Source organism: Nymphalis io, chromosome Z (assembly GCF_905147045.1).
Source record: "Nymphalis io chromosome Z, ilAglIoxx1.1, whole genome shotgun sequence".
Taxonomy (NCBI): Eukaryota; Metazoa; Arthropoda; class Insecta; order Lepidoptera; family Nymphalidae; genus Nymphalis; species Nymphalis io.
In genome coordinates this window covers 11,496,902-11,568,990 of record NC_065918.1, presented here as the reverse complement: position 1 = coordinate 11,568,990, position 72,089 = coordinate 11,496,902, and the positions used below count along the sequence as shown (strand labels likewise).

At 30.6% G+C, this 72,089-nt stretch overlaps 1 protein-coding gene across 1 annotated transcript; it reads left to right on the top strand.

The window, feature by feature from the left end:
• The first annotated feature begins 12,653 nt into the window (after positions 1–12,653).
• LOC126780667 (uncharacterized) lies at positions 12,654–68,263 on the top strand. Its single transcript, XM_050505297.1, has 8 exons — positions 12,654–12,837; positions 23,312–23,490; positions 48,033–48,381; positions 53,664–53,799; positions 63,305–63,466; positions 64,377–64,532; positions 64,621–64,723; positions 65,147–68,263. Exons 1-8 carry the CDS (start codon positions 12,654–12,656, stop codon positions 65,243–65,245), a joined length of 1,368 nt encoding a protein of 455 aa, XP_050361254.1. The 3' UTR covers positions 65,246–68,263.
• Positions 68,264–72,089: the final 3,826 nt, after the last annotated feature.

The following is a 72,089-nucleotide window of genomic DNA, read 5'->3' as shown; positions in this document are numbered from 1 at the left end:
TTTAGAGCTATAATCTTACGTCCCACAAACTGCAAACGTGCTTGCTACCTACTAACATAGGACATATGAATTATAACATTATGACACATTTCAAAAAACAAATTTTTACAAAAAAAAATTACGAGCTTTTACTATCGTACGGCCAGGAAAACGCGACCAAAGCGCCATAGGTACACAGTGGAAATTCCCATTTACCTAGTCTACGTACGAAGCGCTTTGAATCTACATTCATCATTCGCACTGCGAAACTATGGAATGCTTTGCCTGAGTCCGTATTTCCTGATAGGTACAATGTTGGTGTCTTCAAATCCAGAGTAAACAGGTTTCTTATAGGCAAGCGTGCTACATCTTAGACCGTGTCGATGCTTAACATCAGGCAAGTCAACGGTCAAACGTTGGCCTATTAATTGTAAAAAAAAACAAAATTCTGGTCATGAAAATCTGTGTCACAGTTTAAGTGGCTTTGTGCAAAGTCGTCTGGGTAGGTACCACCCACTTATCAGATATTCTACTGCAAAACAGCAGTACTTGTTGTTTGTTGTTGTTGTTGTGTTCCGATCTGAAGGGTGAGTGAACCAGTGTAATTACAGGAACAAGGGACATAACATCTTGGATCCCAAGGTTGGTGACGCGTTGACGATGTATGGGATGGTTGACATTTCTTACATTGCCAATGCTTATGAGCGTTAGTGACCACTTACTATCAGGTGGCCCAATTGCTCGTCCACCTACCTATAATATAAAAATAATAGCGGAAAATAGTATAATTAACTGATTTGCTCGAGTAAAATAATATATGTAACAATCATACAATAATGTTTTTATAAATTTATTGTACATTACATATTACGAAACTTACTTTTAATAATAAAACAGCAATAGCTACTTAAAGTAATAAAACCAAAACCAAAATAAATTAGTAAATTATTTTATATGAAATACAATCATAACTTTATTACCTACTTATTTGGAAGTAAAATGTAGAGCGAATTTGAATTTTTCAGGTAGGAAACATGAGGCAATCTTAGAGTATAGAAAATTGCTACACAATACTATTCAAGCGTACCTACAGCGTAGAGGTAACGAGAACGACAATGCACTCTGAATATAGGCCATCGGATTACTTAACCCTGATTGTATCTGAGATAAAGTATACTTTTTTTTAAAGAATGAGCTTGGAAGGTTAAGAGCAAAATTATTATAAATAAAGCTGTTTTTGAATTATAAGCCTTTCGTTTTATAACTTATGAATTTAGAACTTAACGAAATATCTCTAAACACAAATGACACAGGATATATTATCATAAATTTTCAATAATGATTATGACCGAATTGCACTGGGCGAACGAATTTAACATTTTATTTCTTCTACGTGAACCCGTATTAGCTCATTCATTATCTTTTAGAGGATAAAAAAGAGAAGACAACATACTTCATCCGAACTCTTATTAATAAAAACACGCAAATCAGATTTGTGTATTAATTGCATATTTACTAATCTATATAAACGTATAAACGAGTCACTAATTCTGTTGTCTGTTTGACCTCAGAACTACTTTATACTAATTATACATACAAGCTGTACAAGACCAGATATTAGAGCAAAACTCAATTTTTATCATTCACACAAAAGAAACGGTTCACTGTTTATAATATAGTTTTCAGCATCATATGCGTCACCGGAAATATCGAGTAAAGGTCAATTCACGATAGATCAAACGCATCAGATGGTTAGTTAAAAAATGTGAACGCACGTAATCACTTATAAAGCGTAACACTGAGCCATTTGAAACAAGCAGCACAAAGTACACTCACATGAAACGAGCTTATCACTACAATGGAATAATACCCTACACCTTCATGATATAATGAAATTCAAGCTACTTATCACATTCAGGAATATCAAATAAGTCCGATGTATTATTATTACTCTCTCACTAGGCGTCAACGGCTTGAGGCTCAGAGGCTCAAAGCTTTTTTTTATTTGAATGCAGAAAGGCTAACTCGTAATTCACCGGAGATAATAGTAGTGGAACGTCAGAAAGGAAATGCGACATTGACCATTATAATTATAACATTTCAAGAATACACGTGTCAAAATAGTATATCACCATAAGCCGATTCTCAACATTTCACGGAAATATTCAGAAAGTATATTCCATCGTAAGCTACATCAGTATTTACCATCTGTTAAGATTGTGGTCAAACTCACTTGTCTATATCATACACAAAAATATCGTTCAATAAAATCTTACCAGCATTTTGATAATGGTTCTCTTGATCCAGCCCATCCGCTCCGATTCATGATTAAGTCATGTTATGTCGATAATTAACAAATGTTTTAGGTAATTTCGGCGAACAAAAATACTAGAAAATTGTTGTTCACTGAAATTACTCAACGCATATGTTAAAAGTGCTAATAATTTTATTTCTTGTAGCTGTAAGTTAAAAATAATAATTTCACTATCATCCATTATGCCCCACATTTCGCTTATGCCCCAACACCAAACAATTAAAAATAGACATACCGCTATTAGACCTCAAGGACCCATAAAGTAAATAAACCTAAAATAAATCATTGATTATTATCACCGTTAAGCGATGTTGCGAAAATTTTCCTTATTACGAGTTGAACAAACGATGAATTTAATATTAATTCTGTAATATGTTCGGCAGATGTAAATTTACATAAATATTTTTGTTGTGAGTTTTTAAGATATTAATTTTTTATCTGTCCCATCACCAACTATATACCGTGGAGAGCACCACGAGCACGAAAGAACTTTGCACAGGAATAAAACAACAATAATTTTACCGTGCTCATTGATTCATTCGGGAACGTCATAGGACTACAGCTACATGATACTTCCCCGGCGAACATGAGATAAATCATATTAAACAGAAATTAAGTATATGAAAATTCAATGCCGCGTACTCGGGGTTGAGCCCGCAATATTTGGTTAAGATTTATGTGTTCGGCTTTTTTTATAGTAAGTAAATATTTGAAACATATACAATATATATAAACAATAGTAACAATATTTTTTAGAATATCTGATGAGTCACTCTATAAATACAATTATTAAACATTATGCCCTAATTACAATAACTAATCAAATCTTAATACTCACCGACAAAAATTAACGACGGAGTTTAAGTAATGTGACACTTTCACTCGGGCGCTACAGTTTTTATAGTAAAAGTTTTCACTATCGTTCTGCTAAATAATGGGTTTTCATAAAATAATATTGTACTTTACACGAATGAATTTCGACATGTTCGGATTCAAAAATATAGTTCGACTGCTTAATAATCAATGTTTTAATTTTTGAAATAATATTTTATTTAATAACCTTCGCCAAATAACTTTTATTTGAATTTTATATTTAATATTTTTGTCGTTTTTTTAATGGCAAATTTAATATATAACACGTGATTACACGTGATTACTACTGTGGATTTTTTCCGTTTAAATTAAAGTCAAAACAATATAAAAATATTCACAAAAATACACAAAAACTTAAGTTGTCCTATGTACACAACTCAGTAATGTTATTACAACAAATATTATATATCTGGCAGGATTTAATAATAAATTTGGAATAAGAAATCTCCCTGAGCGCGCGCCCAGTGCGTTCTGAAGAATATATACATATGCGTTTTTGTAGGAAGCAAGTTATAGTAAGCGACCGAAGCGCGGCGAGCGCGCGCCCACCGCACGACTATTGCTCTACGACGTTGTTTCGACGTGCCACGCTATTTATATGGTGACAATAAAAAATGCATCACCTATGGAAGTGGCCAAAAATCCATCATTTTTAGGATATAAAAAGCCACATCAAATATAATTATATGGACACCTGACAGTATTGTATTTATTCGTTTATTTTTAGTTCGGCTTCATTCTTTTACATTCTTTTACAATATAGTAAGTTTAGATTTTCGCTGGTTCGGTAATACGAAAATGAAGTGTTAAAAATGTATCTCCAAAAAATAGGCGCTTGTTTCTGACCCGCCTCCCGGATGATTGTTATTTCTTACCATAACACAACAGGCCTGAAACATGTGGTTGGGTACCGTCCGACAATATTTAAAAATATGGTGGTACTCGAAAAACTATTTTAATGCAAATAGTACCAATGAATACTGATAGGCGACTTCAGAAACCACTATCTTGATCTTGTTATTCTATATTGAAATTAAGTGTTACAGTTTGTATGAATTTTCACAACAAAACATTGAATGTAGACTTCAAATGGTTTTGGTTAAGCTCCTCTCTAAGTACTAGAGAAACCATATATTTGATTTTTGTATATATTTTAAACTACACAGCTTAAACTAGAAAATAAAAAACTATTTACGTCAAATTTGTGTGATTAGGCATCTAAACGATTTTTAAAACAAAACTCGAACGAATTCAGATAAACTATGCTAAGACTGACGAACAACAACACTAGAGTCCTATACATATTATAAGAGGAAATGTCACGTTGCAACCGGGACCCCTATCACTCACGATAATACTATTCCTCGTGGAAGCGATCTTTTGGTCTTCACACATGTTAGAATTCTGACATAGTAGAATAAAAGCTTATAACATTTACGTGAAGAAATAAGTCAAAATAAAGAATAGAAGAAAAAAAACAACGTTTAAATTCAAGCCTTAACACTAAATACTCAAGAATTAGGCGGAGATAGGGACTTGTACAAGCCCGTCTGGGAAGGTACCACCCACTCGTCACATATTCTACTAATACTTAGATTTATTGTGTTTAGTTTAAAGTATAAATGTGTAATGTATAAATATGCATTAGGAACATAACATCTTAGTTTCAAAAATTGCTGGCGAATTAATAATGTAAGGGATAGCTAATATTTCTTTCAGTGCTAATTTCTTGGCAAATGGTCCTGATGGTATAAAATAGCTATAAAAACTAGTTCTTTATGTTTACTTGCATTTCAGCAAATAATAAAATGAAAATATTATTTATGTAAATAGAGTTTAATCTGCCTCGATGGTCTAGTAGCTTGATGTAAGGCCGCAGACCCGGAGGTTCTGGGTTCAATTCTGGGTTCCGGAGTCTGGAAGTTGGAAGTGTGTACACTCCCGTGCCTTGGAAAGCCGTTGGTCCTGAACTCTTTCCGGTCGTATCGAATTGCCGTCCCATCGGATTTATATATATATTATATATATATATTATGAGAGGGAATGGAGAGTGCACCTATGTTTGCGCACTCACTTGTGCACTAAAATATCTCCTGCGCAGTGGGCTAATCTCTCTTGAAATTGGCCGCCGTGGCCGAAATCGGTCTGGAGAACATTATTATTAGAGTTTAATCTCTATATTCATCTAAAGAGAAGTATTACATTGCTTGCTCAATAAATTTAGTAGATTATGATTAGTATTTTGATCAAAACTATATTAATATACTTTAGAATATTTGTAAAAAAATACTTTAGATATTTTTCATTAGAATACAAATATCAAGTCATGAATCATGAAAATGCTATAGCCAACAATAAAATTGAGCCTAATTGTCAAAGCCTGTATACTTGTATAAAATTCTTATAAGTAGATTATTTGATACGTATTTTCTGTTTATAGGGACTGTTATATTCATTGTTGCTATTTTATAATAAAAATTAACGTTGTCAGATTGTCAAATTATTATAAAATTATAAAATGTTGGATATATCGCTATTCAATAATAAGTGACATTACTTATCATTTAAATGGTGCTTATATTACACCAAATGTATATATACATATACTCGTAAGTTTGCAATTGAATAAAGTTCCAAAAGTTGAAGGTACAGTGATTTTAATTGAATTTTGTGTGCATCCAGTAGTCCAGGGTATAACGCGGATGGTTTTGTACCGATCGCCTTGCATATATTTAAAGCTAAATGAGTGATAACAATATGAATTATATTAATTACTCAATGTGTCGTAATGCCATCCCATCGAAAAGACGTAGGTCAATAAAGAATTCAGAAACTGTGAGCTATGTATATACGTGTGTGAAGATTAGCATTTCCTAAATTAAGTGAATTTGTTAAAACTTAACACGAACTATGGAACTATGTTGGATGCCGTAAGAACTGAAGTTTATTTGGGAGATGCTATCATTCGAGATGCTGACTTCACACACATTATGTATATTTGTAATTTTTATTGGGACAAGTTGCAAGTAAATATTTACTAAAATGTATTTATCTGATCTGATTACAGTAGTTAGAGACATTATGTATTCAAAATCTAATGATAAATATCTCAAAAAAGTAAAAGCAATACAACGATTCAATTGTGGTGATTGATATGCTATTATATTGGACTGCACCCGATTTCATTGAACTCAACGTGAACAACATACAGACTAAAATAATTTGAAATTGAAGTTATTATTATGTTCTCTGAGGATCTCCGTTCCTACTTTTTAGAACGTTCCCTTGCTTATTTACTCAGAAAGAGGTAGTACAAAACAACAAAAAAGCTTTAGTAGTTTGTGCAAATGATTCTAATTTATGATACATTGACTGTTTTTACTTCATTTGATAAAATATATTTCAAAAGATTCCACCTATAGTACAGTGAGTGATGATTTGCTACAAACAGCTTGTAGCAGGTGAGTCAAATTGATTAATCAAATCAAATAACAATATTTTTATTCAAATAGACTTCTACAAGAACTTGTAAGACAACAAGCGCTACGAGCGGTTCGGTTATATATGTATATTTAAGACAATAAGCACTATAACTTCGAATTCTCCAAGACCGTCATTAACGCTTAAGATACCTCCAAGTTCTTAGTCACCTTTTGACGTAGAGCTAATTCAAAAGTACTTTCAAAAAGTTGTTTAAAAATTAAAATAGTGTGGTTAAGAAAACTCCTTAAGGAAGTTTTTTACATTTTTTAAAATGTAAATTTTTACTGATCATATTACTTTATTTTTAAAAGATACTTTGTTTAACTTGTTATGTATGTTTGTTCGGGTCTATAATATTTCTATTTGGAATGTTGCAACTCAATTTTGAAGCAGATATTTTCCGATTGAGCTGAAATTTTGTATACACGTTTAGTTAATTGCAGACTAGTTATTTTTAATGCACTCCTTCAATATAAGATTTACCTGTGTAGATAAAAACCAGTAAATTACATACCACGATCTCATTGATTTTAATTTTAAACATTTTTAAACTAAGTAAATACGATTACAGAAAAATCTCGCAACAAGCTTTTATATAATATAAATTACCTATAATAATACTAGCCTGCCAGGCCGACATTTTGTACTTAATATATTTCGTTTATGGCGTTTTGAGTTTTTATTTACATTCTCAGTTTACCCACGGAGCTCAATGGGGCAAATCGTTGTCATGAGCGACAAAGATTTACATATATATATATCGATGCACAGCCACTATGTATTGTAGTACTGGGGCTAGCACCATAAAAATTTGCATACGGGTTCCTTTTAACAGAGTTTTTTTTTAACAGAGAAATTTTGAAAATGTAATTTAATTTTTTGAAGAAATAACTATTGAAAATGGTATTTAGCAATTCTGAAAAATATATAGGCCACAGTGAAAACTTGCGTCGAATATGAATACGTCACGTTGAACATGAATGCTACAAAGATAGCTGAGGAAAAATTTAATGGTATAACTGTAGAGGAATTGAGAAATGATTGTCTTCATGGGATTGAACAGTAAAGAATTTTCAGAGTAGAGACGGGGCTTTAGAAAAAATATCAGAACGAATGGTTATTAACATAAATGATTTATCTAATGAAAGCGAGGAATGAGGTCTTCTTCATTCGTACGAAATGCCTGGAGTTGATTTTTAAATAATTAATTAACTAGTTTAAGTCAATATATTATTAAAAATAAAAAAAAAACAGCATAAGAAAACTAAATAACATGCTTATAAAGCTAGCTAAACTAAAAAGCAGAATTTTATTGTTCTGTTTTTTTAGTCTTTAAACCAACTTAAATTACATAATAACTTAAAAGCTCGACTTTTTGATACATCATATTTTTGATAACTGTCTTTGGATATAAAAAATCGCTAATCCTGAATATTCTGGTCAATGGGGCAAACTTATTAAAATATACTATTGTCACAGGCCTTAATAAATATGCAAAGTTTCAATTTACTCAGGCGTTTTGAAATGGGTAAAAATTGCGTTCAAAGATTATTATTATTAAAAATTACGTTACATACATATAGACCTAGCTAATAAAAGCGTGTTAATTACGTTTAATATGTATTATATAATGTTTCTATAAAAATAAAAATATATTGGTATATTTAATTATATACTGACGGTGCACGACTACAAACGCAAAAACGTCTTCAAGGTGATTTGATTGTATCGTACACCTTTAGGATTATGTAATAATTTTGTTAACATATATTGACATAGCTCTAAATATATTGAACCTACAAATCGGGAAATAAATTGTACACCTGGAATTGGTTCAACTTACCTATGTCTCTTTTGACTTACTAAATTTTCTTTCTTCACCCCGGAACTGCCGGTAATTAACAGTATATAATATTTCTATTTGGAATGTTGAATGAATTGTATATATGAAAGTAAACATTATTTAAAATCCATTTGAAAAGATTTTAGACATTATTTTGTAGTGATATTTATTTCAAGAGATCTTTTAATCAAGTGACTTACTGACGCTATATTACATTACGATCTGATTTCGCCCGCAGCCTAGTAATATAAAGAAAACGAATAAATACCTAGAAATAACCAAATACCTTAAATTGCATTGGTTAGTTTCTACACTTTCTTGGGATTCAGCATTCAGTGGGATATTTGCGGTCATTAGTAAAGACTAATGACGATGCGCGAGCGCCTCTTAGTAAAAGTACTAAGAGGCGCTCGCGCAGCTTGTCCTTGTGACTCGATTTTCGATACTTAGCGCAGACGTAATATTTTAATTGTATTTTTACATAATGTTTATATTTAAAAAGAAAAATATATTTGATTCGATAAAATGTAAATTAAACTAAAATTGTCGTTATTTTATGTTTAAACCTAGACGTATTTACTGCAATAAACTGGATAAGAAACACATAACTTATCTCTTTTTCAATGTTTATTAAAACTTGAAGTAGGTATCAATATCAAGAATAACCATCTTGCCCCATAAATCACCATAAGAAATACTTAATAATAATACAAGGCTAAGGTCAAATAGAGTTACATAAATATTTTATGACTGAATAATTTTTCATAATAATAAGTGTTTCCTATAACTGAAAAGTGGTTATATTTATAAATATACGTGAAAAACATTTATAATTTTTTTGTTTGTTTTCGTTGTTTGTCTTCATCATAATAAACTTTAACGATTGCATTGCAGAAAAGTTGATTCGTAATAAGTAAAGTTCTTTAACTACTTCTGCAGACTCCTAGGCTACAGATGTCGAGACTCTGTGATTAACACTCAGGTTTGGTTAAAAATAACTTATACGTCTTTCTAGAACTTGGCAGTGTTTAAAAATCCGTGCAATGGAAAGTACGTAAAATGCTTAGTAGCATGCTAGTTAATAAATGTTACTTAAAAAAGTAAATAAGAAAGAAGTACATAATATCTTCTGATCACTAAAGACATGCTTAAAAATGAAACTTGTATCTAAAAATAATATACCTAAACATTTAGTTTTCCTTTAAATAATACACAAAATACGTTTACATTTTTATTTTATTAACATTATATCACATTTTTCTTTTTGTACAAACAAGATTTCAGACATTTGGCGAACGGGAAATATTTCATAAGCCTAGAACGTATCAGCAGCCGTGAATAAAGGAATTACAGATGGATGGAAGTAGGTGCAATATGCAAATGTTTCTATTCGAACCGAGATGTAAGCCCTTTTAATCCTTTAGTTGCAAGATAGGATCACAGAACTACAAAGGAAAACTACACATGACAGAATATTACATCATTTCAAAGTATATAACTATGTTTAACTATTGTATGTAACTATTTACATTCCTCATATAGCGCACTTTGAATAATTGTAGAAGGGTAAAAGTATACTCATGTTCATTTAAATTAAGGTCTGAAATATATAAAAATAAATATTAAATTAATTAAATATAGGTACTGTGATAATCATGAATGGTCGTGGAATGGTCGCAAGAATGATAGCAACATTTTCCCGTTGGATTGCAATTTCAACTGCAAACTGAACAAAGCATCATTAATTTGGAATAATAGACGAATATTTACATTGTTTATTTGTTCTCGCTTTAAGGGGACCAGTGTAAGTCCACCAGGTCTGACAGCATCATGACTGATTTAATGTGGGCTAATAAGAGCAGGAACGTCGATGGTGTCAAGAGAACTTTCTATGCTATCAATAAAAAAACGTGGCGGAAAAACCTATCAAAATTCCTGGGAAAAGACTGTGTAAGCCAAAAGCTTCTACATCCTTTCTACACAGGTATGTCTGCTCAAAGCACAGCGGTGTCCCATTAAGAAATCCATTGTTATGCAAAAACATTAATTTTCTTAAAAATGTCTCAATATTTTTACAAGGTATCGCATGTAACCAGTGACCTGACAGATTACAGAGTAATATTGTTAGAAGCCTGACATGTTTTTTTGTTAAATTTTTGTTTCAAACTATGTTGTGTAAACCTGAACCGATGACGAATGAAAGTTTTGATCACTTTAACTTCAAGTTTTCTATCGCCGGTGTAACATTTGTGGTTTTGACAAATGCCACCATACCGAAGCCGAATCGGAAGTGTAGTCTAGGTCCAGGCGAGGAATCATCAAGCGTGTAATTTCGATTTTTTTTCACCAATTGATCTTTTAAGATGGCATTGATTTTATCGGTATTGATTTCCAGGAAATACCTAGATTGAGCTCGAGTAGAATGTATATAAAATTCTGAACCAAAAAAAGTGAAACACTTTATATTTAGATAAATGAAAGTTTACGATGCTTAATTGACGAAAATATTGGCTAAAATATTTTTAATTTTTTAATTAAAACAAGCTCTAAATTTAACCTCTAAGCAAAAAGTGGTACACTAAAGCTGGCAAAACGATGGAAAATTTTAATGCTAGGATCAATTTTACTAAATAATTCTGTTTCCAATTTTTATCTTTTGTAGATAAACCATATTTTTAAAAATTCAGTTTGCTGACACAATTATCAAGCCGTTGTTTAATTTTAATCAAATCTTCAATAACATCATCTACTATTTCTTCTACGGGTCCAAATGGTACATACCTTTTAATAATAATGATACATGAAAGGTATGTATGTACCTTTGATTTAGATTTTAAATTTAGTTTCAATTATGGATACCTACGATTAATGAAACAGACCTTAAAAGATGTCCTTGCTGAAATATTTAAAAATATTTTTTTTTCCACCAAATAATTTTTCTTTATGGTAAACATTACAAAACACAAGGGATTACAGGCAGAAAAGATGAGACTCCGTTAAACAAGGTTGAACTATGTAACAATTGAAATAAAATGCATTCTTCAAATCAACTTCAAAACGAAACTCCTCGGCCTCAATTTTGCTTCTCAGCCATCTTTACTTCCAAAACCGAATCGTAATGATTAAAATTATGTCTAGGACAGAAACTTTGTGACTACATGTAAACTCAGATGTCAAACGGCGAAAAGTGGTCACGAATGCTATTCGGCGTCCTTGGATCCTACCGTTTTCTTTTTTAAAGGCCAGACTCTTACACCATAAATATGTGACTAAACAGACGAAATCACCTTACCATATAATATTTAATAATAGCAATTACATTGTTTTGTTATGTCACCGAGTAGGGTCCTGCCAGCGTCACCAGCCATTCATCTACATCATACTCATCAAATACAATACATGAACAGCAATACGGTTGCTTATTTTAACAAATAACATTAATTAAAATTTCACTTGACGAACTAAAGCACCATGACCCATTTTAAGACATTAAACTTGATTTAATCAAATAAAGAACAATAAAGGCAAAACTTTTCCAACTTTTTTAAACCATCTTTTTAGTTAAAGCTGAATAGACGTTGATCGAATTGACTAATTATTTTGAGTTTGTCCTCGTTGACGCCATTAATAAAAGAAATATTTTACGATTTTTAAAAATGTATCCACAGAAAGTTAAATATTAAAATTATTATATAAACATAGATATATATTTTTAAAAATATTATATAAACATTAGAATTATTATGTAGAGTATAAAAAAAACAGTTCTACATAGGGTCTATCGGATTTACACTTAGTACTTATACATTTTAAACATATTTAATAAATACTTATTTAAGCAAATCATATATTACATGCGAACATGTATATCCGCGAACGGAAAGCTAGCTTAACACAATCGTGTTGACGAATATTTATCTCATGACACCCAGGGATACGCACGTCATTAAGGACTAAGATTTCATTCAGCCTTATGTAGATTCTATCTCGAGAAATTCAAATTTGAGCTTTATGCTTCTGTAAAAAAGGTCGTCATTCTAGGTTTACTAACATATCGGATGCACAATCCTGTTTTATGCTTATTTGAAGAAGATACTAAGTCCGTAAAATAACATCTATTTCAATGGACTTAGATTGCTTCTATTCTCTGGAATGAGAGATATGACATTCTGTTTGGTAATCGGTGGTTATCATGTGGGCGGGTATCGATCGGTGCGCGAGTGCGCGACAGGACTCGTTGCAAAACCAGTAAACATCGTCACAGTGTACACGACACTTCGAGCCATGCACACCTTGCTGGCGCTCGTCGCTTCGGCGCTGGCGTGCGCGCTTGCCCGCCCACCTGGTAAGTAAAAAAAAAAAGTTTTATGTAGTCGCGAAATTACAGGTCTTTTTTTCTGCTGTGCGATTAAAAACTTTTATTTGACAAGCTATAGCGAGATTTCATTATTCGACGGGTCTGCGAGCGACTGACACCTGTTACGCTTTGTACATATGATTTTGTTAGTTTTTGTAACTTTGAACAGCGTTATATTCACGGTGACGGTTATTTTTATTTTAGCTTTATTTTTTTTAATATAATTCTGTTCCATTATCTGTAAGATTTTTTTGGGTTATTATCGAAGTATGATATGTAATTGCTGTCGTGATTTAAAAAAAACTTATAAATCGTATTTCCGTCAATTTATTTAAAAATGTATTTTGTCATTTCACAAAACTTAAACAGCGTATAAACTGACAGCTTGTAGAATAGGTATAATTGCGTAAAGAGATAAGAGCGGTACTTAACATAATACGTAAATATTATTAAATAATTAACACTATATATTAATATTACACGTAAAACATCATTCATAAAAAATATCCATAAATTAATAAACGTAACCAATACAATCAGTATTTGATTAGAACGTTATAACTATGAGCTGTTTGCGCTACAAATAGTCACTTGATTTTTTTTTGTCATAATCAGACCCTCATTGTCTATAAAAACTGCTCTGGAAGGTCCTTGGCATATTTTATAGTAAGTACATAAGTAAACTATATAATCAAACCGCAGTCAAACCCGCAGAGATAATTTTAAAGTTTTTTTATTAGTAAATATACATTTTTTTTAGTATAGGTAGGAAGGACGAGCAAATGGGCCACCTGATGGTAAGCGGTCACCAACTAGAGAAAAAATATGAACTAGAGAGAGATAATATAGATATTGGCATTGTAAGAATCATCACTTACATCCATAACCATTGCTTACATCGCCAATGCGCCACCAACCTTGGGAACTAAGATGCTATGTCACTTGTGCCTGTAATTGCACTGGCTCACTCACCCTTCAAACCGGAACACAACAATACCTAGTACTGTTGTTTGACGGTAGAATATCTGATTAAACTAAACAATTAAAGAACATAAATATGACTGCAAAAAACTACACAGTACATAAAAATCCCGTTTAAAATTAGTATAGTATAATAATATATCCTATTAACAATATCAATGTAGAAAATATTACTGGGAATTTAAATCGAATAAAAATGAAAAGCTTTTGTTTTACCAGGAAGCGAAATCCGTCAATCATTAACAGTAACCATTGTTAAAGTTAATATTGTTAAAGCAAGCTATTATAAAAAAGTAGCTTTTAAGAGATTTAAAAAAAACGTTTGTGACGCAATATGTAAAAGAGAACACTATTTTTTAACTCACGACGCAACCATTTGTCACGAATCAAACTTTAATCTGATAAGCGTTTAAGAATACGGATCAAGTCCTTTCGATTTCATTTAAAAGAAAAAAAACTGTTATAAAACAGTCGCACACAATGCGTACAAAACTGCGTGCGTCTCTTCGTAAAAAAAATCAAACTAGATTATTCGATATCCCCAATTTCCGGTTTTCGATAAAATCCGTAGTATCACAAAAGAAGTAAAAATAACAGCATAAAACTTTAAGAGTATAATGCAATGAGAATTCACAAATCCCATTATTCTTATTACTAATGTTATAAAAAGCAATTTTGGTATGTTAATTGTATCAGAGGCCAATACATTGAAAATAGCTACCTATCGATGTAAAATAGCTATTGTAGATGTCAATAGGTATATAATAAAGTTTTAAATCTTTACGAAAGTGTAATAAACTATATTTGTGGTCTCAAATCAGATAAACGATGCGCGAACGCATAGAATACGGGTAACAATAAAAAGGCGTTTCTTTTATAAATAGACTAGCGGTTCAATAATGACATTTAAATAATTTAGAGTGTAAGTCGAGTCTGTTACGTAGAAAACGTTGCTATTACAATTTTATTATCACGCCTACGTAGAAAACTATTTTTGCGTAGAAGTAAAATGTAAAGTAGATAAGTAATTCGATTGTTAATATTGCAAAGTTTCAACTTAAGCTTCGAATAGATTATTTCACGTCACAATTATTTAAATATAAAAATATTTATCTCTGCTTGTGACGAGCTGGACTCGAGAGTTTTTCATTACTTCCTAGGCTGTATTTTCAACGAATACAAAGTACCCCACATGGTGACCTAGTTTAAAATGTGTTTGTTACTTAACCGAGTCTTATTGAATCCTTTTCTATGGTTTTGGAATGATGAATCAAAGTGTTGATATTATGTAAGAGAATATTTTAAGACTTTTTCACTATCGCCTGTGATCTATGTCACTGAACAAGTTAAAAAATATCCATTATACATGTTGACACATTTTAAAGTATATAAATGCGTGTACATTTAGTTCAATTGAATTCATTTATATGGTTTCCACACGCTGCGTACAAAGAGACGGATTTGGATTTATAGAATACTTTCGTTTTATAAATTTATCACAGTTGTTCAGTTTTATTACACGTATAATTGCTTAATTAGTTCATTTGATGTCGAGTTTCAGACATGAAAGTTATTCAAAGCGAAGTTGATGCAAATTTTAGTTCCAACCGAACTATTGCTTTTAATAAGCCATCATGAACGATGTTATACAAATCCAGAAAGTTGTTCTCATAGTTCGAGAGTCAACAATTTCACTGCAATATTTGCTTAAGCACTTTGACATAATAATCCACGGCATGGCATATTAAATTAGTCTTTTCTGAAAAGGTAAAATTGACACGAAAATAGTTCTGTATAATAAGCGTAACTTTCCTTATTATTTATAAATAATATAATTTAATAAAAATAGCTTTCGTTAACAATATTTATCCTGAAAATAACATGCCTACGTAATCTTTTGCATAGAATTTCTTTGTAAGATACTTTAATAAGCTTACGGGATTGCAAAAGATGCATTCTCAAAGAAATTCTCACATACAAAAGCTGTGATGTTCTTGAAAAAGGTACTCGACTAACAAAAGAACAATCGTATGTATCGTATAAAAGATACAAGAACAACTATTTTAACTGACGTATAAATGTAAAATATTATCAATTTGTCATTTTAAATATTTGTTTATTAATTTACTTATCTCAACATAATGAAATACAGAAACAGCAAAGATTGTTTGTAACCTATCGGTCATGTATCATGTAGATTTTTTTTAAATACTTATAATTTTAATTTGTTTTATCAAGTGACAAAACTGAATTATGGAATTTATACGGTTATATATATACCAATGTATATCGTTGGTACAGTAAGACCCGCAAATTCAGATTTTTAAAAAGACATGAAAACAAACTATTTCCGTAGAATTCAACTTGTATTTATTATACGAATAGAGCACGCTTGTGAAAAAGCACCCTACTAATCGAATGGCTGGTCTATTGTTTTCGTATTTCGGACGGAGAGGTTTGCACTCAAAAGCAAGTCATAGTCTATTTGCAAACACGGGATTTTTAGGTAACTTTTTTTTTAAAGTATGGTGTTTTTACAAAGTAAACTTCAAATAAATATGAATAGCGGCACTTAAAATAAGTATATTAAATGTGGTTTGACAAAAATCTTATAAATAAAAATATACTTTTTTTTAAGACACACGTTTTTTAATTTATTAATATTGTGGCATTGAAATGTCCACAACTGCACAATCTCGGAATTCATGTTATAAATGAGCATACTACCTAGTAGCGAACAAGTATACTTTGATATTTTAAAGAATTAAAAGATGATATCTACAAACCAATTTTATCCGCCGCATTAAAGTGTAATTAGTAATTGATTTATTATTTGATAAATTCGATTTATGTTTTTATTAATAATAAGAAACTGAAATTCTAAAAAAATATCTATGATTAATTTTCTACGTTTACTATTTTTTCGATGTTCTTCGATATCTATTTTTAACCCCCGACGCACAACGAGGGGTATAAGTTTGACTGAAGTGTTTGTCTGTATCTCTGTTTTTCTGTCTACTCTGTTTGTCTGCATGTGATCGTAACTCTCAAATAAATAAACCGATTGTCATTTAGGTTTTATGAAAGAATTCTTAATCGAGAGTGTTTTAGGCTATATTTGAAGAAAATTGATTCAGCCGTTTAATAGTTATGGGGTATGGAAGAGGGGATGAATAAGCGATAGTAAGCGAATATATCCGAGTGGTGTATCCAATGAAAGGATTTGATTTTTGATTTATATGATAAAAGTTTCATTCCTTCCATCAAAAAATATTGAAAATTGGCATCACTACTCTCGCCTGTTGTCGTAGATGATCCATTTTTTTGAAAATCGGGTGAAAATTAATTGTTTTTCTTGCTTGGCATAGCTTAATTCAAATAACATAAGTAACTTGTTTCGTCTGTGGTCGAAATTGACCCATTGTTTTCGAAAAGCAGTTGTATGTTAACTATTATTTTCTCCATACTAATTTCTTAATTTCTTTTGTATGAAATACTAATAAATATCGTAACTAGAGTCGTCTGTCCTCCATTTTGAACCATTTTTTACAAAATCGGTTGTATTTTGTTCATTTAGGTTTGATCGGTTATTTTTTTTCTTTTTAGTGACGGATGGCACAGTACTTTTTGGTGATACAACTTTTATTCCTTCTACATGAAATAATTGAAAAAATCGTAACTAAAGTCATTTGTTCGAAGTTCGAATTAGAACTATTCATCTAAAAATTGATCGCAATTTGACTATTTAATTTTGACTTATGGCACAGTTTCATTCGAATGTTTTCATTCTTTTCGTAAAAAATACTATTAACTTTTGTAATTCGTTTCATCTGTAGTTGAAACAGATCTTTCTTTTTTTGGAAATTCGATTTTAATTTGGCTATTTTCTCTTACTTATTAATTTAAGACAGAAGAGAATAAAAAAGTAAAAAAATAACCAAGTTAAGTCGATCTTTTCATTGAAAATCAAAATATTTGTTAGACACCAAAATAATTAAGGGAAATTATATTCATACTTACCTGGCGCAACTTACCCGTTTTAACCTACCATTACAATGTTTTAGTGGAATATTGCAATTTGAAACCAGTACTCGCTAAATATAAAAAGGACTTAATCCTCAGTCCCATCAGTATTTGATAATTGTCTTTATTGATTACTCTGTTTGTTTGCACCTCAAATTCAAACAGATTATAAGACCTTATTGTCTTCGAAGTCAAGTGTATGCGAGGTAACTTAATCTGTTAATCTGGTTTTGATAGTAAGCTTGATGCTATATTGTTATTAGTAGCAGCATCCAAGATACATTTTTTTTATCTGTTGATTTATCTAAAAGAATATATTTGTATGCTTTATTCCTTTTTTATTACTTATATTAAAATTACAACTATATAAAATGGATAAATGTGTGTCATTCCTTTTTTACTAAGATACAGAATGTATTATAAAACTAAATTATGCTATCAAATGAATTCACAGGTCTCTAACTTAAATTCTACAAAATAAACACCTTATTATATAGACATATTAATATCTGAAAAAGAAACTTGGTTTTTACACATTTCAAATTTATTAAATGGAACGGCGGCGCTCAATTGTTTCAATGGAAAATTGTTAGTGCTCTCGTAAGCCCCTCTATAGTAATACCTTTATGTTACCAACAAAGCGAAGCATGTATTTGTGTTTTATTTAATAAAGCTATTAAAATTATTTAAACTGTAAATGTATGTAAACAAGCGGTATATAATACGTAGCTAATGTAACTCTGCACTAACAAATATAAAGTTTGGCAGATCATGTTAAGCGAGCGATTACTACTGCTTATCTTTAATGCTTAATTAATAAAACTGCAAATTATCTAAAATAATATCGATATAAAATAAACAGTCAGAGCTTCGAAAGCATTTGATACAGTGATTATATACCTCTACCCATCCAAACCAAGTCCTATCCTAATTTAGTCCTGATACTTTTAATAAGTAAAAGATTAAATTAGGTTCTAAATCTAAATCGGTTTTGAAAAATGTTCCACGTGAATCAAAATTATATATTATTATTGCATAATTCTGTCCATGACATCCAAACAAACATATAAATACCTTGGATAAACTTAACTTCGAACTTAAAAACATATTTACATGGTCAGCAGCATTTAAGTGTTTCCTTTCTAACCTCTTAAACTGAATATGTAACGAATATCTCTAATAATATATTCAATAAAACAATTGATTTGCAATGAATTCACTAAATCAGTGTGCTTTTGAACGCAAGATCTTCGGTTCGAGAAACATATTCATAGCACGGGTCAAAAATCGTTATAATTCCCTTCCTGAAAATTGAATAACGTATCTATGTGACACATTAGAAATGTCCCAGTTTAATTATTCTGGCTCTCAGAACCGAATACACGATAACGATACCGATTGATTGATTTGATACGAAAATCTATATATACTTGCACACATTTCTGTTCTGATACGCAGGTATCCATTATATCTACGTAACGCAATATATAAATAATGTCGGTACAATAAAGATGAAATAGCAAATACGATTACGATAGTACGATTTTGTGACAGTTGCAGTCATCAGCTAAGCGCTGTTTTCGTTCGGATTTTGTCTCTACAGATCGGGAAATCTCGTGGCGCCTACGATCAGAGCTAAACCGAATCTCACGTTCATCCCGAGTGGTTTGCAGATTCATGAGACTGGTTTGCAGTCAATCGACTGTCGCGATGTACGCCTTTCTGTTTATTGTGTATTTACCATAATATTTGAAAATAACTGTAATAAAACTGTTGCTTTGGCTTCTGTTGCTCTAATAAAGAGATATTAGTTTTTATATTGAATGAATATAATATATAATGTACTGATGTATGAATGTACTTTGCCAACAAGGCTCGAGTCGCTGTCCTGTTTGTGACGTCACACTGTTATGAAAATCAAATATAAAAACTGTTTGTTATTCATAATTATGCTTTCTTTTTTAATTGTATTTATTTCTTTTGTGTGCCCAGACAAAATGTCCATTATATTCTAAAAGCCAAGTCAAGTAAATCTGGTAATTTAACTTCTATATATCCGACCTGTTATTCAAAACCGAGACCTCATGTTCTGCAGCCGAACAGCGCCAAGATCAAGGAGATATTTAAAAAATATGTCATAGGACATGCCTAATTCTACCACAATACGGAGAAGTTTTTTATGGCAAATTTTATAGCATTTTATACAACTTCGAATCACAGAAACATAATTTTAATAATATTGTACTAACGTATTGATTTTAATAAAATCTTATGCATTTTAAAGTATCTTGTTACAGTAAATTAAATTTATATCGAAATAAAGCTTATTTGCCCGCGTTTTATTTTTTTATTACTATATTAGGTATAAATATCTTTCAATATCCAAACACTTCAAAAATTTCAATAATTATTTAATAAACATATAAAAAATTGTGCAAGACAGCGGTACCGTTCCATAAGTTTTCATTAGACACTTCTCAAGTCGTTTCAGCTATCGAGAATGTGACAGTCTAAAGAAAATTACTTCTAAATGAAATACACTTAGTCAAAAGAAACTGAATAGCATTTCTATTATTAATTTTCTTTGTTGAGAATCAACAATTTCTGCAATTAAATTGTAATTAATTTCTACTGCAACAAGAGATTGTTTTATTTATATTGAGTTCTTATTGACTATTTATGACCTATACCTATTATCTATATATATATATATATATATATATATATATATATATATATATATATATATAACAATTAAATCGGTGATCTATTGACTAGCGTCTAAAGCTGCATATCGAGGCCTTAGGTTAAAATTCGGCTGGAACCAATAAAAGTTGTTGAGTTTCTTCTAACAGTTCTCACCTAGCAAATTTTTATTTGATGAGCGTTGCATTTGTACTTATCACACTTGTAACGGACATATGTACATGTGCACTTGCGATTGATTTTATGACTCTTTTGCGTTTTGCGAAATTACATTTCAACCGTTGACTTGTCCTTTTCATGCTATCACTGTCACTATCACTTTACACGGCATTTTACATTTTTAAGGACTTTATGTTCAACGTACATATTTCATTGATTGATGGATTGGATAGTCCTTCTGTCAGATCGGGCACAGCGGCCATTCTTAACGGACTTGCTCGCTGCTTAGAATATATTATAGTGAACAATTTGTGCAGCCACAGTATGACGTATGCATTCTCGGTTGAAAAGACAGAATGTCAAACCGACACAACCGGAGAAAGTTCAGACATGTGACAAGCTTACGTGCTTTCTGAGGCACGGGAAAAACACTATTAACTCATAACTCCCAGGAGTACTGAGAACAGCTTGACAGATAATCTCATACTTTTATGTTGCCTTGACCCCAAGTCTTCTTGAAATGCCACCTAGAATTGCAGGGTGTCTTTTTTTCAATGTGGCCACTGCTAAAAAAATACACCGGTATTTAAAAATAAAAAAAGTTAGACGGGCGGTCAAATCGGCCACCTGAAGGTGACTACACAGTTACCACCGCCCAAAAACATAGACGCTGTATGAAAAATTAATCGTTCCTTACATAGCAAATGCGTCACCAGCCTAGTGAATGAAGATGTTACGTCCCTTGTGCATATATATTTATACTGGCTCTCAAACTCAAACTCACCGTTCGAGAACAGCAACAATAAGTATTGCCATTTGCCGTTAGAATATCTTACGAATGGGTGGTACCCAGAATGGCTTGTATAAAACCCTACCACCAAGTATAACGTATAAATATAAAAAAAGACAGCGTGTATAGTAATATAATATGTAGCTATCAAATTCTCCCTTATATTTATTATATAAAGTCGTTGTACATTTATATGAATGAAACGTGATTTAATTCGGACTGGTTGTGGATGAACTAATTTGTACTAACGTAAAGTGATTTATTCTCGAATCTTATAAGCCGATTATCTATTACGTGTATGAATATTTATTACGAAAATATTTTACATAATATATAAGTACATAAAAAGTATTTTAGACGTTGGAGATAATCATCGTTATATATTGAGAATTATCGTAAAATATATATTTCAATGCTACTCTTGGATAAAATGTGATTTAATCGCATTTACGCAGAATACAATTTTTATGTTATATGTCTATTACATTTATATTTATACTAACTTGGTCCGACCAAAATTATAGTTCCAAATGTTATCCAAACGTCTGGGTAAAGATGATGAACGTCTAATGGTTGAAATGCATTCATTTATAACCAGTACAAAACACTAAGAGGATTAAAAATGAACTATAAATTAAATATTTCTTGAAGTTTATAAGGGGTGCGGGTTTTGAACAGCGAGTGTAACAGCAAAAATTATTTTAAAAGCAGTTGCTATTAAAAAGTAGCTACAAGATTGCGTTTTCTATGTAGATCTAATGAAACTTACATGACGCAAGAAGCTTCGCTAATTAATTTACAGAGAAAGATTTTTATAGTAAGCTTGCTTGTCATGGTTGCTTAAATTTTATTTGGTAAGTAATTATCCGATAGGTCACTCGTTGTTGTTTGTCTCTTTCCGGTTGTGTCGGTCGTGTTTACTGTCCCCTCTGATTACGAGAGTTGGGGAATAGAGAGAGCATCTGTGTTTGCGGACACACTTGTGCACTATAATATGTCCTGCGAAGTCGACTAATCTCTCTTGAGATTGGCTACCGTGGCTGAAATCGGTCTGCAGGACATTATTATTATTAGGTGGTTAGTGTTATGTTGGAAAAATTCGCGTGTCACCAGCCCTGGATTTACGTCTATGCCAACAAGGTCGGCCGCAATCAGCTTTAAATAATATAATTTGACTTTAACCGCTTCTTATTCGTGGCTCTCAAATGTCAAAGTGCATAAGGACCTTGAATCTCTAAGTCCTGGCCTGCGTGTACGAAGTGTCAATTTAATCGGATAAATGGTATGAATGCAAATCAGACAAGCAAAGAATCATTATATTTTACATGTATAAATTTTACTTATTTGGTTTGCCGTAGTACCTTTAAATAAATAATGAAATATTTTTAACCTTATTTTATATTATATGTTTATTAAACGTGTTCCACGTGTTGATTCCATCAACCAAAAACGAACACTTATTTTAATTAAAATGTATCGCTCGGCAATATTTTTAAACAAAAATATGAAAAGCTTAATTTCAACAAATTTCAAGTTGCTTTTGTAAAGAAAGCCTGAAACAAGTCACAGTACTTTGTTGTGTAGTATTTAATGCGATTTTGCATATCGGTACGAGATAGTATTTAAATAAAATAAATTAATTTTAATTATCAATGTGTCAGATTTCACCGGTTCCGTTTAGCTGTAATTACGTGGTTGTACTAACAACTAAACCAACTACTTTCGTAATATAAATTGGGTTTGGCTACTTACTAAAACTTGTTGCACTGTTGACCTTTGAAATTCAACCGAGTTATTTTTCAGTAGCTACCAATGCTCCGCCCGAGGGACTTCCGGGACCGCAGAGGCAAAGAGTGCCTCTACCGCTGCCACCCGAGTTCCTCACGGCTTATATTCTTCCGAGGTTCCTCCTGCCTCACGATATCGGCTATGACGACTCCCCACGCATTCCTCAATCACGTGAACAAAGTCTTCTTGATCAGGTAAGTTATAATTTTTTTATCAGAAAACAATTTTTTTCTTTACTTCCTAGAAATTAATAATTATCAATTTTCCATATTATCCTCAATTTCCTTTTAAATTTGCTACATGGCAATAGCTGTTGGGTAAGCCGATACACAACACTACTTTAATAACAGAAAAAACAACGGTACCATTGCATTAATTGATTGTTCTTATATTACAAAAATATAATTATACTATGAAATAAGCTGACATGGTGAAAAAAAGAGATAGTTACGCGCTTAATGACCAAGAACTCAAACTCGAAATTTGTCAAGTATTATTCGTTGTACACCAAGACTTCCATCAATGAGATAACTTTCCAAAATCTGTTCCCAAAAACGTAGACCGTGCTTTAACGATACAAGTCACTTCAAATCAGATTTGGACGAACAAAAACTCCTAAGATTATTTACAGGAGACCAACACTTTAAAAAAAATCATATTTCTAGAGTTATATATCGTAATTAACTTTTTGTACTGATATTCCTTAACTAAATATTGATTTTTCGAAAATACTCCAGAGCCAAATAATTGCGGTTAAAAAGAGTTCTTATGTTTACGTGTAAGCGTCACTTTCAATTTACTTGATAATAATTATAAAAATAATATTATACAATAAATTATATATATAATTAAAAATTATACAAAATATTGGTACTTATAAATCATTTTTATTAAATAAAACCTCTTTTTTTAAATATTGGTATTTAAAAAAAGAGGTTTTATTTAATAAAAATGATTTATAAAGTATATATAGCGTGCCCACATAACAAGTATTACGTGCTTCCATTTTCATAAATTAGGCATTATATACGGTGAAATACCTAATTATAACGGCTGAACAATTTATACCGTTGTCACTTTCGTGACGCATAACGCAATCGTCACTTATAATATGTAATGATAGAACAACGAATGGATAACCGGACTTGGTTAATAGTAGTAGGTAAATGTTAATAGACCCCACGCTGCTTAGGGGACCGTGATCCGTTCAATTGCTCGAAATGATGTTTATAAATATATATTTTTGAATTCCTGTTTCGAAAGTAAGACTGTGCGGATATATCTCTATCAGCGGCATGATCATTGCGGTACTTGTTCTTGTTGAAAATATTTTAATTATTTTAACTGGTGGTAGGGCTTTGTGCAAGCTCGTCTGGGTAGGTACCACCCACTCATCAGATATTCTACCGCAAAACAGCAGTACTTGATATTGTTGTGTTCCGGTTTGAAGGGTGAGTGAGTCAGTGTAATTATAAGCAAAAGGGACATAAAATCTTAGTTCCCAAGGTTGGTGGCGCATTGGATATATAAGCGATGGTTGACATTTCTTACAATACCAATGTCTAAGCGCGTTGGTGACCACGTACCATCAGATGACCCATATGCTCGTCCGCCTTCCTATTCTATATAAAAAAAAAGATAATTAAGTAAATGTAAACTTAGAATCAAACAACAGTCTGTTAGTTTAAAATGCAATGACATTAACTATTTAAGTTATATGAAGCTACAGTTTCTACAAGTTAACGTCATCTCGAGCGCTACGCCCGTTATCACCAACTTGAAAGTTGAGCTTAAGCAAACTTGATCTTTGATAGAGTAAGTTTCATCTACGTTTTCATCTATAAGGAAGAGAATATTGAATAAATTATGCAATAACAGTGTTTTATACGTATATAATAAGAGAATAAGGAAAATTATTTACCCTTTTATATCGTTAAGTAATAAAATAAAAATCTTAATCTCACTATTATTGATGCGACAATTTCTCGTTTGGACATGACAAGAAATAGTCTTTATATCATACTATATACATCGTTAATCATTTCAAAGTTTTTCTATGACTATATTCGAAAAAAAAAAACAGGATCGATTGATTATTATACGTAGTACAAATACTTTAGCCAATTAATACATTTAAAGCTTGTGTTAATAAAAATAGTTCAGCATATTATTTTACAAATAACAAGGTCATAAATATTTATTATAAATATTTAATTAATAAAAAATATGTATCGTCGAAAAAACTCATCTTCATATTTGTCTTTTAATAAATGTTAAAATAACGTCACATTTATGGTAATTGCAATAATGAAATAGCTGGAATAGTTGTTTACAGTTTTCCCAACAGCAATGTCGCTAAATAAACAATTCCAACTAAATTTAATTTTTGCGTATTTTTAAACTTTTTCATGTTCCGTTTACTTTTTTTATTTTTATGAAACAGTGTTGAAATTTCAAATAAAACATTTACTACAAAAATATATATTTTTTAAATTTATTATTCAATTTAATTATTTAATTTATTTTCAATTTAATTACTTAAACTAAAACTTGAATTACTTCGATATTGATAAGTATAGATATTTATTTATATATAAAGAGACGAACATTATTTATTATTGATTGGGAGAGGTTTATGAAATGTGAAAGTTTTGTCATAATTATTACATCTATATGATGTGGTAAGAATTGTTATATTAATAATGCATTAAAATCTTCGAATATGTAGTAAATTAATATATAATTATAGTATTTGTGAATCAAGGCAACATGTTAACTCGGCACGTGTTGTCCTATATTTAATTTCCATAGAATTCGTATAACCCAATAACAACACAACAGCAAAATAAATTTGACTTTCGCAGTAAATATTTTTAATTAAACATTTGCATTAAGTTTCCTTTTACGTAATTGTTTTATACTAGCTATCCACCCTGACTTTATCCCACGCATTTTTTAATCAATATGGCTTAAACTTCAATCCAATCCAACTGTTCGCCTATTCAGTAAGGTGCTAAGTGATTGCATCGTTAGTATAGAGGCTAGATATAATACCGCAGGCCCCGAGGTTCTGGGTTCAAATCCCAGGTCGGGCCAATAAAATTTATTGGGTTTACCTGTCGAAAATTCTCCAGCTACTTACTTAATTTAAATTAAGTATATAGTTTAATGTTAAAAATTGGAAATGGCACCACGGTTGATAAATTTCTTTATATAGCGTTATATAGTTTTAAATAATATATAATAATAAATAATAATAATATTGAAATTGAAAACGTTCCACTATTTCTAGTTTACAAATAATAAAAGGTGTAGGTAAATAAAAGACTAAGTTATAGTACTGTTCGCTCCCGGTATCCGCGGTTCGCTGACACTGTGGCATATTTCTTAATTTTTGCATTATTATACCAGTACTTCAAATTTCTAATCGAAAGGTCCGATTCGAACAATTTGGAGAGTAAATTACGTGATCTCTAATGCTATATTAAAATGCTTTATTATAAAGCTATTTAATATAGCATTAGGATTAATACCATGATACGAATGTCATCATCTTTCAATTTTACCTGAGTTTTTATCGAATAAATTTGCACAAAAAAAAACAGTTATTGTGATTTATATATACTATAATAGTAAGATAAAATGGATCCTATATTTTAAGTTAGACCTGTAGCACTACCTCAGTAAAAAACCACATTTAAGTCTCTGAAGTAGTTTTAGTTTGATGCGGGTACAAACATACAGACAAACAAAACTTCTAAAGACTTTTTTTGGCTTCTGTTGCATTAATAAAGACCCCATATTATTTTTTCTCCAATAATATACAGACATCGGCCTGTTACAATTTTATTATATATATATACACTAATATTATCTATCTAATATTATAAAGAGGTAAAGTTTGTGAGGTTTTATGGGGTAATCTCTGGATCTACTTAACAGATTTTGAAAATTCTTTTAACAATCGAAAGCCACATCATTTGTGACTGTCATAGGCTATATATTAACCGGAAAACTGAAAAGACTTTTTCGGAGTAGTGGAATTTGCAACGTAACTCGGAGAAAAAACGGTCGAATGAAAATGGCCTTAACGATGACAGTTATATGATTGAGTTCTAGAGAAAAGTTGAAGAGCTCAATAATGACTATAAAAAAGTCAGCGACAGTATATGGCTAACTTTTATATTTAAGTCACAAAAAATAGTTTTTTATTAAAAAAAAAAATTTAAATCGTTAGGTCATGTTTATTGGTCATATTATCAACAATTATGAATTCTTATAAAAATAAGTAAAATTACCGTCTCAAGTGTTTAATATAAAAGACTTTTCTTTTTTACTGTATATAATTTGGATCAATGGATAAAGAGATAATACGACATAGGTCGTAACCGCGACCGTGTCGTCGTAATGTATTGAGTGATATTTCTATTAGACGGTTTTTTTCATTTACAACACATCAATCTATTTAAAAGTTAATTTTTTACAGTTTGCTTTTTGGTTGCATAGTTAAAGAGATAATTTAAAATATCAAATACGCGCGACAATTTTACTAACGTTCGGCCAATCGATCACAAGTAAAAATGTTTACCGCCCAAAGAAGTGGGCACGGGTCAGCTAGTTTATAGATAATCCATATTATTTGTATATGTATTCTTGAATATTGAGCAGGTTTTTCATTTCAATATAATTTTTAAGCTCTATAATCATATGAGTAATACGTTATAGGAGAAAAAGCAGACACAGGCTGCCTGCCTTGACGGACTAATCTTGAAGATCTCTTTAACAAAATCATCATATTTTAGTTATTTATAACAAACGACTAAATAAGATAAATAAATAAATTATATAACTTTTAGACATCAATATGATGATGTTAAAGCGATGAAAAAGTTCATCAGTTTTCTCATTATAAAAACACACCGGTAAAAATTATACTAAAGCGCTTACTAACAAAGCAATTAGATGAATTAAAAAGTTATTTAAAATTGTAATTTCCCTGCATGCATATTTATAAAAAGGTTTTGTAAATAACTATTTAAAAAATTTAATGTTAACATATGTAAATAACTTTATTTACTTAAAAGAAAGTTTGTATCTAATTTATTCTTTGTGTTTAAATATGTTTTCAAAAATATCAGTTTCAACAGGAAATAAAAGAAAATCATGTCAGCCGTTCTTTATAGATCCATTTTCATTTATCTCCTAGCAGGTTGGCAAATAAATATTTTCTTTTGTTCTTGGGTGGAAGGTAAGTTTAATTACAGTCAAAATACATAACTTAATATAAAAGCGCGACTATTCTGTAAAAATTCACTTCGTATCCTACTCTTGAAAGGTTAAAAACCGACTTTAGGTGATACATTATTTTAAAACGTGTATCCTTTAAATTTCCGCACGCGAAGCCGCATGAGGGGTAGGTCGGTGTTAGGTACTCTAAGTCCTTTTCTGCACCTCTAAAACGTGTACACAACACTTTCTCACTATTGGTTGACTAGGTAAAACGTAATAAAGTTAAAATGTAATAAACAAACTCACAACTCAACTAAAACTCAACTCAACTTCGCATATAACATTATATCGCATATGATTCTCTTGCTTATCGCCGTCCACTGCTGGACGAAAGCCTGGAAGGGCAGCCCGCATCCATATATATCGCATATCACTTTCTGAAATTTCACGATCATGTTCCTCAGCGATTTATAGTTCTTTGAAAACTTATTATTTTTTAGTGTTTCAATACATCAGTTTATATTACAATGCTAGCTTTTAAATACAGCGACTACACGTGATTGGTTGTGAGTATTTAAGTATTCATTATTTTATTTCTTACCCGCATTTCAGCAATTTCACATGATAGTTACAAATGAAAGAATTAAAGAAATATAAATGTCAGGACAAGCGGTTTTATATCATGTAACGTGGAAAAATTATGAGATATTTTAAATTTTTTAGTATTTTTGCCAGCACGATATGTCCGATAGTACGTAGCCGTATTTTGTTGTCAGGTAACAGACAGTCGACATTTCCGATTGAAAGCTCAAATTTGAATTTCGGAACAAAACAAAACCAACGTTCAGTATTTACCGAAAACAAGATCTTTTTATAAACATGAACAATTTTACCAATATTGGTTCACGTTTTAAAATTTTAATTTATAATACATAATATAGTAATATTATTGTTAATGTAGTTTATTGTCCATACAAAAACCCAAATATCTAAAGCTTCCAAAAACATATTTAATTAACTTTAAGCCTTAAATAGATACAATTAAAAATTAAATATAGTTACTGTGAAACGAACATATTTTTTAAATTCAATTTATAATAACAATGTTTCATAAATGTAAAATATGTAAAGTTGGTTATATATATACATAAATAGAAAGTACAGTTATCTTACATACATAATATTAGCGCCAATATTATTATGTAGCTTTTAGGATAAAAGCCACACGAGACGAGGGTTATATTTATTTTATATGCAATCAAAGCTTAGACAAATGCTTAATCCAATCAAAGTTGCTCTTTCTCCTAAGAAATTAAAATCACTCAACCTCGAAGCAAATAGCTTTCTAGACTAGTTAATGTCATCTATTCAGATAATTTTGTAACGTAAGTAAATAGTCGCAGTTTATAATTAGGTTAATATTTATATTACATTTATAAATAGTCACTACTAAATGTTATCAAATATACAGATTCGTGCGAAACTAATGCTCGTACGAAATACAATTTAGTATTCGTAGCACGTCAGCCTGTTGACAATTACGCTTGATCATGTATGGTAAATGAACTTGATAATACATCAAAGCACTGCGTGTCCACAGCTTCATGGAAATTGTACTGTATGCGTTTTTATATTATGAAGCATACATATCAAGTTTACATAGTGTTTGGGAAAAAAATCGTTTTGTTTTTTTTTATTATAAAATAACAAAATTAAAACTTCATTATTATTCTTGATTTTTTCATTAAAAATATCAAAGGATACGGATTCTTTCGTTTTTAACTATTTTAAATAAAGACATCAATCAGTCTTATTTATCATGATCGTTTTGTTTGCTCATATATAAAGAACTGTAACAGTAACTATGACCTTGACCTAAATAATTTTGATGATCGTGCAATGGATATAAATCAATGGATATAAAAAGTGGAGATAAACAATTAATTTCTAATTATAGACCAATATCTCTTTTACCTACGTTAGCCAAAGTTTTTGAAATATTAGTCACCGAAAGATTATCTTGGCATTTAAAATCCCAAATCACTGTCCACCAGCATGGATTCGTTAAATCACGGTCAACCACAAAAAATATTCTTTACTTCACTTCCAAATTATCTAAATCAATTGACAAACGCACTCCTGTTGATGTAATATATACCGATTTTAGTAAAGCTTTTGACAAAGTAAACCACTACATTTTATTAAATAAACTGGCACAAGCTGGCATCGGCGGTTCATTTATTTAAATCATATCTAGTTAAAATAACTTTTTAAGTAGTAATCAGTGGCTACAATTCTATAACTTTCTCATCGCCTTCAGGTGTACCACAAGGTTCACATCTTGTCCCGATTCTATTCAATGTGATTATTAACGATGTAACTAAATGTTTTTTTCTTCTAAATATTTCTTATTCGCAGATAACCTAAAAATAATGAAGCCTATCAATAACAATACAGATGTAACTGATTTACAGGAAGATATAAATAGATTTACCAGCTGATATTGTACAAATAAAATATCACTAAATATCAAAAAGTGTCACTACGTTCAGTTTACTCGAAATAAAACACTTAAATCAAACAAATATTTCATAAATTCTATCCAGATTGAACAATTAAATAACATACGTGATCTAGAAATTATACTAGAATCTAAATTACGATATGATGTGCATATCTTGGATAGTGTTTCTAAAGGATTTAAACTATCGGGATTTGTTTTAAGAAAAACCAAAGATTTTAAGAAGTCGTCCACTAAAATTACATTATTTAACACGCTTGTCCGTCCTATCCTTGAATATAACAGTATAATCTGGAACCCACATTATAATGTATACATTAAAAGACTAGAAAGTATCCAAAAACGTTTTCTCTACCACCTGTCATACAATGAACCTAACCTTAAAAGTATTCCTACCTACTGCGATAGGCTTCAGCACTATAAGATGACCTCCCTAAACTCCAGAAGAAAAATAACTGACTTGCTTATGTTGTATAAAATAATAAATGGAAAATTGATGGTAGCGACTTGCTTCAACAAATTAATCTTAATGTACCTTTTCTCTTACCTCGTAAAAACGTTTACAATCACTTTTATATTTCTACATCCAATTCAAATCCTGGACACTATGCTGCCTTGCCAAGGATCTACAGACTATATAATGCGCTTTCTAAACAATACACTGACTTAGATATATATACCTCAGAATTATCCGAGTTTAAAAAATATCTAAATAAATTGTTTCTCAATACAGAATGTTTTGTTCTTTAATTTTTTTTATTTTTAAAAAGTTTAAAGTTTTATTATTATTATTGATTATTTTTATTTTTACTACTTAACTTGAATTTGCACTACTTAGTCTTAGTTTAACCATTATTTACCTTTTTATAGTTCCTGTGTATATTTATTGTTAAGTTATTTATTGAGAATAACTATGTAATATTTATTTTTATAATTTTTTAATTTCTGTTTAGTCATTATTTATGTGCTTGCTGTGGTCTCCTTTAATTGAGCGCACTTATTTAAAAACATTATTCCACGATGTAATGTACTCGTAAGCGTATATTATTTGTTGGATATCCTTAATAAATAAATAAATATTTAACAATTACCTTTTTCATAAAATAAACTCTTATTTCAACTGTGATATAAAATATTTTGTTGTGGGTCTGACACAAACGTCATACAACCGTATATACGTATACACCGACCATGTAGGTATTATACCAATTTGTAACAGGATGGCAGTCCGACACTTACCACCTGATAGTAAGTGGGTACCTCCGCCTATTGGTCAATTGTTAATGAACCGCCAATCTAACACGTAATGTCCTTCGTCCCGAGGTGCAGTGGCTCACTCATCCCTATAATTGGGACATGACATGCAATAACTGATGAGTAGTGTTATCTACCTTTGTGGCTTTGAAAACTTGTGGATACATATGTAGTAGAATTTCGATTTTGTCGACAATCGAATTTATATAAAATGTTTTCCATCAAAGCCAACAAAAAGATAAATTATAATAATAAATTAAAATTTAATCCTTCGATTGAGATCTAGGTTATGTGTCTTATCTATAGCGCCCATATTCATTCATTAATTTAATTTTCAATATCATTTCATTCATACAAATAAGTTTAATTGCCTGCCTTCGTTCATGTACTTTATTTCTGTAACATACAGGCTATGACTATGTGAACTTTATCTTACATCGCATTCTTGAATATTAAAATGCTCCCTGTTACTGAAGAAATTCGTAACATCAAGACGTGTTGCCATTGAAATAGTTGGAAATTTCTGTTTTTGTAACTAGTTGTAATTCTTCTCCGTAACCGTAACAGCCTGTGAATGTCCCACTGCTGGGCTAAAGGCCTCCTCTCCTCTTTTTGAGGAGAAGGTTTGGAGCTTATTCCACCACGCTGCTCCAATGCGGGTTGGTAGAATTCACATGTGGCAGAATTTCAGTGAAATTAGACACATGCAGGTTTCCTCATGATGTTTTCCTTCACCGTAAAGCACGAAATGAATTATAATCACAAATTAAGCACATGAAAATTCAGTGGTGCTTGCCCGGGTTTGAACCCACGATTATCGGTTAAGATTCACGCGTTCTTACTACAGGGCCATCTCGGCTATTATTATTATTATTATTATTAGTAATATTAGTAATTCCTCTCAAATTAACGAAATAATATTTTCACATAAATACATTTGTATTACATATGTACAATCAAAGCAATTATATATCTCTTAGTGTTTACCGCCTTAAACGGATTAGAATAAACGGAAAACACAATTCTTGACATTTGTTTACAATACTCGAAGTTTTTTTATCACAAGCTTAAACAAAATTGGCATTTTTTCTTTTGTCGAGACTCGGTTTTAAACGATATTTTAAGCGGCAAAACCTCTTGATAATATGCATTATTAATAAACGAACGAGCGCTGAACACACTAATTACGTAGAAATGAAACGTTAATTTTGTGCAGTAAACTTCAGCACATTGTTGATGTAATATATGTCGATAGATAGTTAATTTGCTTTGAACGTATAAATATGAAACAGTTTACAATATTTATAAATTAAGGCTAGACTTAAATTTTACTTTTATATTAGCTTATATTGTAAGACGCAGGATTGTTAATTGATATTAAATACATTAAAAACGTTCCTTTTTATTTTTCGTTTTTTAATCGTCGATGTTCTTCATGTTTCGTATTGGTTCAATGATCATAATATTACATTTTTTAGTTTGAAATTGCTATTGCAAATCGAATATTTGCTTCTTTGAAGTTCAATATTCTATGTTTGACATGGAACTCCACATTCAAATGAGTAAGCTGTAAAATTACTTTGCAACAAATATTTTATTCAATTAGTTTCCATGTTGATTTTCCTTTATTTTCATTAAAAACTGTCAATTCGACATCACCTTCATTTGTAATCTTTGTCTATGCACACGTAAGCCTCCATGTTTTTAAACTAATGTAAAATTTATTTTTATTTTATTTATTTTAATATTTAATTAATTTTCTTAAAAATTATCCCTTGGTCTACGTAGCATTCGTGGAAACGTGTCCCCATCACATTGAAATAATAATAAACATCGGAAAAGAATACTCTGCCTTAGTCCTTTTTGAGTCTATGTCGAGCAATTTCAAAAAAACCTATTTCTGACAACACAAGATAATTTAAGGCCTCAAGCCTGGTGATAACTGCATAACGGCCCCGAGAAACCTCCACCTGACTTCTTCTTTAAGATTACTTGATCTTCTCAAATATTTCTGAACTCTTGACGCACACGGAAGGAAAATGCAGTATGAACAACTATATTAATTAATTACTTTAAAAAAATCGCTTTATCGCCGATATTTTATTATAGATGTAAATATTTTGTTTTTTCGTTGCACGAATTATGTTTGGTTTTACGGTTTTGGCTTTGCGGGACAAAATTATAAAAAGGATGTTACAAAAATAAGTGGATTAACGAATTCTAATGATAATAATTTTAGCTTGAATCGCATATTATTATGTGAAACATCACATCGAATTTCATCCAAAAATGAAAAGCAAAAAATTTTGACCAAACACTGCTACATATGAATACTTCAGGCTGAAATAAACACTAATTACAATATTTTTTCGTGAATGAACGTTAACATTTGAGAAATTGAGAAGTTGAGAAGCTATTACGCAGATATATCAAGATGTTTGTTTGTAAAAATGATAAAACAACGTAGACGTCCAATGGTATGTAGTTACAGCGGATGATAGACTGACAAATCGTTTGACGCTATTCCGATGGAATTATAATGTATTTATTAATATATGTATATCCATGTAAAGTTGGCCCGACACTCATATTTATAACACAAAGGTCACAATTGCCTAACAGAATTCAATTCCATTTATTTGTTTGCGTATGCCTTAATACCCGTAAAGTTTAATAATAATAATAATAATATAAGGTCCTCCAGACCGATTTCGGCAACAGCAGCCAATCTCAAGAGAGATTAGCCAACTACGCAGGAGATATTATAGTGCACAAGTATGTGCGCAAACACAGATGCACTCTCTATTTCCTAACTCTCATAAACCGATGGGACGGAAATCCGACACGACCGGAAAGAGTTTAGGCGCAGGACCAACGGCTTTACGTGCTTTCAGAGCACGAGAGTGTACACACTTCCAGATTCCGGGCTGCTGCTGAAAATTTTCTGACAGAAAAAGCCAATAACTTTTTATTGGTCCGACCTGGGAATTGAAGTCAGGACATCCGGGTCTGCAGACTTAAATAAAGGCATTAGTCATTCATTTCAACATACAAAGTTTAATTCCATTATTATTAAATTTCCAGTTATTTATTTACGTTCCCATTTTTGAAACTACAAATTTTAACAGCTCTATTTTGTACGCACGTGTATTTACGTTAATGATTTTTTTATTCTTTAATCTTCAGTATGAAAATTAATATTAACTACTTTTATTAAATTATTTGAAATAAATATTTTTATTAGTATAGACTTATAGTTTAATAGAATCGTCAGCATCATCACCGGCTCAAATGTAAATTATACCGAAAAGAATCAGCAACCGGCAAACCAGTATTTACAGAATAAAAAAATTAAGGAAACATTTTTTTATTTATTTATAAGAATGTATTCTAAACAATAGAATTAATTATACGCTTATCAAGAATTACATTTTAGTTTAAGTATATTTAATGGTAGATCAAATGTTGATTACGAAATTAAAAATTGATATATGTTTGCACTCGAAGCAGTATTATTTATAAATAAGCAGTAAATGCGCCGGCTTTATTATTTATTGCTTAAACATAGATTATAAACGACAAATAAACGATTGTATGTATTATTCTTTTAATAGCATGAACAAAATAAGATGAAAATTTGTTTTATTTCTTTGGTTTTTTTATATAAAAATGTCATAGGAGGATGTCCTATGACTTTTTATTATTATTATTGTTATATGTAATGCTATCGTATTCTGCGTATGTTAGTTGGCTGTCTATACCGTAACCGTAACAGCCTGTGAATGTCCCACTGCTGGGCTAAAGGCCTCCTCTCCTCTTTTTGATGAGAAGGTTTGGAGCTTATTCCAAACTTGGCTTGGCTGTCTATAACGGTTATAAATATACAGTCTCGAGAAAATAGACTGATAGATTGCGTAAACTTAGTAAGAGCGTTTCACCTTCTGTATGCCGCACCCTATAAAAATTATCACAAATACATAAATATTATCACTGAAAATGTCAAATAAGAGGAAGGCAGTTTGGACGAATAAATTCACATTCATCGTGATCGTTTACAGTACTACAGGCAGTGGGCGTGAGTCCGTCCGGTTGGAATTTGATTTGGAATAATCTCTTACGAATCACATTGCGCTCACTAAGTATTTTTCAAGAAAATGTTATCATGTTTCTACCTACAGTTAATATAAAAATAAATCTCCCATCGGTCTAGTATTTAGCCTTTTATGGCTTTAATTCCTAAAGTATCGAATTCGATTCCAGACGAACTTAACGACAGTCTTTTAATTAATGAGAGCTTAACATTAGAATGTAACTATGTTTGAACACACGCTTGAGCAGTACAATATCAACGGCATAGAGGTAATACCAATCGAAGAGGGAGTAAAGAGAAACACACCCTAGATTAACATAATCCATACGATCTCCTAATAGCTCTGCGATACAAATATGCACTATACACTATAAATAGATCTTGATTAATATTTTATTGTTTATAACAAAGCACTATTCCACGTGCTACTGCTTTTAACCATTTTAATTTTACTTTTAAAGTTCCGATAACAACGACATTCAAAATGTTACTTTTTCACGAATTCATATTGAATACCTACTATAGATTGTTCCAGAACTCGAGTTACGTTATCATGTCTATTCAATGTCAAAGTTGTTTATGTGTCTTTATTGTTTCTGAGATTGAAATAGGATGGTTAGTTTTGAAATATTTATGCTTAAGTGGTCAAGACACGTCGAACAGTAATTATTATTATATTTCTCACTTTTTCTGTCTTTTATCTACGTTAGTTGAGCGCAAAATATTCTGTCAATTTCATGTATAAAACAGGTGACACATATTAGATCCTCCGATTTCAAATTTTGAATTGTTTAATGATGAGCAGAAACTTTGTAATTCTACATATATATATATATATATATATATATATATATATATATATATATATATATATATATATATATATATATATATATATATAACGAATCAAACGAGTCGAACAGTAATTATTATTATATTTCTCACTTTTTCTGTCTTTTATCTACGTTAGTTGAGCGCAAAATATTCTGTCAATTTCATGTATAAAACAGGTGACACATATTAGATCCTCCGATTTCAAATTTTGAATTGTTTAATGATGAGCAGAAACTTTGTAATTCTACATATATATATATATATATATATATATGATATCAAGCTCAACATAATAGTTAAATAAATTATTTTATTTAATACAACATGATGATGTCTTCCTGACCGATTTCGGCCACGGCGGCAAGTCTTAAGAGAGATTAGCCAACTGCGCAGGACATATTATACTGCAACTGTGTTCGCGCTGTGTGCGATAGGTGCACACTCTGTCCGCCACGGTAGCAGGCAAAAGTGATCCCGTGGCGCTCCTCGCTAAGACGGAAAAGGTATCGCTGGTTTTTAGTGGGTATTCCGATGTTCGGGGCGCACTCGGTGCCTTGGACACCGGCGGGCCCCACATACACCCCCACTGTTCCCGTGGGGGAAACGCGTAATGCGTTTTTCCAGCGTTAAAAAAAAAGGTGCACACTCTGTTGCGTCACTCTCATCATCCGATAGGACGCAACCCGACGCGACCAATGGCTTTACGTGTTTTCCGAGGCACTGGAGTATACACGATTCTAACTTCGACTCTGATTCTCGGATTCTACGGCCTTTCTAACCACTAGGACCAACGAGGCAATAAATATATTAGTAATATAAAAACATATTATTGTTATAATTATAATTAGAATTTATTTCTTACAATTAATTATTTACTTAACAAATATTTAATAAATGCAGAGTAAAGGAATGTTCTGACATTCCTTTACTCTCCATTTAAGTAATTTTAATTTAAGTAATTTCATGTTAACTTGACGTTAAATGTCAGAGAGAAATATTCACATAAGTTATCTTGGAGATTATTACAATAGTGTTATTATTTTTAATAGAATTGAATGCAGATATACATTTTATTAAACTGTGCTCGGTCTTTGCTCTAAACAACCAAAAAAAAAAGATGAGGCCTTATCCCAGCAGTGAGACATTCACAGGCTGTTACTGTTTATATAGAATAATCATCGTCCGTTGGTCGAAAGTCCACCATAATTCAATGATTCTAGTAGTCGCTATAAAATTTAATATAATATTTAATAGAAACTATACGCTACGAAGCCTTTATTATATGACTGTTTAATTACTTCTCCCTGCAATCATTTTCGGGTTAGTTGAAAATTACGAAAGATAGTAAGAATGAGGATTAGCTGGATGAAACCTTGCCATTATTACAATAAATAGAAGTAATGTCAAAAACACTTTATTCGTTTTTGAAGTTTGACGTGCGTGTTGTCATTGGCCGTATGGACGTAAATTATGAATGTTTTATTTTATTCAAAAATTTTAGCTTTTTATACCCCTACATAAAAACTATGTCAAATATCACACTCCTCCGTTCGCACAATATTCTTCAAAACGTATTAATATATAAATGTCGTTTTCATATAGGCTCTTCTCTAAGTTTATAATAAATTAACAAAATTGAATTGTAAAGCTATTAAATAAAATAAAATATAAATAATGAATGAATATATGCTTAAGTGAACCGTAAATTTTCATAAATATTGCTATTATAATCCGGTTCAAAATAAATTTTGACAACCGCAATTTTCTCGAAATAATTCGAGGTTAATAATGAATGAATGTAACTAAAACGGGAATGGTGAATTATATCGAACATACTAATTATTCCATACTTGTAGTATGAAGGAAGAACTGTGCACTCAATACAAATTAATCAGGTACTCAGAACCGTTGTTGCGATAATATTTATCATTAAGCACTTAATACCAAGAAGTAGTTGAAGACATATAAAATGTTATTATAAACTCTGACTGTTACCTATCTTTCAATGGATTTTCAAGATTATTAATTAAAATGTAAGTTGAAATATGTATCTTACTATTTTGAAAGGATATAGAAAATATATTTTTTAATCCGTTTCTAAGTTTATCTTTCAATTCGCGCCTTTTAACCACTCGGCCATCTCGGCTGTATCTCGATATATTAAATAAAACTTTATACATATCACACGCTAGTAATAAAAATTGATTTATTCAATGACTACACTATATTTTATTCATTTTGGAAATTATTATATTTAATTCTTAATGTAACAAATAAACCTTTTATAGAGGGTAATGAATAAGACACAGTCTTCTCTTTTTGTCACAAGTAATTTGACGCTTAAAAGAAGGTTTAAGGATTATATATTATGATGAGTTATCATACAACCGACACAAAACGTTTATAAATAAGGGGGTGCGTCTCAAGTTCGGCTTTTAAAAGGATTATTATATATAACTTAATTGATTTGTATGTATTGATGTATATATTGATGTATTTATTATTAGTGTTATTTAGCTCAAAACTCTTACGAATTTGGGGGATCCATTTTTGAAAAACATTAAATCTATTGACAATTTAAGAATCTTACTGTTTTCTCAAACATATTTCTTCAAATTGCAAAATTAAATTAATAAGTCCAGTTTTCTCTGGCTTTTGTTTTTTTTTATTTGGCGAATTCGAATAACATACGCGCCACGCACACTCCAGGGAGTAATAGAAAGTGATGGCGAAGAGTCATACTTTTTAAAAAACTTTGTATATATTAGACAAATATGATATAATTGAACATATCTATGTATGTATCTCATACGAATCTTAATTTAACACTCGATATCTGTATTTGTACAAGTTCAAATCTATACTAGCTATAATAAAGCAATTATGATTTGTGACCGAGTGAACGAAGCTATGTGTATTATTTATTAAGATGCATTAAGTTATTAGTAACTGCCACTTGCCTTCAAATGAATCATCATCATTTGAAGGCAAGTGGCAGTTACTAACCAGTCCTTCTGACCGATTACCGCCACGGCGGACAATCTGAAGAGGGATTAGCCAAATGCGCAGGATATATTAAAGTGCACTAGCGCAAACACAGATACACAGTCTACTCCTCGCTCTCATAATACGATGGGATGGCAACCTGACACGACCGAAAAAGTTCAGGCGCAGTACCAACGGCTTTACGTACTTGCCTAAGCACGGGAGTGTACGCACTTTCTACCTCCAGACTCCGGGCTGCTACTGAGAGCTTCGACAGAAAAACCTATAAAAAAACTTTTTACCGGCCCAACGTAGGGCTTAAACTCGTGACATCGGGATCTGCAGCCATATATTATATCTAGCCACTAATAGTACAAAAATCGATTGTGTAAATTTTTCGACGTAATATGACGTCACACGTGGCTTTTGTGATGGATATAGACCAAGCGATTATAATAATAATTACTGCTGCCATCTGGCAGACTTTACAACCAGATTGACTGAAACTGCAACACATTTGGATATCTGAAATATCTGAAACAAAAACGGACCTATCCTTGCATACTATAAATTTAAAAATAATTGGTTAGGAAAACTGTAATTGTAATTTGTATTGTAATTGAAAATGTATTGTTGAGTAGTACAGATTCGTCTCTGTTCTTACAATAACAGTAAATTTCTTCCGTTACGAGCTTGATCAAGATCTGGGACACGAACTTTAAGTGTGTCACCTATTTAAGCCATTGGATATTTAGTATTACACAAATCATGCATTTTATTAGCTTATTTTTGTAAATTACTTAATTTCATAACAAGCATAAATTCATCTTTTCTGCATTTAGTTCTGATGAAACTATTGCATTTTGTGTTTTTTTTTATTCTTGAACCACGAACTAAGCAACATTATAAAATCTCAGTTTGCTCGTGTAACAAATCCTTGGCTTTAAGGCTAGCTCGGTTTTCGCTCACCATTTGTCCGATTTTTGTTCGCAAATTCCCTGCTATTATTACTTTTATATTGGAAAGATTTCAAGTAGTTCAAAGGGCACTTCTTCAGTTCATTTTCTCTTTAACGAGCGGAGATGGACAAATATAGTAAAATTATCTTGATATACAAATGTAAATTTATACAAATGATGATTTATATAATAATAATAATAATGTCCTCCAGAAAGATGTCGGCCACGGCGGCCAATCTCAAGACGGATTAGCCAACTACGCAGGAGATATTATAGTGCACAAGTGTGTACGCAAACACAGGTGCACTCTCCATTCCCTAACTCTCATAATCCGATGGGACGGCAATCCGACACGACCGAAAAAAGTTCAGGCGCAGGGCCGACGGCTTTACGTGCTTTCCGAAGCAAGGGAGTATAACACTTCCAACTTCCAGACTCCGGGCTGCTACTGAGAATTTTACAGACAGAAAAACCCAGTAACTTTTTATTGGCCCGACCTGGGAATTGAACCCAGGACTTCCGGGTGTGCGACTGTACATCAAGTCACTAAACCAGCGAGGCAGTTAAGATGATAGGAGATGATTTATATACATGGTACCCTGAGACTACTTATCGATCAGATCTACTTGACGACGATAATCTTTTAATTTCTAATTAAAAATACGAAGACTTTTCAATTAAAATCCGTGTATAACTTATGCTAGAAAGAAACAGTATATTCTGACCTTTTATTGATATTAACAAATTCGTTCATGAAATCTACGATTAGTATTAATTCATTTCCGTTTTTCCATCGGTGAAATCAAAAATTATAAGTCACAAAGTTGTCGATTCGACTTTTTATTAAGAAGTAACCCGCAATTAATCATCATCATCATCATCATCATATCAGCCGAAAGACGTCCACTGCTGGACAAAGGCCTCTCCCAAGGATTTCCACGTTGGCCGATCTTGCGCTGCCCGCATCCAAAGGCTTCCCGCGACTCGTTCTAAGTCGTCGGTCCACCTTGTAGGGGGCCTGCCCACGCTGCGTCTTCCGGTTCGTGGTCGCCACTCGAGAACCTTTCTGCCCCAGCGGCCGTGGGTTCTGAAAGCAATGTGCCCCGGCTACTGCCACTTCAATTTAGCAATTCTTCGGGCTATGTCGGTTACTTTGGTTCGCCTGTGGATTTCATCATTTCTGATTCGATCTCGCAGAGAAACTCCGAGCATAGCCCTCTCCATTGGCCTTTGAGTGACCTTGAGCCTTCTTATGAGGCCTATTATGAGCGACCACGTCTCTGATCCATAAGTCATCACTGGCAACACACACTGGTCGAAGACTTTCGACTTGAAACACTGCGGTATTTGGGATGAGAAGATATCGTGTAGCTTCCTGAACGCTGCCCAGCCGATTTGAATTCGACGATTGACCTCTTTCTCGAAGTTGGACCTACCTAGTTGGATGGTCTGACCTAGGTAGACATAGTTGTCTACAACTTCGAGTGCAGAATTTCCAACCTTAACTTGAGTGGGTGCAGCATGGATGTTCGACATGATTTTCGTCTTGTCCATGTTCATTTTTAGACACATGCAATTAATATAACTACTATATATAGATACTAAAATAAGAAAAATAAAGACCGTCCGTCAATGTTAGTTTTCAATTTCAGAGGAAATTGTAAAAAACCGCTCTCTGTTGCGAGCAGTGGCTGAAACGGCTCTGATTGGCTTAGGCGTGAGACATGTTTGTTCTTGCTCTCCGTCAAATGTACTTACAATATTTTTTTTATATAGAATAGGAAATCGGACGAGCATATGGGCCACCTGATGGGAAGTGGTCACCAAACGCCCTTAGACATTGGCATTGTAAGAAATGTCAACCATCGCTTATACAGCCAATGCGCCACCAACCTTGGGAACTAAGATTTTATGTCCCTTGTGCCTGTAATTACACTGGCTCACTCACCCTTCAAACTGGAACACAACAATAACAAGTACTGCTGTTTTGCGGTAGAATATCTGATGAGTGGGTGATACCTACCTTGCTTGAGCTTGGTAGAGCTTTGGTAGAGCTTGCACAAAGCTCTACCACCAAATTGCACGCTATTGTATTAGCTACATTTATAATTATCATACATTGTGATAAATCAAATTAAATCTCATAATATATATTAATTACATGGCCTAATTAGACATGTCTTTATCCAAACTGCGCAAGTATATTATAGCCAGTCTTATTTATAACGTTATTGAGTTAAATTTTTTTATTAATAATTATTAAATTTATTATTTACTAGCTATTACATAATTATTTTTATTAATATATTCTATAACTAAAAAAAATATTATTTAATTAATTAAATAAAATCATATTGTCTCATGATTAAACTATCCTGTAGCAAGATCCGATCATCGTGATATAAAGTAAAGCAACCCCCTACTTGTTTAAGAACCAATTACAAATTTCACGTCAGAAACGTTCGAAGATTTTGAATTAACTTTAAACTAAAGAAAACTTTATTTCTTGGTTCGATTTTTTATTGTCGTCATTTATATATATATTTTAAATATTTAATATTTTATTTCTATAAGAATACAATAACACGTATAATATTTTTGAAAAAGACGAACTTATTTATTTGTTATGTTCAAATCTTCTTGTACGTAACATCATTAGTAACATTATCTGACACCTTTCAATTGAACATAATCTGGAAATAGAAATACCGCAAGCTCCTACGTCAAATCACCCTTTGATGGACTGCTTCTGGTATCTGCGAATACCACATCTGTTAGCAGGTGTATAACTTTACAAACACACCCCTTTTCAGCGCGAATATTTTAGCGAGATTGAATATTATCAATGAGTATACAATGATAAGTGGCAAATATTTATGTTACATCATTCAATGTTGTCTATTTTATTTAGGCCTTTATATTCACTATACAGAATCAACTACATTCATTTTATATAGTACCTTAATCCATTTAGGTCACTATAAAATATATTTAAAGAAAAATCTTTTTTATACATGTCTACCGATTCTGTTGCTTAAACACCCAGTCATCTATCAACGCCGTTGAATATAATTATACTATAAATGAGCAAGCGTACTTTACAAATATATATTAATAAACACAGAAACAAAACTATTCAACTCTCTGCCAGCTATATTTATAATTAATAATCGAAGCACCTCTTTCTAAACGACGTTTGCGGTGTTTTCTTTTGGGCTAAAATTAATAAGTTACGCGCAGAGCTCACTCTGGACCATGCAACATAAAAACTGACCTTTTTTTCATGCCGTGGAAATGTACTCTTGAATGAGGAATAAGGTTATGTGCGATTCTTACCCACTAAAACTACTGCGATGGCCATCCTCGGCAAGTATCGTGGCTCGGTGGAGCTCTCCTCCGGGGGCGGTAGTAATCTCGTCCGAGACGACGACGACGTCGTCCCCTCTGAGCATCTATACAGGTAGGACCGCTCCGACACGACGCGTTTTCGCGCGTACCATCTTTGCAGAAACGGTCACATCACGTTCCAATAGCCCTCCAGTATTATCGTCGCTTCAACGCCTCGAGCTCACTCGGAGGGAACTATATACTTTGATATTCGAATAATACATTCTCATGGACGGTATTCTTGGAATTAAAATTATCTCTCCTCGAGCACATTCTAAAATAAATCTGTACGAATTGAGGGTCAAATTGAGGCTTTACTTCAAGTACTTTCAACTACCCATTAAGTGATACACATACACATGAAAATAATGGAAAACGTTTTTTTTATACAAACTTCACAACCATAGAGAAAATGATACAAAAAAATAATTACATGCATCCAGAAATATATGAAGTTTTTTAGCGCATATGTCCAAAGAAACATTCTAAGCCTTCAGAACAAAAATAAAAAACTCCCATCCGTTTGGGTGGAATATCCAAAACTGTAAAATACATATTTATCAATTCATTCAAGAAACGCAAATAGGAAATTTCAAGCAGGTCAAAGATTATTTTTTTTATTAATTTTAGTACCCTATTTCTCCCGTTTGGGGTTGAATTTCCAAAAATGACAAAGTTTCTTATACCTATGTATTTATTTTTGTTCAGAAGTTTTAATATAAAATTTCGCGTTTCTTACTTCAAAAATGCAGACTCCCATACAAACTTTCAACCCCTATTTCACCCTCTTGGAGATAGATTTTCAAAAACCCAGAAATTCATATTTATTTACTTCTAACCAGAAGCTTGTATATAAAATTGCAGGCTTCTAACTTTGGTAATCATGCGTTTTCATACAACTAAACATTTCCAAAAGTCCTTTCTTAGTCCTTTCTTAGTGTTTACATCAAAAAATGCGTCAATTATCAACATTTCAAGTTTCTAAGTCACCAGGTTTAGGCTCTGGACCCGTCATTACAATTATATGTATATACTAGTAATTTCATTCAATATTAATATTATTAAACATAATTTTTTTATAATTATGAAAAGATGCACAATTAAATTGATTTTATTGTTTGTATACGTTGTCTGATAATAAATTCCAATAAAATCCATCCACATTTTGTGTCATACTTGATAAATGTATTACATATATTTTTAACAATAATCTTCTAAAAACGTGGTCTGTGTGTACGACGATTACTTATCATCTGTCGGATTTTTTTGATTTGTCGGAAGCATTATAGTGGTTTAATATTGGAAAACCCTCGGAATCTGAGTAGAAGGTCAAGTTACATATAATGAAATCCGTACAGAGTAATTCCCTGGGAGATCAATTTGTATAATACAATTGTTCTTAAGCTCTATTTTAGATGTGTTAAAACTTAATTTTCAAGGCTTTAAGTCTAATATCTAAGTTACATATTTCTATTCTATACGTTTCCGTTTTCGAATAAAATAGCAGCTATTGATATATATTAATATAATATATAAATAAATCGAAAAGGAAAACAATATTAAAAAAGTTATTGGAATTTAATCCAATAACAGGAGTAATAAAAATATATGATAACATTCATATTCTCGATAAACATCTTTAAAAAGATAATGAAAAATATGAAAACTTGTGACATTCAATATCTAGAAAGAATTTCCTATACTTATATTTTTATACGACAATATTAGAAATAAAGTTTTGTGAAAAAAGATTAACATTATTTATAACGGTAAGGTCGTGAACTTTAAACTTTTTAAGTACAACAATGGATATACATATGAATATGTCGTCTCTATTTTTATCTGATGTGTTCTTGTTATAGGAATTATTTAATTTTTTATTCCTCCTTTACTTAGTTCTGTTTGACAAGAGTGTTTAATGACACCCTCAGAAAAAAACTTCATAGGTAGTTTGGATTCCTTAATTATTAGGTAACAACAGGTATAGAAGACCGGGCAGAAGAAAGAAGCGCTATGCGCACCTTCTCCCTCCGCCGCAATATGCGTCGCCGGGACTAGGGGGGTTCTTAGTACCCTGGTAATCCCCCTAGAGAATGGAGGCCTGCATAGGCAGGACGTCCGTCAGAGCATCGCGGTAGCAAGCGCAAGTAGTAGCGATCCTGTGGCGCTCCTCGTTAAGACGGAAAGGTACCGCTGGTTTTTTAGTGGGTATTGCGATGTTCGGGATGCACTCGGAGCCTCGGACATTGGCGAGCCCCATATACCCCCTCCACACTGTTCCCGTGGGGAAACGCGTAATCCGTTTTTCCAGCATGAAAAAAAAGTAACAACAGATACGGATAATCAAAAACTTCAAGGTTTCTCAATCAATTTATCTTATTCGACTGGAGTTATAAACATAATTACTTTACTGGTTTATCAATTACTAGTTATAAGCATAGCCTTAAAATGCTGCAGATTCCGAAGTAATAAGATCAGATCCCGCATCTGTTATTTGTGATATATGAAATAAAATTAATTTGTCTCATGATTAAACTATCACATAGAATGATCACCGTCAGATAAAGTTAAGAAGTGTTTATTTTTTTTTTTTTTCTTCTTGAGGTTATGTGCCTGATCTTTCTTCATTCGTGTCGGTTTGCGGTCCAATAGGATTATTAGAGTTAGAGAATAGTAAGTGAAACCGTGTAGCCAGTTAGTTTGCTGGTTTATCTGTATACCTACGTGTATTACTACACCTACACAGACAAACTTTCACATTTATTACATATATAATTATTATTAATAGAAGCCGGTTAAATGAAATAAATTGACAAATGTATATCGAATAACCCTAAGCATTACGTTAACAAACAACAAAAACCATACCTAACTACCGACATAAAGTCAAATTATAACTAAAACATTTTAAACGATCGAAAATTTTCCATTTATAAATGACATTTAACAAACTTTATACGTAATAAAAATGTTCACATAAATCCCTAGAGTAGGATATGCGATTATTAACACGTTCAAAGATAGTAATGACTCGGTTTACTTTTGCAGCACGTTTGACCTTAACCTTATATTTACGTAGAAAGCGTGTAATCATCTTTCGATGTTGTGTTTTAATTAAATAGCTCACTCGCTAGCATTTAACAATGGAGAGCACGTTATCTAATTGAACATTTTTGTTCTCAGACCTTGCTTCTTTAACCATAAGCGCAGGATGGCGGCAATCATCCTCATCCATCCTTAGAGAACAAACGTTGTTATATTTGATTGTCGTATATATAAAATTGGATTACTGTTTTAATTCTAAGACTATAAAGTTTATACGATATTTAAAAAAAGAAAAACAAAACTATTTTATCCTCAATTTATTGAATAAAAATTAACGATAGAAATCATATTAAACCAATAAACCATTAATAATTGTTTTTATTTTCATATTTTGTTAATATTTTCCACCAACTTTTGTTTTTTTTTGTGCAGGAAATAAATATCATTAATCAAATGGAAATGCAAGAAATCGAGCCAAACCCATACGACTATGAATACCCGCGCTGGATCCCCAACGAAACTCCACCAAACTATATGATACATATGCTAAAGAAACCGCTTGTTTCTCATCGCTACCCTAAGCAGAAAACTACCAAGGACTTAGGATATTACCCCCTTCAATATATTGAGGACAAGCCAAAGAAAGAAGACACAGAATTTGGTAACGTTTACGCAAAATATGACCAACCCAGTCCACTTATGGACGGGCTCAAGAAATCGTTCGCTTTGACACCTTTCGACAGTGGATATTACAAAAAGGCAACAATTGATTCAAAGACAAGTAAGTAAAAAAATATTGTATACACAAATTTTCTTAACTATTAACTATTGAAATGTAAATAACATGTAAATAACATTTCAATAGTTAAAGGACCTTAGTCCTTTAAATAACAATGTATTACCAATTTAAAAAAAATACTAATTTTTAAATGGTTGTATATTTATTCCTAGTTATTTATTTAGGTCTTACTATTTGTTGAATAGTCATTTATACTGTACTCACTAGAATAAACGCTTTGTTATAAATTCTTCGTATATATGCACATGCAGTCAACGGTTGAGCAAGTTCTCATTAACTAGAGAGGTGAGAACCTTTTTACGTGTCATACTATCACATATATATCTGTCGCAAATTTAAAAAAAAAATTCGATTTCCCTCTTCTGTAAATAAACTGAGTCATAACGTAACAAAAATAGTCTAAAAAATGTCATCACACGATCAATTCATATAGTTTATGTTATTCCATCCTGATCGCAATAGCAAATGAATAAAATATCAGAATTACGTAATTTCAATAAAACGACCTCAAACAGACAGATAATACTGATAGAATCACACAAATACGATGAATATTTTAAAAGGACGAATTTCACATCAACATACTTGGTTAGTTGTCGTTGCTTCTTTAATATTCTGAGTATAATACAAGCCGTAAACGACATATATATATAAATTATTTTATGCCCTTAGCACTGTATTATAAGGCCAAAAAGATCGATTAGCAAATGTTTGTATCTCATTAGTTATGCACTATATATATATATTAAAATGCACGAGATAAAATACTTATTTTACCCGTACGAAGTCGGGACGGGCGGCTAGTATACTTACGCAATTGTAATTATTAATATTAATTGTAATTACGCTGCTATTATTAAGGGTTTCTCGAACATCGTAATATGAGCGGAGTAGAATACACGGATCCATTGCTGCATTGAAAATAGGATATTGTAGTAATATAATATTTATCTTATTCCCGAATTTTCAGCTATTATATTATTAAGAGAGGATTTTTCATTGAAATTTAATTTCTAAACAATAAAGACCTCCATTTGTAAACTTTAGGATAAATACACTTTACTTAGATGTCAAAATATTTGCTTTTTCGATGTCTTTTATTAAGATTTTTTGTTAAAACTTTCTTATGGCTATTGTTTTGTTAATAATAAAAGTCAAAGACGTTTTTATCGGTTATAAGTAGAAAATGGAATGCCTAACTCTAAAGGATATATCTATGTTTGAACGGAGTAACATTGTTATGTCAATAGGAGATAAAATTAGTGCTTTGAAAATATTCTTATGCTTTGCGATCTTAAAATTTTATTATTCTTTTTTACTTATATATAATTATGGACTATATAAATAATGTATATAATATGTATTTTCCAACAATGTTAAAACAAAACAAAAAATGAGGTGCAGACTTCATTAATATTCCTAAGCCAATATATAGGTAGTAAGATAAAATAGTTCACCCGATTACCTTCAAACTTAAGGATTACGTGGAAAAGCTAATTGACGCTACTTAGTTGAAATCCTCTGGAATCCTCCGTTAATCAGCTCGGGATTTATATTTACAAACACACAAATAGACTCAATAAAGGTAGTAATGGTTTCACAGTTTACATTTTCCGATTTTATGTGGGATCGCTTTATTTGCTGTCAGAGGTTTTGTTTAAAGTAAAATTCATTCTGAAATCAAAACACACTTAAGGATTTTATTCTTTAGTTAAGTAGCGGTTTTACAGCTGCAGTCTATAGGCCGAACGTCCGCAGTCGCATTCATCCAAAATCGCAGCCTACGTTCTTACAAAACTAAAATTATACTATAATAAAATAATATGAAAGTTATGCAAATATTTATTAAATTCACATTAAATGAAACAAAAAGTTCTCAAATGTTACCTACACTGCCATGCAGATGTGAGCCAGTGGCTGCGGAAACAAAACCCGCCGACGGAAATTTGCCGCACTAGGCTGTAGAGTAACCTATTTGGAAAGAGGCCTCTGTTTAGTATAATTTAATATCGAGAGTACATTAGTACTCTCTTTTAAATAAAGCTCGAAGGTCTATTACTTGGATAATCTACATATTAAAATGAAGTCTAGTGTTGAATATTGAAAGATACTTTTAGTAATGATTCATTTAATAGTTTGAAAGAACAGTACTACTAAGAACGGTACAGATAATCTCGATAATTCTTACCGAAAATTTATGTGAATTTTATTTTATAGCGCATTCAAACGGTGCAATTATAGAAGACCGAAATTAGTTGCTCAACAAAAAATTTAAACATTGAAAAATAAAATTGTCTAAACTAAAGATGAATGATCATCGTTAAACTTTGTTTGAACCGATTTTTTTACCGACTGTTCAGTCGATTCAAATCTGTTACGAATTACAATAGCAATTGATATAATAACAATTGACTCACGTTAACCTACTAATGTTTTGAGTTTAGAATAAGATAGCTTTTCCCGTGACAAAAACAAAACCAAAATTAAGCAATAATGATTAACGGTGAATTTACAAATCAATATTAGAACAAGAATTTTAGCCATCTTAAATCTTTTCCTAATTACTCAAATAATGTAATTATTTGAAGATAATAACTAATTAGCCAATCTTAAAAATATATAAAACAATGTTTCAACTTCTGAAATATTGTTTTATATATTTTTAAGATTGGCTGACATTTTGATTGATTGAGTGCTCCTTAGCATTTAAAAGTTGAAGTAAAACTAGAAAATACATGATTTATTGAACTACACTGTGAAAAATATCTTTTACGAAGCTAAAGAATATCATCACATTGCACCTGGTGCCGTGCATCGGATCTTTTTTAGAAATATCGCTAAATTTGTTACCAGTCAATAACTTTTATTGACAATTTTATCAGTTCATTTTCGGCCCTACTTATAAACGTAGCTAAGCGACTGTTTAGTTAGGCAGTCATTTCTCTCTTTCTGACATTATTGATTTGACATTAGCTAGAAGATGACACAGCATTATTTAACTGATCACCTGCTAAATATTTTCTATAAGTAGGGCGGGCCGTTTATCTGTAAATAAAATGTATATAATATAATACTCTAATAATTTATTGGCATTAAATTTAAAAACGAACCTTTTATTACCACATTGAACGCATTATAACAGTTTTTCTTGTGTATATGATTTGATATTGTTATCACGGGTAAGAGCATTACAATAAAATTTTATTTGGCTTTCATTAATTACATGTAATTTGATTACTTTTTTTATTTTCCTTGCTCTTTAGTTGAAAGTTCCGTAATCGCAACCCGCATTTACTATTTATGTGAAGCGTAACTTTACTAATACAAAATCATTATTCAATGTAGAAGCAATCAAATGAAAAATGTATTCAATACTTGTTTATTAATTTTCAAAAAATATCAACACCGGTTCAAGAAGAAAATTTCGGATTTAAGAAAAACGGACTAAAAAAAAGATAATATTTTTTTCAACTATTTTTGAGAATGAATATTTTTATTTTAAGCGTCCAGGAATCAAGTTTTATAAAATAATTGAATATTTTCAAACTTTGCCTGAAATCTGAGTGTAAAATCAGTTTCAGACTCTTTGAATTTACTATGCACTGAATGAAATGCCATACCAATTTTTGAAATTGAAATATGAAATAATTCCAATCTTGAAATTCTTACACTTCATACTGTATGAACGTGAATATTGCAATTCTTGGCGTTAGTTACGAGCAGAATTTTATTAAATCCAAATATTATATATATTTACTATCAGCTTAATCTGTTTTTTTTTATAAATCAATGTGGTCTGATTTTCAAATGGGTCAAATCACACCTGATCTAAGGTTATGATTTTGGACGTTTTCGGGGATATTTCTCAACCTGGTTCATTTTTGCTCCTTTTTATTTATGTTATTTGTTTTAAAGCAACTAAGCTCTTGATTTCGTTTAATTTAAATGATTTACAGCCACACTCAGAGACGTAAAGCGCTCCTCGCGCTTAGTTATGGTACGTTAGCGCCCCTGAGTAACTACTAATAACTAAAATTACGTATAATAAATCAATAATACGACGGCAAAAAAAAATTAATTGATTTGACATTTCCTTATGACGTGCCTAGAAAAGAAACCATAATTACTATATTTTATTAAAATGAAAATAGCTATTCAGGCTTGACTTCATATAATAAGTAACAATCAGCCATAACTGTCAGCAGAATACGCAATAAGCTTCTTTATAATGAAATATCAACCTTTGTATGTGTGGCTATAGCCAATGCTTTATCGATAGATTTGAAATTTACACTAGCTAATGATTACGTAAATTATGTTACTAAGATGAAATCTTCATTAATGGATTCAATGTAATTTAGTTAAATATTTATTATGACTATTTTAACTAGCCATTCTGAGTGCAGCAGCTACTGACATATATTACTATATTTACTTTTTTTACATAACAAAGGAAATAACTCTTAAGCCTTTCGCGATGTAAATTATTCAAATAAATATTGGTGCAGTCCTTTCTTCAAAAATACTTCTGTGAAAACCCGAATATAATATTTTTAACATCCAAAAGTGAAATTGTTTTTAAATAACCTCAAATTAGTATTCATTAAAGTAGAACAATCATACAAATTGATGTAAATTACTAACACAATTATTCTATTTAAATTTAAAATCCAATTAACATAATTAACAATATTCAATATATCACAAGTCGTGCCAATAATAAATTAATGATTTTTCTGCCCACCAACAAAATGACGGTTTGATATTAGGGCAAATGCTGTCGTACGGATAAAGTAATCTCCTAACTATATTTAAATTAAGTTAATGTGAGTGTCAAATATATAGGAACGCGACTGCCATCCAAATCTGTTTAGAAATTTAAAAGTAAAGTAAGTGGAAAAAAATATACTCACATACTTACATGAGCCCTGCAAACATTATACTCTTTTTTTGGGCAGTCATGTAATAGCTTACGTATAATAATTTTTCTACATAAATTTACTAAGTAATTCTATCTTAAAAAGATAATTAAATGCATTATTTATGAAATATTTTAATCAATTTTATTATAATATCAAATTTTATGTGATATAAATACCGTGGCATAATAATATATACACAATATATAAATTTTATACTTACTTTGCTTTCCATTTCAAGCCCTCAATTTTCAATGTGTGAGAGACACAGCAATATTTTAACAACTGTCAAATCATATTATAGATTATGTAAAACAGAATTAGTACTATATGATTTATTTTTAGATACGGCAAAACCCGTTGTGGAACAAAGCAAAGAACTGGAGACCGTGGTTGAACCCCGTCAAATACGACAAAACCCTAACTTGAGTAAAAATAAAGCACTCGTAGCTGGCAACCTGGAGAGGCTTCGCACTGGATTGTAAGTACAAATCTCTTTTTTTTTCATTAAACATCTGCAATGACTTTATCATATTTCATTTGATTTACTTTCTTTTATATGTTTATTATATTATATATTCTATTAATACCTAAAACAAAGGCCTAAAATATCGTCCTTCTTATTCCTTTAGATAATCGTTTTGTCAAATATAATTTGTATTATATTTAGTAAGTACAGCATGACGGTGAATTTGATAATAATTTTAATTATTATGTATATAACACATTTAAATTGTCTTAAATATATTTATATCTATGGAGGCTTTGGTTAACTATGTTTACGTAATTTTGCTTGTAATAATTATCACGGTCATCGAAGGAAAATTACCTTGAAATAACAAAAATAACAAAAAACATTGAATGAACTTGTAACATCACTTTTTAGTTTAATGACAACAATTAATTAATTGCATTAAGACGTAAGCATTGCAATTTTGTAAAAAAAACGGTGATGAAACTATTACTCAAAAATGATGATTACGTTTACTTTTTTGTATCCTCATTCATAAATCATCATTATTGCTATTGAAGTGAAGTTTTATTAGATAAAATTTAACGTAGAAAAGAAAAATATAGAGTGCAAAATGTAATCCATTTTTAAAAGGCCTGATTTCAAAATCTCTCATGAAAAACTACAAGAATTTCAAAAATAGTATATTTTAAGGCAAGTTTACTTTACAAATATAAAAGTGATCTCAATGTAATTAAATACAAAAAAAAAATCCAATTATTGATCAAGATGAATTGACACCAAAGTCATTTATGTCTAAGGAATGCACTTTCATATACACTCGAAGCCATAAGAAGCAAATGCAATTCGTCTTTCAATATCGTGAAACTCTTGAAAGGAAATGTAGGTTGATGAATTGTTTCCATTTTCTATTACGGTGAAATTTCAACGCAAAATATGATATGTCTTTAACATAAAGTTGGAACAAGTTTTACACTTCATAAGTTTTTATTACAAGATGTATTCGAAAGAGTTTCCTTAAGAGTTATTAAAATCATTAAACTACAAGCCGTTCATATTATTCAATAGACTCAGTCAGAAGTATTAAACTTACTTCCAAGGTGATAGATAATAAGAAAGATGACGTCGTACTCCTTTTCAATCATTCTGCAATCTGCATGTTCTTTAAGGTAGGAAAATTCTAGATATTTAAATATTTTAGCTTTAATATTAAATGTTTTTATATATGACAACAATAATGTTTTTCCACTAATATCTAATATGTTATTACCTACATTTTATTTATTAAATATTTTTAAACGATATTTATAATACATATTTTTAAGAACGAATAAAATAAACGTTAGACGAAAATACTTCATTTTTTTTTTTTGAAGATTTACGTCTTATTTAAATACAATTTTTTAAATAAAATATTTAAATATAACTTGAATGAAACGTAGATATCATAAAAATGTTATATTCAATTTAGTAGCTGTCGCCGTCGGAAATATGCTATCAACTTCAATTTCATACGTTTCCCGGACCATTTATAGTTGAGTGACGTTAGACTAATGCAGTTAAAAGGAAAACCTCGTTGTGCCACAGGTGGGTACGAGGACATGTGTAGCTTTTATTGATAAAAGTATATTAAGATTGTTAACTGATACACTAATTAATGTGTTAATATGTTAATATAAAACTTTATGGATTTAAAAAAATCGTATTTTCATTTCAAGTTGACATTTCTTTCTACTAATCGCAAGCATTTATGATGTTGTTCGTAGTTTTTAAAGCATTTATGCTTGAATGTGTAAATTCTAGTATATTTTCTGCCACATCTTCATTCGCTTCTAATCAAATCTTTGTATATATTGTCAATGTAATTGATTTGTATTACATATAAATTTATTTATGTAACATATATAATATAAATTTACGTACGTTTAAATGTCTCGATATTCATTTATCTTTACTGAAAATTGACTTTATTACAAAATCTAAAAAAATTACATTTAATAACAATTATGTCACAATAACATGTTGTTACCTCGCCTCAATCTCAGATAGTAAATTTGTCGCCCACGTAGCCTATTTAATTTCATACTTTCCTGTCAGGTGCACTGCAAATTGAAAATCCTTTTTAATTAATACTGAAGTCAAGATTTCCCGGTACCTCGGCATTTTAAATACCTAGAAACATTTATGTTCAGGAATATTTAAATTGAAACTTAAAAAATAAATGCAAATATAATTTTCGATATGGCGTTTCAATTTATTTATAGAATTGAATACAATTTCATTCAGAATATTTCTGTCTATTGAGTCGTATTTATTGAACAGAAAATAAATATTCAGCACAAATGATCGGAATGTTCTATAAAAAGACGTCTCAGTTCAATTTTGAGCTTTACTCAAGTAATGAGTTTATTATTCTAAAAACTCGATAAACAACAAAGAAAAACGTCCTGAGCCGAAAAATCTCTTTATTTATCTAAACTAATTTCAACACGCGACTTCTTTTATATTGCTTTTCACGTTATTTCCTAATACAGAATATTGTCGCGCGTCATACTCCGTCATGGAATCTTATTTATTTGCCCGCAGTATATAGTATATTATGAAATATAGATTTATACATATACCAAACTGCAACATAATTTATTAAGACGTAATAGGCGCTACGTAAATTCGACAATTATAAAAAAAAAATTATTATGATGTATTCGAATTTAAAATCGAAACCGCTGAGTTTCTTTCCGCCAATTATTCTAAGATCAAGGTATTTGCTTTTCCAAAGCGGTGCTAGTTTTTAATTTGACAAGTGTAATACATCCTTAATAAACAAAGAATTGTTTTATGCTTCAGTTATAAAAACTAAAAGACATATAAAAATATAAATTAATTGCAGTGTGAATTTCTTCTTACGCAGACTTGCATCTTTTTTTTTTAAAACATAATCTTTATAAATATATTAAGCTTCGAGTCTCAGTTCTATTTAAATGCAACGTATCTAGCGAGCGTTACGAGGCTATTTCTAATGTGTGAATAACATGTTTTTTATGTTTAATTTATTATAGTGCGTCTAATTTTATATAATACATTTACAAGTTTATTAAAGTGACTGATGTCAAATTTAATGATAATAACATTTAAAGTTTTGACCCATCCTATATAATTGTATACAAACGTAATATTGTAATAAACATATATATTTTAATAAAAATAAACTTCCTTTCTTATAAAAGGTATTTGTGATACTTTACTGTTAATCGACTAGTCATCAAGTTGCCTTAGTTTTTCGTTAAAGTTAATTTTAAGATTGTCAAAACATACCGCTAAACGCGTAACGATAAACTAATGTGTGAAAGATTTGTTTTAAAATGTAGAATGGAAATATTTTCAGTGTCTTTAATGTTACCTGTTGCAAAATGCACTCGTAATTCTCTAAAAAGAAACAAAATGTACCTACATATAGCAGTATCAATATGAGTTAGTTTGTCTTAACTTTTCTAACAGCGTATGAGAAAGCACAGTTAACTTATGAAAGAAAGTTTTTTTATTCTATAAAAACTGTAATATTGGTTACACAAGGATTATTACTATTTTAATGTTAGCCTAAAAATTTTTCTTATTCGCAATTTGTAAATTAACATACGCAACGTATTTCATTTGCTTGGTGTATAAAACTATTTGTTGTTCAGCAATAATGTTTTTATGATAGCATACCTTCATAATTAGATTTAACACTAATGAAATAGGAAGGCTACGTGATGACAATTCGATAATCAATATAGTATATAATATATACATAAAATAGTATCATAAATACCTTTAATGAGAAATAATCATTAATATTGATATGCAAATATTATTTTGTTTTATTCAAATGGGTCAATAATAAATATTTGGGATAGACAATGGCAATACTACTATTAATATAAAATTACACAGGGTTTGGAAACAGTCTACACGTAAAATAGAACTAAGCTTCTTTTCAACGATAATTGCTTAAGTTTACATACAGATTTTCATTACGTCATTCATTCCTTTATTAAATTTATTTGAAAATCTTATTATTATTATAATTGAAAATATAAATATTTTTTATTATTCTCTTACAGACAGTTAGTATGATCGTTAAGAAAATCATCTAATTCAACGACTTATATCGTAGTCCATAATCTTCTAACGAAGAATTTTAACCTGTTAACATATGCGTTTATATTATTGTATGTTTTATACAAACTGTTTAATTAGTATATATGTAATATATGTGTTTAGTAAAGATTTATTATATAGTTATTTTTATATAGAATTTTCTAAAAAATGTTTCATTGTTATTTGATTTTTGATTAAAACTTATAATATAAGTTCTATTACGAACCACTAGCTTATTTTATGTATCTTATGTATTTATCTCCAAATAGACAACGATGTACACTTTTAACTTATCGACTAAAGAATTTATTTATAAAAATCATTAAGTAGTTATATTTACTAGGTTTTTTATATTAATAAGTATGGCGTTAAAAACAATGATTATGTGGTATTTAGGTACACGAGTATTAGTTAGGGAGCGCTGATATTTAATATTGGAGAGCAAGAGTACATTCATATTGCAGGCACTGGCGTATTTACCTTAGGGTCATGGACCTGGGTGGCGCAAGCCTCAGTTTTAGGTGTCGTTTCCTAAATCCGTTTATATAACTCTCCTTAATAAATTTAAAAGCCAAATAAACAAAAAAATGTAAATTGAATACTAAATCTGTTTTTCGAAAATTATTAGAATAAGTGTGTACTCCTGATGAGTCCAATTCTATTTTATAGTTTTTAAGAATCATCATCAACGATCCTTGACGTCTCATTAAAATAAAATGTCTCATATTTATTAATCGAAAATAGCCGGTGGTAGCTTCGTGTATTGCACCGTCTTGATGTGTTCCAGTTTGAACACAACAATACGATGTGAGTGAGCAATCAGCAGTGTAGTTTCAAGCCCTCGGGACTTAATATCTTACACTCAAAGATCGGCGGTGCACAGGCTATATAATTTTTGAAGTGTTATATACGTGAATCTGATTGCCTGCAATAATTAACAAAATCACAAAAAATGAAGATATTTATCAAGAGCTTCATATAAAATGCAAAAGTATTTATTCGTTTTTATTTTTAAGTTCTCGTAACATAATGTTCTGCGTAATGCTATCTCGAATAAAGATATAAACTAATAACACTGTTATAAAACTTTAATTAAATAACATGAAAATAAACATTTATTGAAGATTTGTATATGGAGCCGTTTTTTAAAAATAATCAACAAATATTGATAACCAAAGCGCTATGGCCTCATGTAAGTGGTTTTAGATAGAACATTATGTTTTTTGCCTAGAAAAATCGTTTTCAAAATATCAAGCTTAATTATCGACTAGGTGTTGATTGATTATATTGATTTTTTTATCTTTTCTACAGAACTGCACTATTGCCTATTTCCAAAAAGTCCTAATAAAGATGTCAAAACTAATATTATTTAGAATATATTGTCAATGCTATTATACATGTTAATGGGTTGCAAAGGTTGGAAGTGCATAGAAAATGTTCGCCGAAGCGAGAGTGCCTGGCTTTTTAGCGATCATTAAGGAATCCAAGCTTCCAGTGAAAAACGCTTTAGAATTCCGATAACTATAATTATGTTATTGGCATCCGACTGAAACCGAAACAGCCTGTGAATGCCCCACTGCTGGGCTAAAGGCCTCCAAAACCTTCTCCTCATTTTGAGGAGAAGGTTTTGGAGCTTATTCCACCACGCTGCTCCAATGCAGGTTGGTGGAATACACATGTGGCAGAATTTCAGTGAAATTAGACACATGCAGGTTTCCTCACGATGTTTTCCTTCACCGAAAAGCACGAGATGAATTATAAACAGAAATTAAGGACATGAAAATACAGAGGTGCTTGCCCGGGTTTGAACCCACGATCATCGGTTAAAATTCACCCGTTGTTACCACTGGGCCATCTCGGCTTTTTTTTATTATTGGCATAACAGCTACTAAAGGAGTTATTGAGTAAAAATAAAACGGTGTCCTACTTTTTGAAATATTTTACTTCTTTTTTATATCTATTGCAATAACTGTTTCTTATAGTATTCTGATATGGATTAATATATTTTTGCATATTTTTCTTTAATTCGTGTATGGGCCGGCAAATCTTATAGGGCGAAACGCCAAATTTTAAAATACTGCCACTGCGCCGGCCGAATCCATGAAATTATAATTTTACTTATATTAACATAATTGCAGAGTATTTGTTACCGTTCAAGAAACGAACAATAAAACGTGCGAGCCCTTCCTTCCCTCCACAGCTTCTAATAAAAATAATGTAACTAAAGTATTTAGAATGATACTTAGATATATTCAGTGAAATTACAATTTAACTGAAATTGTCTCATAATTTTCTATTATAAAGACGATTGACGAAATTTCTTGCAATTATAATGTTCCTGGTTAAAACATAATGTTACGGCTTTGACAATTATATTGTGATATTTACACCAGTAACGGTGAATTATAATATGATATTCTATTATTTTATAATTACAAGAAGAACTGTTTATATTATGCATATTATAAGTATTTTTTAATATTTTATTTATTGGTTTTGATGATAATGTATGTAAATTATGTTTTAAGTATTTCTATGGGCTTATACTTTAAAGTACATTCATAATTTGTATATAATGATTGATGTATTTATATAAAAAATGATTGTTAGTTTTAAGAAATATAGGTAAGATTAATTATTACACATGATTAAAAAATGTCATACTAGCAATAAGTTGAAGCTGTTTCAAAATATTAATTAATAAAGATTACGACAAAACTCAGTTATTTTATATAAATGAATGCTTAAATACCATTGTATTATGAGAATAAGATAGCTATTTCCTTCGATGACCTATGCTGAAAGCCATAACGGCGACACTCGTATTACATCAAAACATGTTTATGACAAATCGAGTCATATCATTAATTACATCTACATGATAATTTTTGCTGATAGTCCTATTCAGGCTATTCAATACCGCAATGCATTCAATCGCTTCGCAGATTACAATTTGTTTCAATCAGGAGCACTTGTTATTTAACCCTGAATGTGTACATAATCAAACAATGAAGAAATTAAATGCTTTCAATATTATAATTGTAAAACCATTTTGCTACAAAGCTTAATTGATGTTTATTAGTTTATTGTAAATGTTATAATATATTTTGATCATTAGATGTGGACTCTTATATCGATAAAGTTTTTACAATATGATCAAGAGAATGCATTCTTACATTTAAGGTAACTTGCATGTTTGATTATTTGTTTTGGGAAAATTTATAACATCGAAACAAAAAAATACAAATTATTAATAAAATTGGGAGAGCTTAAAGAATAAATCACTGAGTTGTGATAACGAGTCATTTACTTTGATTATAAAAAGGCCTTCATCCACATGTAAGACGTTTTCTGGTCTCGTCATTACCATTACAGTTATTACAGCTCGGTGTAGCTTGCAGCGGTAGAATGCATTGCTGTTTTCGTAAAGAATTTTGTTTCAAAAAGACAATAAGACAAAATTTTAACTGCAGTTTCGTATGAACAATTAGCCAGTGAATAATTTGCAGGGCTAATAAGGACTACCGTTTACCTGTCTCCTTACTGCCCAACACTCTACGCTGGTTGAAAATAAACCGACATAACCTATATGTCGTTAATGAGAGGTGAAATTCCTATTTTAACACTTAGTGACCTCCTAGACATCCATTCCTGTAATCCTTTAGTGGCATGGGAACAAAGAATTGTTTAACTAGGAGCAATTTATGATAATTTATTTCGAAATAATAATCGGAATTAATCATTCGTAGTATCCATTAAGCCTAAACACGTATATTTGCACTCAGAAAGTTGTTGAGTGAGTTTTATTTAAATTATCAGCGAACATAGGTAGTGTTTTTAGGCCGAAGCTTAGATTACAATGGTAAGTAAAATGTGCATGTTCACTTCTCCCTCGATAACTTTCACTTGAATTAGTGGTGTGTTGAATTGGCATGCTTCAACAAAACAGTACGATCAAAGACTTCTTCCGTATGCATTATATTATATTTATAAATATGTATGGCTTTTCTCGAGGCCATTTACTCAGACAAACTCTAAGAAAGTAGCGTAATGCAATAGTAGCTTCCTCTGAATTTTTATTTAATCGTGCTGGCTTTAAATAGTAGTTTAATTATTTAAGTAGTAAATGATTGATATTTTAATAATTCGCTTTGTGTGCTTCTGTTATAATATTGATTATAGTTTCGTATTTAACATAATGGTGGAACGCAATCTTGTATTGTTGTCTTCTTTTATCTATTTTGTATTTTAATTAAATTCAAACACAAGGTTTTTTTGTACAATTGTATCTATTTCATACATTTATTTTTCGTAATATTTTGTTTTTGTAAATGGAAATGTACAGTAAATTAAAAGAGTTCTTACTTTCTTTTGTATTGAAATATTTTCCACACAAAAAAAAAAGTAGTCGCAGAAACTCACCTTTGTTATTAAGAATGAATTTCAATTGTAAATTGTTTGACAAACAATTCGTTTTTGTTTTCTTAATAACTGTAGATATTGCTTTTGGTTTTGTAGTGTAAGGCAAGTTTTATTATTTACTGACATTGTTTTGAATAACAGTACAGTAACAGTACAGTAACAGCCTTTTAATGTCCCACTGCTGGGCTAAGGCCTCCTCTCCCTTTTGAGGAGAAGGTTTGGAGCTTATTCCACCACGCTGCTCCAATGCGGGTTGGTAGAGTTAGAAAAACATTAATACAGTAGGTTCAATAACAATAATATACTTAAGATTCTCAAAGACGTTAACTAAAAACACCTTTACGCTTAATATGGTAATTAATTTAACTTTGTGAGCGCACATATACACACGTATGTGTTTATATGTTCAGTTTAATAGTCGTACATTTTTATGCAAATTGTTTCTTTATAACTTTAACTTGATACCAGTGTTTCATTATAAAGGAAAGAATTTTCAAAATAATCTCATTTACTTTTTTAGGTTATTATCGATAATTCGATAAGTAACAACTAATTAAGCTAAACAATACAATTTGCAACACGAGCATTATAAAATAAGATATTAAATTCAAACATAATATAAGCATAATTTATGACACTTGGAAACAACATAAATAAATTTGGAATATTCTAGAAAACGTGAAGCTAACTTTTTAGAAAAAAAAGCTACATACTTAATACCTTACATACATACATAGAGATAGAAGCGACTTCTACTCGATTGTAATTACGTATTTATCGAGCTAATTTCTTTAATAAAATTAAATGAAATGACAAATAATTATGACCATTTCAATTTGACCGGCGTCAATGTGAGGGATGCAGATATTTCTCAAAACTCTGTCAGTCATACAACATCCATTAGACACGGCTACTCTATTGCATGCTGTGAATGTGTTTTGTTTCATCACAGCACCCATGAAGATGTGGAGAGCACTGACAGGCCTCATCACATTCACGTTTTGGAGACTCCGACTACGGATCCTGCTAATTCCATCTATGGAATAGCTCTGCTAGCAGCGGTTGGCGCTGCTCTTACAATGGCGATCATCGGCTTTGCAATTGGATGGTATACGTAAGTACAAGCGTACAAAACAAACAAAATTTATCGAAATATTATAGTCTGATTTCGTTGGTTAGATATTTCTATCACAAACAACGATAACAAAGCATTCAATTTTCTGTTTAATTTTGTTTCATGCATTGTTATGTTTGATAATAAAATCACAATAAACCATGTCGATGATAACCACCTTAGTTCAATTCAATTTCTATTGATCTTTTGGCGGTAGACTATTATTTCAAATGACCAAGAAACTTTAAGTCCTCGGTATAATTATAAAAGTCATCCTAATAATATATACGCAGGACTTAGTAGTTGAGATTCGACGATACTTTGTCATTATAATATGTAATACAGTTGTTGTGACTAAATTGTACGAGGTTATATGTATAAGATATTAGTTAGGATTTGAGCTTTTTTTTAAATTTCGTTTGTAAATTAGAAGTGAAATAGTTACATTGATATTTTGTCTTTTTTTTACTTGTATTGAAAAAAAAAATAGCTATTTAATTAGTTTGAATAGTTAAAACAAAATTAATTTCCTGACATTTAAAAATATTGAAAAACTGCAAGGAGCTGCAAGAAACGTCGACGATTTCTTTTAACTTGTTTTTACGCTTAAAATATCGATTCAGACGTGTTTTATTTATTAATTAGGCTGCCATTCAAAGTCTACTCAGACTGGTTTATATTTAGTAACAAAATTACATTCGTCTATATAAAAAAAATACATAATTTACAGTTGAAGAATGAATAGCATGGTATTTAATTATAAAGCAGTCGCTAGTGCTCTTTTATAAAGCATGGTGTAAGAATATAGATCAATTTCTTTAACACTTAAATTGCTGTACTGAAAAATGATTTTTCAAAGTTTTACGATATACAATTTTATTTATATTGGCGGCCTTTATACAATTCTAAGGTTATCAAGGAAGGCAAAAGCTGCAGCTGATGTGGATTATCCCGCTTATGGAGTAACAGGACCTACTGTTGACAGCTCTGGGGATAAAAAGCTGGCCCAGTCTGCTCACATGTACCACTACCAGCACCAGAAGCAACAGATCATTGCGATGGAAAGGTGAAAGAACTATCCAATTATATTCTAAGACTTAATTATAACTTAGCAAAATCCTAGAATCGTATACAAAAAATATTCATATTTCAAGGAACGGCTTGGATCAACGCAGTGGTTCCGTTTCTGACCCTGAATCTGAAGAAGAGAACGAGGAGGGAGACTACACGGTCTACGAATGCCCCGGATTTGCAACAGTAAGTAGATTAACTACAATGAGTGATTGCACCGCACTGTACCTGCCACAGCTTAGTTGTACCATCAGACCACTTGTTCGCGTGAGCGCTCTCTTAGTCTTGACATATTTGAAGAACATAAGCTAAGGGTAATGTACTTACAGTGGCATTATTTAATAGTATTTTCATTTTTGATGCGACTAGCACAGGACCGGGAGAACTGGCGCGCCTTTGAGGAGGCCTATGTCCAGCAGTGGATTAATGTGGGCTGAATATGATGATTTTCATTTTTAATAAATTATATGATTCAGTTAAGATCGAATAATGTAATGTTGCTGTATATTAATTTCGAAATATTTAACTATAAATCTTGTGAATATGTCTTTGAAATTAATTAATTAGAAATTCTTTATCGCATACTTAAAAACTATTGGTGTTTTACAGACTGGTGACATGGAAGTTAAGAACCCACTGTTCAAGGAAGAGACGACCCCCGCTACGCCCGCTAAATGCGATACGGGAAAGTCGCAGCCCCGTGAATAATCGCAACCCCTTCGCCTCTCTGGCGATATCCAACGTTTCAGCGTTAACATGCTGTCACCACTTTTCCTGATTCGACACTTTGGGACACCGCAATTTTTCATATACCTCATGAGACGCCAAAATCTCCTCTAAATATGAAAAGTGGTTGAACAGTTACGTAAACAGTGGTTTACTTTATCATCTCAAGTTCGAAAACATCATTTACTATTTCATGTTAAAAATGTATTAATATCATGAAAAACTGCATCATTGATTATTGTTATGTATAATATAACATCGTATATTTAATATAAAATTTTATATTATATGCAACAGATCTAGATATATGTTCCATTATATAAACTTAAAGTAACCTAAGATTAACATAATTCGGCAAAATATGTTTGTATAAAATGAAACATTTCATTCCACGTCCATCCGTATACGCATTTTAAAGATTTATCACATTTATTCTCAAGCTATCAAATATTAACGATCATTTACAACAACGTCATAACAATAACAATAACGTCACAAACGGTTTAGTAAATTGACTAAGTTTAACTAAAACGATAGGGAATCCCAATATGTCATTGTAAACACATTTTGTTTTAGTATTTATTTTTTAATCAACGGCCTACTTGGATTAATGGCTTGATAATAATTATGATGTGATTCTCTCTAATATCGGTGACAAATTAAAAAAACGACCTTTGTGCCACGTTTAAATTGGAAAAAACAGGTGTGTATATATATATATCAAAATATCAAATTATAATATAATCGTTATCTTGAATTATAAATGTCAATTGCTTCAATATATGTATATATTTTTTAAATTCAAATATATATAAATCTATATTTACCAAAAACTTTATGTAGTAATCCGTTTTGTCTTTGGATATATTATACAAACATTTTGAAAGAAACTAAATATATATTTAAATTAACCAATATAATTAATATTTAAAAGAACCATAAATGGTTATATAAAATAAGTTTTGAATTCATCATAATAATAAAGATATAATACTTTTTATGTATACAAGAAATATAAAAAAAATTAAAAACATATCTTCTTATTGTCGCACAATTTTAATATACGTTTAAATAAATGTGCGACTCACATAATAAATATATAAATGCACAGCACGAGTATTTAAAATATAATATGTAATAAAAATATACAAAATATATGTAATATGTACCGACCTCGTAGCATTTTGAGCTGATATGCTAAAATATTATATGTTCATCTTAATAGATATAAATTATTAATTACAGTGTGCTTAAAGATTAAATTGAAAAAGTAAAAAAAAAATACAAAATTGAAAAAAATAAAAAAATTAGGATAATTTTGTTCATAATATAATCATTTATCACCTTAGATAGTTTTCATCATTTTAAATTAATTTATTCCTAATAAATAAAACTATCTGTTTGTACTATAAAATATATTAAATATATATAATACATATATGTAGCATGTAAACAAGGGTAAAACCCGTTCTAGTAAAATATTTTTTGATGAATGTTTGCATTAAACTGAGAGAAGAAAATATCAATCGACCATTTTTCCATTAATTTACGTGATATGCCATTTACTGATAAATATTGTATAGCGGTTACAAAATGATTTATCTTCTTTTATGATTTAAATGTAACTGATGACAGATAGATTAAAATCGGTAGGTACTATTCACCAGCTATACATTTGTCAGCCCCGTTATTAGTAAGGCGATTTTTCCATAATTTATTTTATATATTGATACCTTGTCAAATTACAAAATATTTCATACCTGTGAGACTATGATGAAATATATCATAATTTGATTCTATTTATTAAAGAGAAATAGAACATGGCAGATTGATATTTTCTTTTTTTCACTGTCGCATCTAATCAGTAAAAACTTGATCTCACTTTAATCTATAGTACAAAGTTGTCTATACCTATCAGCTTACAGATTATATATACATTATATATATAATGTTTATATTTATATTATACATATATAAATATAAACATTTTTAACAATTGTTTTACGTTTACATTTACGTTTTACAAAATTATTAAAATGAATTACAACGATTTCAATATTCTATAAAAGATTTGAACGTACTATATATTAAAGACACTCACATTTAATCTAATAAATCGTTTTATTACAAACAAACGATTTTTTTAAATTCTAAATTGAAATAAATCGTTTATTTCAATTGAATGTATACAATACGTAAACGGAACCGTATTTTCAGCAAGGGTCTTTATGTAAACGGAACCGAACATTTTAGTAGCTGCAGAGTATTCTTAGATAAAATACTCACAATACAAGAAGAGCGTTTTTTGAACGTGCATAAGGTCAAGCTAAAACCTCATTGGTTTGAAAGAGAAACAAAGACGAGATAGTTCTCTGCGTAGTTTTGGGTTCGTTTAACTTTTGTACACATTCATTTGAATAAAAGCATTACTACAAGTTTGACTAGATGTTGTAAAATTTTGTTTTGTACGTGCTTATATTCAATGTTGCGCAATAGCTGCTTTATCGAAATATATATGAAATATGACGCTTTTGTGATTAAATGGTGTATTTACAATTATATATTTTATTCATTCATTGTAATTGCATAAGGACATTTCAAATTATATCTATTTACGTGTCTATAATATGGTCGGCTTTAGTAGTTCTGCTGTTTAACTAAGATCTTTATGTTATAAAATTAGTTTATTACTAAATATTTTTCATTACATACATTATTTATTAATTATTGCATATATATTGCTTTTGTATCTGCAGTATAAGCTTTGAGACATTGCTTATTTATTATAGTTGCAATATTATTTAAAGTTATTTATTTAAAACTTAAGTTTTAAATAAATTTATGTTTTGTTTGTTGTGTTTAAATATTTTTATCTTCGTTATCTTGTTATGTTTTTATATTTCCATTGTTACAATTTTAAACATCAAGGCCGACCCTTATATTTAAAATATTAGATCACTTTTGGTCAAATCAATAAATGTTGTATCTATTAGTAGCAAATAGTGTTTTATTTTCTTATTTAATGACCCCAACGCCTAAAAATAACCCTATATAAATTTAACGAAAACCATTTCCAGCGATTCAAATTTGTTATAATAAAAAAGGAAACTAAATTATTTTTTCATATCTGCCTCTGAGGCTGATGATGGTCAAAACCTGGAAATAATGAAAATACATTAATCAGACAGTTATCTGCACTATCACGAATCGTGGAAATGTAAAAACATTAAGCTCTACTAAGGCATTTGTTCACAGTTCTACTTCCGGGAGTCATGGCGAATTGCATAGACACACTATTCAATTTGCCATGACTCCCGGATATCAAAAATAAAATTGGCAAACATTGTAGAGACTTAGAAATCGAATAATTGAAATACATTTTTTTTAAATCGCAGCTTATCTAATGATAATTTTATGTATAATTTTATATGAAGAGTTTCTTTACTTAATTTTGATAAATAAAATTAATAGTAATTGATAAATAAAAAGCAGACAAGAGCAAATTATATAGCCCACTGGCTGACCATTTTTTTGTTGTCTTTCACAATGTCACAATATTCGATTATTGATATTGTAAAAGAATCAATTCAAGTCTGTTTGATCTATATAAAAATTTTGTCAGCCAGCTCCCTAGACATATTTATAGCATATAAATGTTTGACAGTAAGTCAGAAGATTATGTGTTAATAGTGTCTCTAAAAATGTGTATTTAACAGGGATCTTACATAACGAAACATAGTTATATGAACGGCCACATCTATCAAAGCATTACAATTAGAGCACTAAGAGTTACATGAGACTATAGGCTTTGTGTGATAATAAAACAAAATAATGTCAGTAAGATGGATTTTTAGCGACCGACACAGATGTTTATGTGGCTGGCGTCGCTGCTTGACTCCTATAAAAGATTCGCTTGATGTTATAATACTGCAAGATGATACTTATCGGTAATGGTAAAAGGTAGCAAGTTAAAAAGTAGTGAATCATTTTAAAATAAATAATCCATTTAAACTTTCAAGAAATATATATAGCACAATGTAATACTCACACATATTTATAATAAGATAAGTAAATACGGTAAACTATACTAATAAATATTAAATAAATATATATAATGAGATAATTCAAAACAGATACTAAGTTCTAACGTCTCAGATTGAAGATTTGATTAAAAATAAATGTTTTGTGGCCAATTTGAAAATCAAAAAATTGTTTGATTTAGATTGTTTGATATTTAAGGGATACAGAGCTTGAAAATATAATAAAACAATATGTTATGGACTAAAGAAAGAAAAACGAAAATTTTAAACCACATAAGAGATGATTGGATAAGCAAAGATATCGTCGATGGAATAAGTCAGAGGAACTTTTTATGGACGCAATATAAAAACAAGCCCGACAATGAGTATGTAAAAAATCAATTTTATTCAAAGAGAAATGAAATAGGTACGTTGATACAAAATACAAAAGATACATACTATTACAAACTATTTACAAACAACGCAAAGAATCCTAATAAAATTTGGACCTTAGTTAATAAATTATGTAGTAATAAAATAAGTCAAAGTTGTGCTCCCTCTAAAATAATAGTAGAATCAAAAATAATTTCTGATACAAACGATATTTAACAAATATTTCGCAACAATAGGTTTCCTCTTAGCAAAAAGAATACCAACACGACACCACAGCATCCTACACACAATTAATACAATCAATGAACATGAACTTGTAACATTCAAACCGTGTAGCTTTTGTGAGATTGAAAGACTGATAGGGGATCTTGATTCGAATGCAAGTAGTGGTATAGATAAGATTAGCACAAAAGTATTGAAATGTTTATGTAATTTAATATCAAAATGTCTGGCACGCTGTTTTAACAAGCTTATGTCCGAGGGACTATTCCCAGACTCATTAAAGGTCGCAAAAATAACACCTATACACAAATCTGGATCTTTAACAAACCCAGAAAATTATCGTACAATATCTGTGCTACCTGTTCTCTCAAAAATCTTAAAAAAAATAATTCACAACCGCTTAATAACGTATTTGGACTCTTTTGATTTCATTACTGAACGACAATACGGCTTTAGAGCTAGAAGTAACACCACTGCTGTAACTGTAGATCTAGTAACAAAAATAAGACAGAACCTAGATAGAAAGAACATAGCTCTGGGCGTATTTATCAACTTAAAAAAAGCCTTTGATACCGTAAGTCATAAAATCTTATTACATGAACTTCAAAACATAGGTATCAAAGGTACTGTACTAGAAATGTTAAAATCGTACCTAACAAACAGATTGCAAATCGTCAAAATTGGTCATATACAAAGTAGTGCTTTGCCTGTCACCTGTGGTGTTCCACAGGGCTCAATTTTGGGACCACTTCTCTTTTTAATTTATGTAAACGATATTGCAACTTTGAAACTAAATGGTCACCTGACTTTGTATGCAGATGACACCTGTTTATTCTATTTCGGTAATAACATAAATGATATAATTTCTCAAGCTCAACGTGATTTAGATGTTTTGCATAAATGGTTCAATCAAAATCTTTTAACTATTAACGTTTCCAAAACTTGTTACATTGTATTCAAAACTAAAAATAAAAGGATTGCACCGCATGTTCCATTAACTATTGACAATTTTCCAATTGAGCAGAAAAACTGAAAAATATTTAGGGTTACGAATAGACAATCACTTAACTTTCAAATATCAAGTAGATTACATTAATAAAAAACTTTCCTCTTTAATTGGGTCATTAACAAATATTTCAAAATGCTTACCTAAAAAAATAAAGTATAACATCTACAATTCGCTAGTAAAATCGCATTTATTGTATTTAATAGAAATATGGGGTAATACTAGAAAAACAAAACTGCAAGAACTACAAAGAAAACAAAATAAAATTAATAAAATACTTTTTAGATATCCACCTTTGACATCAACGACTAAACTTTACAAAGAAACAAATATTATGAACTTACGACAACTTTATGTATATAATTCTTGTATTCTCATTAGAAAAATTATTAATAAATCGATACATTCAGAATTGTCATTTATAAAACAAAGCAATAAACGTAACACCCGTAGACCAAGCTTATTAGTACTCCCAAAAATTAGAACCAAATTTGCAAAAAAAAATATAACTTTCGATGGAGCACAACTATATAACAAATTACCATCTTATGTAAAAAATGTAAGCTTAGTTAACGGGTTCAAGTCTCAACTCTCAAAATATATTTTAGAGAATACCCACTTTTGTACCGATTAAAATACACACATCTATTTTACTATATTACATTCCGTTAACTAAGTATCTATAAGGCGAATATATTTTTTGTCATCTTTACATTTATCATACTGTTCTCATGTAAGTGAATCTGTCTTTTTGAGAATAAATTCTTAAACCTCAACATCATTCCGTAGTTCGATCGCCTGTAAATTAAAGAACTTTTCAAAGAATTTAGTCGCATCGACAAGTAATCAAAGTGTTAGATTTTGATTAATTTATTTAATAAAGTTTTTATTAATTTATTTAATAAGGTAAATGTTGTAAACAATAAATTATAAAATGAACTTCAATTTACTCGAAAACACAACATGCACTAGAATAGTGTAGATGCGCTTAGGCATTACTTAAAATTTTATTTTTATTATGCTAGTTTTAAAAAATGAACATGGGTTTATATGTGGTCTCCGTTGTTACAATTTGCTTAAATTCCTCAAGCAAATACTCACTATCCACATCAATATAGAAAAGCTTATACATAAAATCTAATACAAATCTACGAACTCGTAGAGGCAATTCGAAGTACTTAAGTCG

Bases quoted from the DNA above. Each gene is read 5' to 3' on its own strand.
- LOC126780667 (XM_050505297.1), top strand. From the start codon at position 12,654: ATGACATTCTGTTTGGTAATCGGTGGTTATCATGTGGGCGGGTATCGA. The intron at 23,491-48,032 runs GTAAGTTATAAT...TTTTTTGTGCAG, and splicing joins AACAAAGTCTTCTTGATCAG to GAAATAAATATCATTAATCA. The intron at 63,467-64,376 runs GTAAGTACAAGC...TACAATTCTAAG, and splicing joins TTTGCAATTGGATGGTATAC to GTTATCAAGGAAGGCAAAAG.